Source organism: Sminthopsis crassicaudata, chromosome 1 (assembly GCF_048593235.1).
Source record: "Sminthopsis crassicaudata isolate SCR6 chromosome 1, ASM4859323v1, whole genome shotgun sequence".
Taxonomy (NCBI): Eukaryota; Metazoa; Chordata; class Mammalia; order Dasyuromorphia; family Dasyuridae; genus Sminthopsis; species Sminthopsis crassicaudata.
The window spans coordinates 12,982,489-13,054,213 of NC_133617.1; the positions used below are offsets into that span (position 1 = coordinate 12,982,489).

Below are 71,725 nucleotides of genomic sequence, written 5' to 3' on the forward strand. Positions count from 1 at the left end.
GGAACATACAAGCAAGTATGATTAGATTCCATCTATGATCCGTGATGATGATAGAGCTCTGAGGGGATATATGCATTAAAATGCAAGCAATTTATCCTTATTTAATTTCTTTAGAATTGTTTGTTTCCTTTATATTTCTCTTAGCTCCTATATTTGAATTTCAAAGTTTCTACCCAGCTCTGAGCTTTTCTTTCCTTTTTAATTTTTTTCCAAGCCAAGGGGCAAAGTTTATTTTAATTGCAATGCCAATTGAAGCAGGCTAAGTTTCTTTTCTTTTTTTTTTTTTTTTTTGGATTTTTTTTCACAGTATATATGCATGAGTAATTTTTTAAATAATATTATCCCTTGTATTCATTTTTCCAAATTATGCCCCCCTCCCTCCATTCCCTCCTCCAGATGACAGGCAATCCCATGCATTTTACATGTGTTACAGTAAAACCTAGATACAATATATGTGTGTAAATACCATTTTCTTGTTGCACATTAAGTATTAGATTCCGAAGGTATAAGTAACCTGGGTAGATAGACAGTAGTGCTAACAATTTACATTCACTTCCCAGTGTTCCTTCTCTGGATGTAGTTATTTCTGTCCATCGTTGATCAACTGGAAGTGAGTTGGATCTTCTTTATGTTGAAGATATCCACTTCCATCAGAATACATCTTCATACAGCATTGAAGTGTACAGCGACCTTCTGGTTCTATTCATTTCACTCAGCATCAGTTGATGTAAGTCTCTCCAAGCCTCTCTGTATTCCTCCTGCTGGTCATTTCTTACAGAACAATAGTATTCCATAACCTTCATATACCATAATTTACCCAACCATTCTCCAATTGATGGGCATCCATTCAACTTAAAATTTCTAGCTACAACAAAAAGAGCTACCACAAACATTTTGGCACATACAGGTCCCTTTCCCTTCTTTAGTATTTCTTTGGGATATAAGCCCAGTAGTAGTACGGCTGGGTTAAAAGGTATGCACAGTTTGATAACTTTTTGGGCATAGTTCCAAATTGCTCTCCAGAATGGTTGGATTCTTTCACAACTCCACCAACAATGTATCAGTGTCCCAGTTTTCCCACATCCCCTCCAACATTCATCGTTATTTGTTCCTGTCATCTTAGCCAATCTGAACAGGTGTGTAGTGGTATCTCAGAGTTGTCTTAATTTTCATTTCTCTGATCAATAGTGATTTGGAACACTCTTTCATATGAATGGAAATAGTGTTAATTTCATCATCTGAGAATTGTCTGTTCATATCCTTTGACCATTTATCAATTGGAGAATGGTTTGATTTCTTATAAATTAGGGTCAGTTCTCTATATATTTTGGAAATGAGACCTTTTTCAGAACCTTTAACTTTAAAAATATTTTCCCAATTTGTTACTTCCCTTCTAATCTTGTTTGCATTAGTATTGTTTGTACAGAAACTTTTTAGTTTGATGTAATCAAAATCTTCTATTTTGTGATCAATAATGATCTCTAGTTCTCCTCTGGTCATAAATTCCTTCCTCTTCCACAGGTCTGAGAGGTAGACTATCCTCTGTTCCTCTAATCTATTTATTATCTCATTCTTTATGCCTAAGTCATGGACCCATTTTGATCTTATCTTGGTATATGGTGTTAAGTGTGGATCCACATCTAATTTCTGCCATACTAATTTCCAGTTTTCCCAACAGTTTTTTCCAAATAATGAATTTTTATCCCTAATGTTGGTATCTTTGGGTTTGTCAAAGATTAGATTGCTGTAGATGTACCCTTTTTTTTCCTTTGTATCTAATCTGTTCCACTGATCTACCGGTCTATTTCTTAGCCAATACCAAATGGTTTTGGTGACTGCTGCTATATAATATAGCTTTAGATCAGGTACACTTAGACCACCTTCCTCTGACTTTTTTTTCATTAGTTCCCTAGCAATTCTCGACCTTTTATTCTTCCATATGAATTTTGTTGTTATTTTTTCTAGGTCATTAAAACAGTTTCTTGGGAGTCTGATTGGTATAGCACTAAATAGATAGATTAGTTTGGGGAGTATTGTCATCTTTATTATATTCGCTCGGCCTATCCAAGAGCACTGAATGTCTTTCCAATTATTTAAATCTGACTTTATTTTTGTAGCAAATGTTTTGTAATTTTTCTCATATAATTCCTGACTATTCTTTGGTAGATGGATTCCCAAATACTTTATACTCTCAACATTTGTTTGGAATGGAATTTCTCTTTGTATCTCTTGCTGTTGCATTTTGTTGGTGATATATAAAAATGCTGAGGATTTATGTAGATTTATTTTGTATCCTGCCACTTTGCTAAAATTCTGAATTATTTCTAATAGCTTTTTAGCAGAGTCTTTGGGGTTCTCTAAGTATACCATCATGTCATCTGCAAAGAGTGATAGTTTGATTTCCTCATTTCCTACTCTAATTCCTTGAATCTCTTTCTCTGCTCTTATTGCTGAGGCTAGCGTTTCTAGTACTATATTGAATAGTAATGGTGATAGAGGGCAACCTTGTTTCACTCCTGATCTTACTGGGAAAGGTTGCAGTTTATTTCTATTGCATATTATGCTTACTGACGGTCTTAAATATATGCTCCTGATTATTCTAAGTAATAGTCCATTTATTCCTATACTCTCAAGAGTTTTTAGTAGGAATGGATGTTGGATTTTGTCAAATGCTTTTTCTGCATCTATTGAGATGATCATATGGTTTTTATTAATTTGATTATTAATATGATCAATTATACTAATAGTTTTCCTAATATTAAACCAGCCCTGCATTCCTGGTATGAATCCTACTTGATCATAGTGTATTATCCCGGGGATGATTTTCTGAAGTCTTTTTGCTAATATCTTATTTAAGATTTTAGCATCAATATTCATTAAGGAAATTGGTCTATAATTTTCTTTCTCAGTTTTCAATCGACCTGGTTTAGGTATCAGTACCATGTCTGTGTCATAAATGGAGTTTGGTAGGACTCCTTCATCCCCTATTTTTTCAAATAGTTTATATAGCATTGGGGCTAATTGTTCTTTAAATGTTTGGTAGAATTCACATGTAAATCCATCTGGTCCTGGGGATTTTTTCCTGCGGAGTTGATTAATAGCTTGTTCTATTTCTTTTTCTGAAATGGGACTATTTAAGCAATTTATCTCCTCCTCTGTTAATCTAGGAAGCCTATATTTTTGGAGGAAGTCATCCATTTCACTTAAGTTATCAAATTTATTGGCATAACTAATATCTGTCTGCCCAGGTTGCATGTACCTTCGGATTCTAATGTTTATTGTGCAACAAGAAAATTATATTCACACACATGTATTGTACCTAGACTATATTGTAACACATGTAAAATGTATGGGATTGCCTGTCATCGGGGGGAGGGAGTAGAGGGAGGGAGGGGTAATTTGGAAAAATGAATACAAGGGATAATATTATAAATATATATATATATAATAAAAAAATTAAAAAAAAATTATTGGCATAAAGTTGCACAAAGTAACTCCTTATTATTTCTCTAATTTCCTCTTCATTGGTGGAAAGATCCCCCTTTTCATTTGTAAGACTAACAATTTGATTTTCCTCTTTCTTTTTTCTGATCAGATTTACCAAACATTTATCTATTTTATTAGCTTTTTCATAAAACCAACTCTTGGTTTTATTTATTAATTCAATAGTTTTTTTACTTTCAATATTATTGAATTCTCCTTTTAATTTTTGTATTTCCAGTTTAATTTTTGGTTGGGGGTTTTTAATTTGGTCTTTTTCTAGCTTTTTAAGTTTGCAGGCCCAATTCGTTAATCTTCTCTTTCTCTATTTTCTTCAAATAAGCCTCTAAAGATATAAAATTTCCCCTTATTACCGCGTTAGCTGTATCCCACAGATTTTGGTATGATGTCTCATCATTGTCATTATCTTGGGTGAAATTATTAATTGTTTCTATAATTTGCTCTTTCACCCAGTCATTCTTTAAGATGAGATTATTCAGTTTCCAATTACTTTTTGGTCTATTTACCCCTAACTTCTTACTGAATGTAGCGTTTATTGCATTGTGATCTGAGAAGAAGGCATTTATTATTTCTGCCTTCCTACATTTAATTTTGAGACCTTTATGTCCTAATATATGGTTAATTTTTGTATAGGATCCATGAACTGCTGAGAAGAAAGTATATTCCTTTCTATCGCCATTCAGTTTTCTCCACAGGTCTATCATACCTAGTTTTTCTAATGTTCTATTTACTTTTTAAATTTCTTTCTTATTTGTTTTGTGGTTTGATTTGTCTAAATCTGAGAGTACAAGGTTGAGATCTCCCACTATTATAGTTTTACTGTCTATTTCTTCTTGCAATTCTCTTAATTTTTCCTTTAAAAAGTTAGATGCTATACCACTTGGTGCATATATGTTTAGTATTGATATGGCTTCATTATTTATGCTACCTTTCAGCAGGATATAGTTTCCTTCCTTATCTCTTTTAACTAGATCAACTTCTGCTTTTGCTTGATCTGAGATAAGGATAGCTACCCCAAGCAGGCTAAGTTTCAAAAGAATTTAGCAGGAGCAATAAATTTATAGGGAAAAAATAGATTAGGTACTTCAGGTCACTGATATGCTAATTTTATGGCTTAAAGGTAGAATTGAGGAGTGGTCTTAAAGGTGAAGTTGAGGAGTATTGTATTCTATGCTTATAGAAGGAGTTGCATCCCATTATTGAATTCTGTGGCTCAGATTATCTCAGAAACTTTGTCTTTACTGACCAACAAATAACAATCTGATAGCAGAATTGTTTATGGACCTACAGCACTCCCAAAGTCAAGCACCCTTAGAAGTAAGGCCTGGTAGCCTTAGTATTTTTGCTATATCCTCCCTAGGAGCTACACTACATCATTCCTCCCTCAAACTATTGGGACCAAATTCATTTGGGGCAAAGGAAAGAAAGTCTCATCTTCTGCAACTGCTTCAGGATGATAAGGATTTTGTAATAGTTCTGGGCTTTTCATTAGGATAGGTTGCAAGATTTCTATTTCATGAAAGATTCATTTTTCTCCCCATATGATTACGCTCAGTTTTGCTGAATAAGTTATTCTTGGTTGCAAGCCAGTATCCTTTGTCTTCAGGAATATCATCTTCCAAGCTTTCTGTTGCTTCATAGCAGTTGAATCATGTGCTTTCTTGATTGTGAGCTCCTCAGCATTTAATTTTTTGTTTCTGACTGCTTGCAGTATTTTTGACCTGGAAGCTCTGGATTTTGGTTTTTATATGAAATTTTGGAATTTCTTCCAGGAAGTGAGCAAGAGATTATTTCTATTTTCATTTTGCCTTCTGGTTATAAGAGATCTGAATGGTTTTAAGATGTTTTTGAGATAAGATATGAAGGTATTTTTTGGCAATGGCATTCAAGTAGTCCAATAATTCTTGAATGAGCTCTCTTCCATCTGTTTTCCAGGTCAGTTGTTTCTTATATGAAATGTCTAAAATTCTGGGGTTTTTTCTTCTAGTTTTGTGATGTTAATATATTTTACTATATCATATAGTCATTAGCTTCCATTTGATCCTTTCTGATTTTTAAGGTATTTATTGCTTGGGTAAAATTTTGTGCTTCTTATGCTAAGCTGTAAATTTTTTTTCCAGTTCTTTTCCCCACATTTCTCCATCCCTCCCTCCAATTTTTGTCATTTCATTTATATTGTTTTTTAAAAATCAGATTTTAAACCTTGAAAAAAAACAGCTCTTGCTTTAGGTTATCAACAAAAAATTCTAGTTGAATTTGTGTCCAAACTGTTTTTGTCCTTTGAAGTTTGGCTTGTAGAAAAGACTTGTAGCCTTTCCATTTGTATCATTGAAGTAATTTTGTATATTGTTTTCCTGGTATTTTCAACTTCATTTTGCATCAGTTCACATGAATTTTCTTCTGCTTTTCTGTATTCATTTTGGTCAACATTTTTTTGATATCAGAAATACCCTGTTTGTAATAAAGTAATAAAGTAGACTCAGGATGCATATTGATTTAGAAAACCACAAATTAACTTTATCTGTGCTATGCTGCATTTGTATTTATTTTATTAAATTTTCCCAATTATATTTTCAATTTGATTCTGGCCACACTGGTTACAAAGGGTCCATGGGTTTGAGTGTATTGTTGTCCCATCATTTCTTTAGCCATTCACAGATCAATGGACATTGATTTTGCTACCATTAAAAAGGCTGGAATACATATGGGGACTTTTTTATCATTGACATCTTTGAGGCACTATTAATAGGTTAGAAAATTTTCCTAGGGTTATCAGCTAGCACTTGAACGGTGATCATTCTGATAGAATAGGTGATTACATAATCTCTCTTGACCTCTGCCTTGAAAAGATGATTTTGATAGCTGTGTGAAAATCAGATTACAGAAGGGAAAGATTACAAGCAGGAAGAACAAAGAGAGGCTAATGTAGCCATATTCAAGGACATGAACCTGGACCATAATTGTGTGAGAAGAGAAAAAGAATATAGGCAAGAAATATGGAAGAGGTAGAAACACATAAGACTTGGATGTGATGGATAGAATAAGGATGCTAGCATAGCTGTGATACTTACCACCTTGGGTTTCTTTCAGGTCTAAGTGCTATATTCCAAGAATCCTCCCAGCTCTAACATCTTATGTTACCTGGCTACACTAAAACTAGCAATTGATTAGGACAAACATTCTTTATCTTTTTTGAATCAAGAGTGTGAAGTGAGAGAATGAATAATGTATAGGCAAGGAGATTGACAAGCTGGAAATTTCTCAAGAGAGGCAACCAGTATTCTGATATTCCCTCTTCTAAGGCCCTATTTTAAGATCCCTCCCAGATGTAACATTCCCTGTTCTAACACCCTTCCCAGTCTGATATTCCCTGTTCTAAGACCTCTTTCAGCCCTGACATCCTTTATTCTAAGACTTCTCCCCTTTCTAACATTTCCCATTCCAAGGCCCCTTCCATCTGTGACATTACTAAGGCTTCTGTCAAATCTGACATTTCCTGTTCTAAGGTTCTAAGGTCCCTTTAGATATTCCACATTGTGTGCAAAAATGTTTGTGGCAGTCCTTTTTGTAGTGACTAGAAATTGGACACTGAATGGATGCCCATCAATTGGAGAATGGCTAAATAAGTTATGGTATATGAAGGAATATTGGAATATTATTGTTCTGTAAGAGAAAACCAGCAGGATGAATACAGAGAGGCTTGGAGACTTACAGGAACTGATGCTGAGTAAAATGAGCAGAACCACGAGATCATTATACATTTCAACAATAATACTATATGATGATCAATTCTGATGGACGTGGCTCTTTTCAACAATGAGAGGATTCAAACCAGTTTCACTTGTTCAGTGATAAAGAGAGCCATCTACATTGAGAGAGAGAGAGAGAGAGAGAGAGAGAGAAAGAGAGAGAGACAGAGAGAGACAGAGAGACAGAGAGACAGAGACAGAGAGACAGAGAGAGAGAGACAGAGAAGAGAGAGAGAGAGAGAGAGAGAGAGAGAGAGAGAGAGAGAGAGAGAGAGAGAGAGAGAGAGAGAGAGAGAGAGAGAGAGAGAGAGAGAGAGAGGATTGTGGGAACTGAGTGTGGAATACAACATAGCATTCCCACACTTTCTGTTGATGTTTGCTTGTATTTTGTTTTCCTTCTCAGGCTTTTTTTCCCCCCAGATTCATTTTTTTTCTTGTGCAGCAAGAGAACTGTATAAATATGTATGTATATATTGGATTTAACATATTTAACGTGTATGGGACTACCTGACATTTAGGGGAGAGGGCCCTGGGGGAAGTAGGAGAAAATTTGGAACAGAAGGTTTTACAAGGTTGAGTGTTGAAAAATTACCCATGTAAATGTTCTGTAAATAAAAAGCTTTAATTAAAAAAAAGATATTCCACATTCTAATGTCCCTTCTAACATTCTGTCTTCGTGGTTGTCAAATGTTTCCAGAGAAGAGCTACTCCTCAGTGTCCTCAGTTATCTCTCCTGGCCATGGAAGGCCAATCAGGACTTCTGCCCCAGAAGCTTTGGCTTGCAGACTTGGGACATCTCCACAGCAAGGGATGAGCTATTTCTTCAGGATGTTTCTTTCCCTGCCAAATGCAGGAGAAAAGAAAGCTGAGGAGGAGGGCCTCCACCCACAGAGGAAGCCTCACTTCTGAGTCAGGGATCACAGGTTGGAGGCCAGGCCTGGGGCTTGCCAGCACTCAGTGATGATCTTTCTGAGAATCAAATGGGTTTTTCAGGGAACCAAAAGTTCATTTGAAATCAGGATTATGTGTCTGCTAATGACACAGAGAATGTCTGAGGCTACGTGGAGGGGGGCCGTGGCCAAGTCTGGGAAGGAGGCTGTCATCTCACTCTTTGCTGTCCTGGCTCTACCCCCTGGAGGTTCGGGTTCCCTTGTGGGCACTCCAGTTGAGGAAGGATGCTGACAGTCTGGAGCAAGTCCAGAGGAGGGCAGCCAGGATGAGAAAGGGCCTTGACTCAGTCCCTGTTAGAGAAGGAACAAGGGGAAGGAGACAGAGAGGAGACGACCCAGACTGGTGTGAAAGTTCGAGAATCGCTGTGTTTGTCCCCAGAAAACAGAAGAATGAGCAGAGGGGGATGGTTTTGTTGTTGTTATTCGGTCCTTTTTCAGGCATGTCCCACTTTGTGACCCCATTGGGGATTTTCTTGGCAAAGATACTAGAAGGGTTTGCTGTTTCCTTCTCAGTCTATTTTAGAGGAGGAAACTGAGGTAAACAGGTTAACTGACCTGTCCAGGGTCACACAGCTAGAAAGTGTCTGAGGTCAGATTTGAACTCATTTCCTGATTCCAACCTCATCTAATCATCTACCCAGAGGAGCTGCCCACCAGTGGAATGGGATGCCTTGGGCGGACTTCCCTCACTGGAAACCATAAAGCTGGCTGTTGTGAAGGCTCCATCTGAATAAGCTTTCCTAGGTCTCTAGGATTGGTCTTTCCAGCTCTGGCATTGATTCTCTGAGCTGGAATGGGCATTCGTGGCCATCTAGTCCATGCATAACCTTTATATTACAAGGGGATCATCAGAGGCGCTAACTTTCCTCCCCTTGGTCCAGAATGCTTCCAATGGTTCGCCATCTTTGTGTTCCTTGCGCATCAACATTTTTCACGACTCAAATCTTGTTCTTCTTTCAAATAATTTCCCTCCTTCCCTCCCCCCCCAGACTGCCCTGGTCAGCTGAGTGAGGACAAAACTCAACTGGGCCATGAGGATGTGATGGTGCCATTTGGATCAGCTCCTCCTGGATGGATCTCCATGATCTCTCCCCTATGAGTTTTGGGAATCTTCTACCTATCTTCTCCATCTCAGTGGTCCTGTGCTAGATAATTTTTGACAAGATTCCTAACCACATCTGTCCGGCCCTGTCCTATTCTCTCCACACTCTCCCTCTGGGTGACCCCAGAACCCCCCATTTAATTATCATTGCTCTGTTCATGAATCACACACACACACACACACACACACACACACACACATATATATATATATATATATTCAGTCCAAGTCTCTCCCCTGAGTTTCAGATCCATTATCTCCAGTTGCCTTTTGGACATTTTGAATCGAATGTCCTTTGGTCACTGTGAACTCAATAGCTTCAAAACAGAATTCATCCTCTTTCCTTTAAAACCTCCTTCTTATAATTCACAACACTCCATCACTAGCTGGACATTCTGACTGAATGTTTTGAACTCACCCTATGCAAAACAAAACTTGTTATATTTTCCTCCCAAACCCAACTCTTTCCCTAAACTCCCTATTGTTGTGGAGAACGCCCATGTCTTCCCAGTCACTCGCCCTCAGTGTCATCCTCAGCTCCTATTCTCAATCATCACTCATGGAGACAATTGTTGGACTTTGTCACCTTGATCTCCATAACTTTTGTCTCCATTTTTTGCAAACACTGCCTTCTCCTTCCCTAATTGGTCTCCCTGCTTCAAATCCCTCCATCCTTCACTAAAGTGATTTCCCCAAGGGCAGCTAGGTGGCGCAGTGGATAGAGCACCAGCCCTGAATTCAGGAGGACCAGAGTTCAAATCCGGTCTCAGACACTTAACACTTCCTGGTGTGTGACCCTGGGCAAGTCACTTAACCCCAGCCTCAGAAAAAAATAAAGTGATTTCCCCAAAATCCAAGTTTGGTCATTCCCCCTACTCAATAAACTGTAGTGGCCCCTTATGTTCCCCATGGTGGTCAGAAGAAATGATACAGGGATACTCTCAAGGTCTCTCTTAAGAACTTCAGAATCGATTAAAAAGGAAGGAAAGGGACCCACATGTGCAAAAATGTCTATGGCAGCTCTTTCTGTAGTGGCAAGAAACTGGAAACTGAGTGGATGCCCATCAGTTGGGGAATGGTTGGGTAAATTGTGGTATATGAATGTTATGGACTATTATTATTCTGTAAGAAATGACCAGCTGGATGAATACAGAGCAGCCTGGAGAGATTTATGGGACTGATGCTGAGAGAAGTGAGCAGGACAGGAGATGATTGTACATGGCAACAAGAAGATTATATGAAGATCAATTCTGATGGAGGTGACTTTTTTCAACAGTGAGGTGATTCAGGCCCATTCCAATGGACTTGTGATATAGAGAGCCATCTGCAGCCAGAGAGAGGATTGTGGGAACTGAGTGTGGATCACAAACAACATGATATTTTCATTCTTCTTGTTGTTGTTCGCTTGCATTTTCTTTTCTTTCTCATTTTTCCTTTTTGATCTGATTTTTCTTATGCAGCAAGAGAATTGTGAAAATATGTATAGAATTGCACATGTTTAACATAGATTGGATTATTTATCTTCTAGGGGATGGGGTGGGGGGAGAAGGGGAAATTTTGCAAGGATGAATGATGAAATTTATCCACCTATATGTTTCACAAATAAAAAGCTTTAATAAAAAAAACTTTAAAATCAATTATATGACATGGGAGACCCATCACAGGAGCTCCCAGGAGGCTGTGCCCTCATCAGAGAAGGTGCCGTACTCTATGAACAAAGCAGAATTGAATTAGCCCAAAAGAAACATGAGATGTCAAAGTTACAGAAGCTACTCAAAGTGTTCATATGAGCTATTTGTGTCTGACCTGTGGTAAACATTTTGAGCCCATATTGGTCTGATCAACCACACTCAGACTCCCTGTAACTGGATTCTAACACAGTGATGTCATATTCGTCCTTTTTGAGAACAAAGGACAACAACCATCCAACATCAGATACAATACTCCTCTATTCAGTGGCTAAAGCGTGCAAGATAACCTGAGTTCAAATCCAGGCTCACATATTTACCGGCCGTGTGATCCTGTGCATGTCACTTAACTTCTGTCTGCCTCAGTTCCCTCAACTGTAAAATATAGATAACAGTAGCAATCCTTCCCAGAGTCTTTGTAAAGGATCAAATGGGATAATACTTATAAAGTGCTGGCCATTATTTTCCTTCCTTCACAACCATCCATGAGGAGGGTGTTCATTCAGGAACTCCCCGTATCAATGAAATCCTAGGTAAGGGCCCTATCTTGATGACAATAATAATAATAATAGCGATTTATATCTCAAGAGTGCTCTGCTTTACAAAGGATTTTCTTCCTGGCAAGTATGGGAAAGTTATATCCCCCACAGCTGGAATGATGGATGCACTAGATGACTTCTATTGGGGATTCTTGTTCATGTCCTAGTTGGACTGATTAATGGCTGTCCAGATCCTTTCCAAACCTTGGGTTCTATGAAGGGACTGAAGCTCATAGGTCATTAGATTTAAAGTTGGGCTAGAGAGATCACTTAGATTATTTAACTCTCTCATTTTAATTATTTTTAATTTTCATTTGATGAACTACTAGCTAACTTTCTATAGCACCTGAAAGTTGGCAAAAAAACTTCACATATGTTGTCTCACAATGCTGGGAGCTAAGTGCTAATAATATTCCCATTTTAAAGATGACAGAACTGAGGCTGGAAGTGAATCAGTGATTGGACCAGGACTACATAGTTTACAAAAGTCAAGATTCCAGCCCAGGTTCTATGTTCAGGACTTCTGTCTATTATATTTTTTAAAAATTTGTTATTATCAATCTCTGTTTTACAAATGAAGAAACTGAGGCTGCTGGAGACACCTCTGTGCCTTTTGTTCCGAAGGGAATAAGCCGAAGAGCCTGTAAATAGTTAAAGACACTTGAGTATGTACCTGCCTGACTCAAGAGTTGGGTGGAGGCACCAAGGAGCTGGCTGGGAACAAAGGCGGCTCAGCTGGCACCAGCAGGTGCCAATCCAGGATGGCCCAAGGACTTCCTTGTATCTCCCTGCCCCTTAGGCCACACCCCCAACCCAATTGTATTTGGGCTCCGGGATGGGGAGGAGGGAGATAACTCCCCCGCTTCTGGCCCAGAGAAAAGGCCGCCCTGGCCCAGAGGAACGGCAGCTGCAGCCAGCACCATGAGTGGCCGGGTTGGGGACCTGAGCCCTCAGCAGGAGGAGGCTCTGGCCCAGGTAAGCCCCTACCCCGACATCCCCCTCTGAAGCAGGATGGGTTCCCATCCCTTCTTCACTCCCTACCTTCCTTCCCTGCCTCCAGCCTGTACTGAAGGAAGGGTCTGGGGAGCTGGGTTTGAAACCTATGAGGCTGTGTGACTAAAGGAAGCCCATTCCCTACTCTGGGCCTCAGTTTCCCTCTCTGTTAAAAAAGGGGATTGGCCCTTTCCAGCTGGAATTTAAGGCTCCTGCTCCTTTGCTTTGTCCATAGCCTCCCAGACCTCAAAGGGACCCCAGAGTCCACTTTATGTTCTACTGAGAAAACTGCTGCCCAAGAGACTAAGTAACAATGCCCAAAGGTCCTCAGGCAGTGTCCAGCAGTCCGCTGACTTCAGGACCACTGCTTTCTTTTGAATTGACCCCTTACCTCATACTCCCAGGAAGAGTTTCTGACAGGGAGACTGGGTCTGCAATGAGCCCCTTTTCCCCACCCGGCACATGGGGCAGTATGTCTTCCCATGACCTAGGACAGAGCAGTCTGTGCCCCTGTCCAAAACCTGGGTGAGGGGATTCAGGAGGAAGAGGCAGAGTTTGGACTCATTGGCTTCTAGCAATAAATCTGTTCTCCAGAAAACTTCCAGTGGGAATCCGTCCACAAGTAGCCCAACCTTGCTTGGATAGCACTGGAGTACAGAGGTTGGTCCAGAACAAATTAATTTGTTTTTAGTTAGAGTTCTCCTTAGATCCCTAACCATGGCTTAGAGGATTCCTTGGCCCTCAGTGTCCCTGCTGGTGGAACCCCAATTTTGAAGCTTGGAACCCAGGCCAGAGGTTCAGAAGTGTCTCAAGGTGACAGGAGCCTCCCCAGAGGGCCAGACGAACCTTCCCCCACTGTAGCTCTCATATCACCTCATTCATTTTTCATCCACATTCTTGGCCCTTGTCCATCATCTCTCACCTGAGTTTTTCCAATTACTTAGTCGGGAGATCTAATAAAGAGAACTCTGGGACTTGGGGGGAAAGGGATCATATAGATTGGCTTATGACTTCAAAGAAGCCAATTAACCTTGCTCCTTCTTGTTCTTTACTCCTTCACTGGCCATGCGTGGAGTTCGAAGATCAGGATTCCAGCCCCAGCTTTGCCACTTACTAGCTGAGTAGTCTGGGGCAAGTCACAGAATTTTATTGTCAGAGGGGACCAGAGACCTCCAGAGAATCCCCTTGATAACGTCCGTCAACCTTTATTCAGCAACCTTTATTAAGAATCTGTGGCAGCCAGCTTGAGCTCAGGAATATGGGGCTTCCGATTCTGCTTAGATACTTCCTAACTGTGTGGTCCTGGGAGGGTGCCTCAGTTTCCTCATTTGTAAAAATGAAAGTCTGCACTTGATGGTGTCTATAAGATCTCTAAATCTAGGGCATGACAATGCTCACGTCCTTTTAAGGGACAACGTATACATTAAAAAGTGCCTAGAAAATACATACACAGGGTGCCATTCAAGTGATGACTCAGTCTTAGCCTGAAGGGACTGAGTCAAAATCAGCCTCTGTGAACCTTCCCCTATTACTCCTTGTCCTTCCTATCTTCTGGTGCTGAGCAGAACCAGGCTAATTCTTCTTCTATATGACAAAACCATTCAAGTGAGGGAAGACAGCCATCATTCTTCCCTCCCAATCTCCCTTGCCCTGGTTTAAACCAGTTCCTTCACTGTTCTTGTGGCAAGACTTCAAGACCCTTCACCATCAAATTGATGGTCCCAAGGCAGGAATCCAGGCCTAGGGATCTGGTTCAGTGATCTTGACCCAGTTGCCTCTCCACAGTTCCGAAAAAATGTCCAGGATGTGCTGCCTGACCTGCCCAACCCTGATGACTATTTCCTCCTTCGCTGGCTCCGAGGTGAGATGGTGACAGGGGGCTGAGGATATATCTTGGTTGGGGGTAAAGTAACATCTATAAGATCTGAATTATCCTTTACTCAACTACCTCCTAATGAGCTTGTGGAGAAAGTATCTTCTAAATATTAAAATAAAACAGGAATGGGGGATCTTGTGATTATTTTCATAAAGGAAATCATCTTCTTTGGTGTTAACAATCACCTTGAGAGGTCAATAGGAGGGGAAAGTCAATAGAATTATCCCCCTTTTGGAAATGGGGATAAAAATGTGGGAGTGTCCAGAGTCTCTTCTACTCCTTAAGATTTTGAATTCACGACATGCCCTAGGTCACTCAAGTGTCTCAGTTGAGTCTGGATATCTGGTCATCTTATTTTTATTCTAGCATTTTTCCCATGAAGACATAAAGTTATGTCTTTAAAGAATAGGAATAAATCTTTATTACAAAAACAAAACATAAGCAAACTAAAATGGAAGAAAATATAAACCTAGTTCTCATAACCTTAAATGTAAAGGGACTAAACAATCCAATAAAATAAAAGAAAGTGAAAGAAAGGTTATGCACACAAAACTCCCTAATCAAATATTTACAAGAAACCTAATTAAAAAGAAAAAAGCAAAGACAATAGCAACAGCAGTAAGAGTAATAGTAGTCATCAGTAGGAGTAGTAGTAATAGTAGTCAGTAGTAATATTCACTCATAGCAGTAACAATAACCACAGCAGTAACAGCAATAGTAATCTTCAATATGAGTAGGACTATTGTAGGAGAGGGAATAACAGTCAATTGTAGTAGTGATAGTAGTAGAAGCAATGTACAATAATCAGTAGCAATAATAGTAATATTCAGTAGTAGTAGTAATAATAAGTGTTAGAACTCAGTAGGAGCAATAGCAGCAGCAGCAGCAGCAATAATAGTAATAGGAGTAGAAGTAAGCTTTAAAAAAATCTTTCTTGTCCTTAGCATTTCTCATCAGTTATTCTGATTTTGTTAAGCACTACTGACATTATTTTTAGAGTATGGTGCAACAATTTTTGTATTTGTCTTCTGCCCTTGCTTCCAGGCTTTTCTGAAATCTCAGTGGGCTAACAAGTTCTCTCTCCAACCATATCAGTCATTGGTTCAAATGACACCTTACCCTCCTATCAGAATTATTTATCTTTGTTTTTCCTATTGTATTACTCCTCAGTTTCCCAGACTCCTCACTGAGTTTTCCCCACAGGTTCTCATCTTTTCCTTATGGAGTTTTGGGAAAATGCTTTCACTAACTAGGAGGTACAGTTCAGAATATACCTGCCTATCCTTTCTGCCCTCCCACAATCTCTGAGTGTGCCCCATGTACTCATGATTGCACTCTAATACTCAGTTTTTTGCAGATGAAAAAAATCACAATTGTTGGTTCCTCTGTGTTTTGAGGAATGCCATTTTCATCTGGATAAGCCATTATTAACCTATCACACAGTAGGAATTTAATAAATATTTATTGGATTCTATTGGAGAGAGAGCTCCTACAGATGTCTAAATAACAGAACCATCATCTCACAATGCAGAAGAATTGTCACTAACCAGCTCAGCAATGAGCATGCTCAGGCTAAGAATACACCTATGTAGTCATAGCTGTTTAGAGACAGTGGTTTGAAAGAGAAAAGCCAGAGAATAAAGAATTGTAGGAAAAGGAACTTAATAGGTAATAAATAACAAGTATCTATTATTTATTTATTACTTATTTCTTGATAACTATAATAGGTATCTATTACCTTTCTAATAGCTAGATATTTATAATAGGTATCTATTAAGTATTAAATTCAAGGGATTTTTTAAAAAGCAAAGGTATTCCCTCCTCTCAAGGAGGGTACATTGTAATGGAAGAAATCAGATACTAGATATAAGGAAGTGATGACTTGGGAGGGATATTTTGATCTGGAAAACAACAAGAATGGTGAATAGGATTATAGGGCACTAGATTGACATGCCCCATCCAGGAACAGTGACAGAGTTAATTTTGTCATGGTTCCAGAACTAGGTGAGGTGGAAAAGGGCAAAGAAAGAGAAGATTATGTTATATACATCATAGCAAGTGGGTGATTAGTGAGAGAAAACCAGGCAGTTGGGAGGACAGTGAAGAATGCCTGGGACCTCTCTGAAATAATGAAGCAGGTAAGACACTGACCAATGAGAAAAGTAAAGCCCTAGAATAAACTTTCAGAGATAAAAGGACTCAAACCTCCAGAAAAATTGTAGGGTCCAGGAAACTCCTTCAGAGTGTCCAAAATCAAAACTATGTTCACAATAATTCTAAGATGTTTAATTCTTAAACAATAATTCTAAGATTTCTAGTATGGCAAGTATTGATCAATATAAATAACTTAAACAAAAGTTCTTTGGATGGCCTCAATAACTTAAGAGTTTAAAAGGCAGCTAGATAGAGCACCAGCCCTGAAGTCAGGAGGACCTGAGTTCAAATCTGACCTCAGATAATACTTAGTAGTTGTGTGACCTTGAGCAAGTCACTTAACCCCAATTGCCTCAGGAAAATAAAAAAAAAAAGTTTAAATGGGTCCTGAGACCAAGAAGTTTGGGAACTATTGCTACAGGATATGGACTCAGTCTCAGTGGCAAAATGATGGGGAATAAACACCGGAGAAGAAAGAACAGTCATACATTCCCCATCATCATTGACTCTGGAGGAACTTTGACAACCATGTAAGGCATTTCCCTTTGGGAAATCCCAGCAGACGTTGCTTTAGCCTCACTATAACCCACAGAAATTTAGGCACATAATACTGTGCCCCCACTTTCCCATGCTTCAGTGTTCTCAGTGTTCACTAAAAGCTTTCATTCACAGGCTTCATAGAGTGAGGTCTGGGATATGCTGAGGGACTGGTGGAGAAGTTGGGTCTGGGTCCCCCGGGTCTCCCTGCCCCATCCCCCAGCCTGATCCTGCCTCTTTTGCAGCTCGAAGTTTTGACCTGCAGAAATCTGAGGACATGCTCCGGAAGGTGAGCCCCCAGCCCTTTGCCCTCTTGGACCCCAGGCCAGGATAGCCGATTGAGTGTACCTTGCACACCCCCTGCTGAATTTTTCCTTTCCCTCCATCTCTTCTTCCCTTCCAGCCTCAGCCAAAATTCCCTATTCATTAGTGGCCTTCCAAAGGCTCTTGAAACTTGCCTCCTTTCCCAGCACTCCTATTAGGGTGGGAAGAGAACCCAAGTGGAGGATGCCAGGATGTTCTAAGTTGCCAGAGCCCAGCCATGGAGTAAGACCTATCCCACCAAAGGGAGGGAGGCAAGGGAAAGCCTACACTGAGAGTCTGGAGTCCCAGGTTCAAATTCATGGTTTACCCAATTTTTTTTTTTCACTTTGGCTACACATATCAGAGTCTTGATTGCCTCTTCTGTAATATGAGGGAGTTGGACTAAATGATCCACATGTATTGGAAAGAGGACTTAGGTTGGAATGATTGCTCTGCTGTTTCCCAGTCATGTGACTTTGGGACAGTCAATTTCCTTTTAAGGGCCTCAGTTTTCCCAACTGTATGAGGAAGGTGTTGAATCAGCTGCCTCCCGCTGGATATTCTAGGTTAAAGGTTCTCCACTCTGATACAGAATACTCTCTTTAAACAATCATTATTTAATTTTAGCATTTTTTAAATTGTGAGTTTTAATTCTCTCCCTTCGATTCTTCTCTCATTCATTAAGAAGAGTTTCCATATTAGCCATGCTACAAGAAGAAAAAAAAAAGGCAAGAAAAATAAAGAATTTTCACTCAGATTCACCAGCTCTCTCTCAGAGGTAGAGAGCATTTTCACGTTGAGTCCTTCAGAACTGACATCTTACGTTCTACAGTCCTTTTTGAGAGCCTTGGCTAGCTCCAACATCCCAGGTCCTAAAGCCCTTTGTGAGGATTCCTCCCAGGTCTGCCATCTCCTGTGTCAGGGTCCTCCCAGCTCTGACTCTGTGTCCTTCTGAGCTCTGCCCATTAGATCCTGCCCTGGGGCTGCCCAGGAAGTCCTGGTTGGGACCATCCTATTTCTCTTGGTAGCACATGGTATTCCGGAAGCAAGAGGACCTGGACAACATCTTGGACTGGAAGCCCCCTGAGGTGAGCTTGGGTTAACCCCATGCCCAGATCCCCAGCTCCACCTGGCTCTCTTCCACCTGCCTGATCTATATCATGAACAATCTCCACAACCTTGAGGGTGATGGCGGCCGCTTCCTCTGTGCGCAGGTCCTCCAGTTATACGACACAGGCGGCTTGAGCGGGTATGACCGGGAGGGCTGCCCCGTGTGGCTTGACAACGCTGGCTCCTTGGATCCCAAAGGCCTGATTCTTTCTAGTGGCAAAACAAACACGATCAGGAAAGGCATCCAGACCTTGATGATCCTCCTTCGGGAATGTGAGCTACAGAGTGAGAGGGTGAGAGAAAGCCCCCTGGGAGAGGCCGGAGAGGAAGGGAGAAAGGTCCTAAAAGAGGACCAAGGAGGAAGAAAATCTTGCTACCTCAGCTCATTAATCCTGGGGCTATAGACCCTCACTGTACCTTCTCAAGTCCTGAATCACACAGGGGCTCTTAAAGGATTAAAAGGTGACAACTCAAAGGGACTGTCTTTAAACCCTTTTTTCCATCTATGACCCTTGTATGGCAGGGAAAGCATCAGCTGGAAAGAATCCTGGGGATGGAGACAGGAGAGGTGGGCTCATAAAAATGAAGGTAGACTGAGGCAGAAACTTCCAGCACAATCAATTTATTAGTGAAATGGGAATTTACCAATAAATAGAATCTGAATTTCTCCGCAAAGTTAGGACCTGATTATGGAGGTAACAGCATCTTTTATAGGTTGGGAAGTACAGAAAATAGGAAGGCTAGCATCCGAGATGGAAGAAAATGGGACTCCATGGAAACTGGGAATTGGGAACAAACCCTTTCTTCTCCTCCCCTCCCCCTGACTAAGAAACATTCCCTGTCTGGGTCCAGCTGCCCCTGCAAGGTCAGAGAGCAAGCCATTCACCTCTGAAGGCTGACTCGGTGCTGTAAGGTGCCTGTTCAAGACTCCCTGGTGCCCACTTGCCTCCTACAAGGCTGAAAGGCATCCTTGGCCCAAGAATAGAACCGGGATTACAAAACAGGAGCAATTCCTCCCAAGCAGAATCAGGTGGAAAACAATGGCACAGAACATCTGGGATCCATCCAGGCTGTGCAGCTTTCTCGCTGTGGGACTCCGGCAGCAAGTCTGTGAGACCAGAAGCCATCAAGCACCTCTAAAAAGCAGAGGGATACATAGAGACACAAACTTGTCCCCCTTCCTGTCCTGGGGGGCTCCCATCTAACAGAGAGAAAGGACAGCCCAGTCCCTGAGAGCTGGGGACATTATTGGAGACATTACTAGGGAAAGATCAGAGAAAAGGACCCAAAATCTAGCCGTGGGGGTAGGACAGGAGACTGGGAAGGTACAGCAGGAGGAAGAGGAGGGGGATCCAGCAGGAGGAGGGGAGATCCAGCAGGAGGAGGGGGATCCAGCAGGAGGAGGGGGATCCAGCAGGAGGAGGGGGTGTAAGCAATCTGAGCACTATGGGAGAGCCCAGTGACCCTGGTGCTTGAGAGACCATTGGTGGCTAGAGAGAGCAGCCAAGGCTTGTGCTATCCAAGTATAGCACAAGGATCGGGGTGGAGAAATGTGCCAGGCAGTTCTGTGGTACTTGAGGAAGCAAATTCAGACCATGGCTTTGGAAGCTGATTCAGCCTTGAAGGGAGGGAGGGATTTCAGCAGCTACAAACGGGGTGTGTGTGTGTGTGGAGGGGTGAGCTAAGTGGAGAAGACATTGAGGACAGAGGAGAAGAGGAGGGTCCTGCTTGTTCAGAGCAGAACAGCAGAGCTGAGGATGCAAAGGTTAGAGCCAGATTCTGGGAGACCTTGAATACCAGAGTTTTGTTTTTTAAGCCAGGAGATAGCAGGGAGCCCTGGAGGGTTATTGAGCAGGGCAGTGTCAGTCTGATCTCTGGGAGAGCGGGATCTGGGCTTTATAATCCCTACAGCTCCTGGCACTGATCCATGAGCAGTAACTGCTTCCTAAATACCTTTTCTAATTGTTAGAACTGGCTCAGTGCTAAAAGATTCTCTCCTTGACGATTGTGACCATCTCGGTCCCTTCTCTCCAGAGAGAGCATCTCTTACCTAGACAGCTGGGAGTGGGCCACTGGGTGGTGCTCCATCTACCCGTGAGCCTATTGCCTCACTGGCTCCAATTTCTTTCTTCCCCTAGAGATAGAACTGGTCCTCAGGTTCAATAAACTTTAGAAGTCACCATTAGTTATGTACTCAAAATGATTAAAAATGGAAAATCCCTCATCAGCTGGCTCCAGTCTCCATTCTCCATGGGCTACCTGCACCAGAGGGCAGCTAGATGGCAACACAGTTCATGGAGCACTGAGCTTGGAACCAAGAAGATCCATCTTCATGAGTTCAAATCCAGTCTCACATAGTAGCTGTGTGACCCTGGGCAAATCACTTTACCTCAGTTTCCTCATATGTAAAATGGACTGGAGAAAAAAATGGCAAATCACATGTGATCATGAAGAGTTGAACGTGAATAGAGAGACTCAACAAAAGCTTCATCACCTCTGTCAGGACCCAAACTCGCAGGACTCGGTAACTTGTTGCTCATGGCCATGTGCATTATGGGCTTTATGAACTCCACCAGGCAAGTCAGCTTAGATGTGAAAGGGACCTCTGAGTCCAACTGCCTTTTTTTAGTCACGAAGTCCAAAGAACAAAGTGAGTTGAAATCACTTAGTGACAATGAGGTTCATCTCTCTATCTACTGGGACACGTGGCTACCCTTAAGCTCACCAGGCCCCAGATTCCCTGTCCCCAAATAAGGAAACGGAATAAGAAGCTCTTTACTGTCCCTTCCAAAGCTAACTTGATGGAGGGTTGACCCTCTTTCTGGAGGTCCTCCACAGGCCCTCCCAGCTCTGACTCTGTGAATGTGGGTAACCTGGATGGACGCTAACAGTTCCCTAGTAATGTCTCCAATAATGTCCCCAGTTGGCTGCCCCTGGCAGATTAATGGCCCTGTCTTCTTCCTTCTGTCTGCACAGCTGGGAAAGAAGATCGAAACGTTCATTATAATATTTGACCTGGAGAATCTAGGCCTGAAACACTTTTGGAAGCCAGCTACAGAAGTCTACCAGGAGGTGAGGAGGGAAAGGGCACTCGGGGGGAGGAGAGAGTCGATGTCAGCTCAGCTGGGGAGAGCCAGGATCCTAAAGCACACTGGGGTGAAGCTGGGGACCAGGGTTCTGAACTCACAGCATAGTGAGGACTTTGACTCAAAAACAATTCTATATCAGGGAAAATCATGTTGAAGTTTGGGGGGACTAAATGAGTGGGCAGAAGTGCTCTGGTTTAGCAGAAAGAACACCAATCTAGGGCTTAAAGTACCTGAATTCATAACCCAGAATTCAAGTAAATCACCTACTTAATATCTCTGGGCCTCAGTTTACAGATCTGTAAAATAAAGGAAACAGTGTTTTCCAGTTCTAAACCCTGTAATCTCGAAGTCTCTAAGGGTGCTTCTTTTGGGATCTAATGATCTGTCACAAGATGAGGAAGAGAGAATGCTGGATTGGTAGCTTACAGCAAACATTCCAGATCTATCTTTGCTCTCTTCATTATTGGAAATTGTAACAAAGACAAGACAAAACAAAAAACTTAGCCTTGATATCAGAGAAAACTTACTGACAACGAGAGCTGTCCAAAGGTGGAGAGGGATGCTTGGCAGGTAGTGAGTTCTCCATCCAGCAGAAGCCAGATGATCACTTGTCAAGAATGTTATAAAGGGAATTCTTGATTGGACACAGAAAAAGCCTTTGATGTGACGTCATCTGGGAAACTCACTCTTCAAAATGACTTTGGCCAAGTCTTTTTTATTATTATTAAATTTGTTTTTTATATTTACTTTTATAAGATTTTTATTTCCATTTTTTCTCCCTCCAATTACCTGTACTTAAGACAATCTGATATAGGTTAAATACATGCAAAACATATCTCCACATTACTCATGTTATGAAAGAAAAATCAGAATAGGGGGAAACTATGAAAAAAAAAGAAATAAGTGAAAACAGTCATCTTCAATCAGCATTCAGACTTTATAGTTCTTTTTTCTGGATGTGGATACCATTTTCTATCATGAGTCTTTTAGAAGGGTCTCAGATCATTTGTTGAGAAGAGCACAATCTATCAATCATCCAATGTTGTTGTTACTGTGTACAATGTTCCCTTGGTTCTGTTCACTTCACTCAGTATCAGTTCATGCAAGTCTTTCCAGGTTTTTCTGAAATCCACCTGCTCATAATTTCTTATATTAATAATAGCATTCCATTCCATTCATATATCACAGCTTATTCAATTATTCCCCAATTGATGAGCATCCCCCTTGATTTCCAATCCTTTTTGGCCAAGCTTTCTATTCTATCATCCATAAAAGTAGAGTTTTGGTCTCTAAGGGCTTTCCTAGTTCTAATTCCTGGGAAATTACAGAACTCTTCTCAGCATTGGAAGCTGAGGCAGTGGTAGACCAGGGAGTGATGTCCCGACTGACAATCCAGGCCCAGCACAGTAGGGTACTGTAGGGTACTGTAGGGTAACTTGGGTTCTCAATGGGAGCTCTGAAGACTCCTGGGGAGGGAAATCTTGATTCTCTCCCAGAGGTCTCTAGGAAGTGGACATTAGTTGATATAAGGAATGCCATAAGAAGGCTTATCTTGACTTTGCAGTTTTTCTCCATACTTGACAACAATTTTCCTGAGACCATCAAGAGTCTTATTGTTGTGAAAGGTAAGTCAGCAGTAACAGGGGTTGGAATGGTATGGGCAAGAGGGCAAGCGGGGCATGGGACAAATTCAAGGTGGCACCTGCTGGACTTTGCCAGGCCTCAGCAAATAATGGGAACATACTCCCATTAAATTTGACATCAAAACCCCTAAAGGTCTTATTTTAGATTCACGCCTTTCAAGGAAACTCAAGACAACAGGACCAGGATGATTGAATTTACAGAGTAACTGCAGGTGATATGAGATACTTATACCCCATAGCTGGTGCCAGTAGCTTTCATGCTCAGCCAGGGCTTCCCTGAACTTATTCAGAATTATCTTCTCTTTCTGACCATAATCTCAAGTTATCTCCATCTTTTTCAGCTCCTAAACTGTTCCCTGTAGTCTACAACTTGATCAAACCCTTCATTTCAGAGAAAACAGGCAAAAAGTTTGCTATTCTGGGAGGTGAGTGAATCCTGACCCTACCAGCTTTTTTTCAAGGCTTGTTATTGAATGGATGAAGATTGTAAATTAAAATTCACCATTTGGGTTATTTTTGAGTAGATAAAGAACAATGGATCAAGTCAGACTTGGAAAAGTTTAGTTAATAATTAGAGAAGAAAGCTTAGGTGTCACTTAGCCTGGGTGGATTTGTTTTATGTTTCTTTGTCATTCCATCCCCTGAAGTCCAACTTCAGCAATTTTCTGTTCTGGGCAGAGATTCTAAAGGTTTTTTCCTATCCTCTCTCCTCTCCTCTCCTCTCCTCTCCTCTCCTCTCCTCTCCTGTCCTCTCCTGTTTTTCCCTCTCTTCCCCTCCCCACTTGACAAGGTCATTTTTTGCTTCATTTTTTATCTAATTTTAATTCACTGAATGGGTGTTGCCCTAGATAAATTGAGACCTGAGAAAGACTTTACAAGGACTACAAATGTCTAGAAATAGAACTCTGGAAAGTCCATGACCACCTTTAATTTCAGATGCCTATGGGACATGAAGTTTGAGATGTTCAGTAGTCTGCTGAAGATGTGAGACAGTGGTCAGCAGAAAGCCTGACACAGTTGGACACAAATAGCCCCTATGAACATTTAAGGTGGATTCTCTAATTTTGTGCATCTCTCATGTCTTCTGAGCTAATTCTGCTTTGCTCATAGAGCACATCACCTTCTCTGATTAGGGCCTGCCATGCTGGCTGGGTAGTCCTGTGCCAATGTCTTTCATATCACATAGTCGATTCCAAAGTTCTTTTTTTTAATATTTTTTATTTTTTATTAATTTTTATAATTATTTTCTTTGACAGCACATATGCATAGGTAAATTTTTTTTACAACATTATCCCTTGTACTCCCTTCTGTTCTGAGTTTTTCCCCTCCTTCCCTCCACCCCCTCCCCTAGATGGCAGGCATTCCCATACATATTAAATATCTTATAGTATATCCTAGGTACAATATAGATGTGCAGAACTGAATTTTGTTGTTGTTGTTGTTGCAAAGGAAGAATTGTATTTGGAAGCTAAAAATAATCTGGGAAGAAAAACAAAACAAAACAGAACAGTGCTCACAGTTTATACTCATTTCCCAGTGTTCCTTTTCTGGTGTAGCTGATTCTGTCCATCATTGATCAGTTGGAATTGGATTAGCTCTTCTCTATGTTGAAGATATCCACTTCCATCAGAATACATCCTCGTACAGTATCATTGTTGAAGTGTATAATGATGTCCTAGTTCTGCTCGTTTCACTCAGCATCAGTTGATGTAAGTCTCTCCAAGCCTCTCTGTATTCCTCCTGTTGGTCATTTCTTACAGAACAATAATATTCCATAACCTTCATATACCATAATTTACCCAACCATTCTCCAATTGATGGACATCCATTCATTTTCCAGTTTCTAGCCACTACGAAAAGGGATGCCACAAACATTTTGGCACATACAGGTCCCTTTCCCTTTTTTAGTATTTCCTTGGGATATAAGCCCAGTGGTAGCACTGCTGGGTCAAAGGGTATGCACATTTTGATAACTTTTGGGGCATAATTCCAGATTGCTTTCCAGAATGGTTGGATTCTTTCACAACTCCATCAACAATGCATCAGTGTCCCAGTTTTCCCACATCCCCTCCAACATTCATCGTTATTTGTTCCTGTCATCTTAGCCAATCTGACAGGTGTACAGTGGTATCTCAGAGTTGTCTTAATTTGCATTTCTCTGATCAATAGTGATTTGGAACACTTTCATATGAGTGGAAATAGTTTCAATTTCATCATCTGAAAATTGTCTGTCCATATCCTTTGACCATTTATCAATTGGAGAATGGCTTGATTTCTTATAAATTAAAGTCAATTCTCTGTATATCTTGGAGATGAGGCCTTTATCAGAAACTTTAACTGTAAAAATGTTTTCCCACTTTGTTACTTCCCTTCTAATCTTGTTTGCATTAGTTTTGTTTGTGCAGAAACTTTTTAATTTGGTGTAATCAAAATGTTCTATTTTGTTATCAATAATGGTCTCTAGTTCTCCCTTGGACACAAACTCCTTCCTCCTCCACAAGTCTGAGAGGTAAATCATTCCATGTTCCTCCAATTTATTTATGATTTCGTTCTTTATGCCTAAATCTTGGACCTATTTTGATCTTATCTTAGTATGTGATGTTAAATGTGGGTCCATACCTAATTTCTGCCATACTAATTTCCAGTTTTCCCAGCAGTTTTTGTCAAATAATGAATTCTTATCCCAAAAGTTGGGATCTTTGGGTTTGTCAAACACTAGATTGATATTTTTATTCACTATCTTGCCCTGTGAACCTAACCTATGCTACTGATCAACTAGTCTATTTCTTAGCCAATGCCAAATGGTTTTGGTGACTGTTGCTTTATAATATAGTTCTAGATCAGGTACAGCTAGACCACCTTCATTTAATTTTTTTTTCATTACTTCCCTTGAAATTCTCGACCTTTTGTTGTTCCATATGAATTCTGTTGTTATTTTTTATAGGTCATTAAAATAGTTTCTTGGGAGTCTGATTGGTATAGCACTAAATAAATAGATTAGTTTAGGGAGTATTGTCATCTTAATTATATTCACTCGGCCTATCCAAGAGCACTGAATGTCTTTCCAATTGTTAAATCTGACTTTATTTTTGTGGCAAGTGTTTGTAATTTTGCTCATATAATTCCTGACTTTCCTTTGGTAGATATATTCCCAAATATTTTATAGTATCGTCCATTATTTTGAATGGAATTTCTCTTTGTATCTCTTGCTGTTGGATTGTGTTGGTAATGTATAAAAATGCTGAGGATTTATGTGGATTTATTTTGTATCCTGCAACTTTGCTAAAATTCTGAATTATTTCTAATAGCTTTTTAGCAGAGTCTTTGGGGTTCTCTAAGTATACCATCATGTCATCTGCAAAAAGTGATAATTTGATTTCCTCATTTCCTACTCTAATTCCTTGAATCTCTTTCTCTGCTCTTATTGCTTAGGCTAGCGTTTCTAGAACTATGTTGAATAGTAATGGTGATAGTGGGCAACCTTGTTTCACTCCTGATCTTACAGGGAAAGGTTCTAGTTTATCGCCATTACATATGATGTTTACTGACGGTTTTAAATATATGCTCATTATTATTTTAAGGAATAGTCCATTTATTCCTATACTCTCAAGCGTTTTTAGTAGGAATGGGTGTTGGATTTTATCAAATGCTTTTTCTGCATCTATTGAGATGATGGCTTTTATTAATTTGATTATTAATATGGTCAATTATACTAATAGTTTTCCTAATATTAAACCAGCCCTGCATTCCTGGTATAAATCCCACTTGGTCATAGTGTATTATCCTGGGGATAATTTTCTGGAGTCTTTTTGCTAATATCTTATTTAAGATTTTAGCATCAGTATTCATTAAGGAGATTGGTCTGTAGTTTTCTTTCTCAGTTTTCAATCAACCTGGTTTAGGTATCAGTACCATGTCAATGTCATAAAAGGAATTTGGTAGGACTCCTTCAATCCCTATTTTTTCAAATAGTTTATATAGCATTGGAGTTAGTTGTTCTTTAAATGTTTGGTAGAATTCACATGTAATTTAAATGTTTGGTAGAATTCACATGTAAGTTCTTAAGAGAGACTTTGAGAGTGTCCTTGTATGGCTTCTTCTGACCATCATGTGAGCACTTGCTTTGTGTGAGTTTTCCACAAAATTGGCTTTTAGGCAAGCATGCATTTGGCATTTGAACTAAGTGGCCAGCTCATCAGGGTTGCATTCTGCAGAAAGTTTGAACTGTCTCCCTCATTGTCCCTGTTACTCATCTCTTTTGGGAATTTATTCCCCCTCTCACCCAACAATCTTCTTTCTTTCCCATAAGCAAACTGGAAGGAGGACTTGCAGAAGTTTGTAGACCCTGACCAGTTGCCTGCAGAGTATGGGGGAACCCTAACAGACCCTGATGGGAACCCCAAATATCTGACCAAGGTAAGGAACCCCCAGGGGCTGAGTGGAATAGATCTTGAGGGCAGATCCATCAGGCCTAAGGTCATCACATTCTCTTCTGGCAGATTCGATATGGGGGTGTGGTCCCCAAGAAATATTACCTGCAGAACCAGATGAAAATGCAATATGAGCATACAGTGTCTATCAATCGGGGCTCCTCCCACCAAGTGGAGATTGAGATCCTCTTTCCTGGCTGCATCTTGAGGTAGGGTTCTGCCAGGATTCTCCTTCCCCTTCCAAGAGAGCTGTAGGTATATGTGGGCAGGAGTCTGGGGGCCGAATCCTCCAAGGGCAGATCATTTGGGAAGAGGAAGCAACATTTCTCCCACTGCAGATGGCAGTTCCTCTTGGATGGGCCAGACATTGGTGTCGGGATTTACCTGAAGACTAAGATGGGGGAGCGACAGAGAGCAAAGGAGATGGTCGAGGTGGTGCCCAGCCAGAAGTTCAGCTCTCCCCTGGTCCCTGAGGATGGGACCCTCACCTGTGCTGAACAAGGAGTCTGTGAGTGACTTATTTGAAAGGTCATGGAAATGGGAAAGATATCTTAAGGAAGGAGGAGGGAAAATGTCCTGATCTGTTAAAAGGGAAGTGGACAGTTTGCAACCCCTGAGTAGTGAGCTTGCCTTCAGCTCTTGGAGAAATCCCTGAGAGGATCATTAAAGATGTGGTTGGTGAATATCCCATATTGCACCTTGTAAAAGGTTTTCTCCTTGCAAACTTGAATGAGTCCAATGCAGGGAAGCATTTCTCCTGCTTACCCATTTTAGGATAGTGAAGAAAGTCAAGCTGATTGAGCTATAGGGTGGCCAGTCACTGAAAGATGGAAAAGAAAGATTGAAAGAAAGAGACGTGGGGTTTACAAAGAGCCAGCATGGCATCCTGGACTGCTAGAGCTTCCTTTTTGGACAAGATTACTAAACTAGTCAGTCAATCAAACAACATCTATTAAGCACAGTGTTCCTGGCCCTGGGATAAGCACTGAAGACAAAGAAAGGTCCAAGATAGCCCTTGTCCTTGGGGAGCTCACAATTTAATATATGCAAACAAGCTCCAGACAGAATCAATAGAGATAATCAATAGAAAGAGGGAAATCAGATCAAGAGGATGGGCAAAGGCTTCTTGGAGAAGATGGAAATTTAGCTGAGACTTGGAAGTCAGGGCAGCCAAGACAGAGATGTGAGGCGAAAGAGCTTTCCAGATGTGAAAGACAACCAGGGAATGCCAAGGGCTGAGAGAGGGAAGGTCTTGCTTATGAGGAAGGATGATAGATTCAGTTTGGGATGTGCTGAGTTTCAGATGTCTATGAGACATCCAGCTAAAGACCCCAGGCAGGAAGTTGATGATGTGATACTGGAGGTCAGGAACTAAGATGGGGCTGGATATTTAGATTAGGGATAGAGAAGGCCATGGAACCTATGGAACCCATCTTCCTCCACTGCCATCTTTCTTTTCACCTGAGAGAAGTAATTTTCTTAGAGCTAGTTTGGACCTTCTAAGACCCCATCAGTATGGCGGATCTTTCAGTAACTGGCCACCCTATAGCGCAATCAGTTTGACTTTCTTCACCATCTTAAAATGGCTGAGCAGGAGAAATGCTTCTCTGCATTGGACTCATTCAAGGCTGCAAGGAGAAAACCCTTTGCAAGGTGCAAATGGGCCACTCCCAGCTTTTCAACCTCCAAAGTCTGAGAATGGATCACTATCCTGCTGGGCAGGAGCCACTCCAGGGTTGATGCAATTTGGAAGCTATGAATGCAACACCTGAAAGAAACAAAATCTTAGCCCTTCATTGTCTCCATCACCTGTATCTTTCATCCTGTAATTTCCTCAAATGCGTCTGGGGAAACTCATTTGGTACAAGGGTTCTCTGATCAACTCCTTCTATATGAAACCCCTTAAGGGAAGGATTTGAAAGGTACATTGAAGGCAGATTGAGGGGTCCTTGAATGTCAGAGTGAGATGCTTAGGCAATGAGGAGGCACAGAAAGTATAACTTTGCATGTCTGTCTTCCTTGCAGATGTCCTGAGATTTGACAATACCTACAGCTTGATCCACTCCAAGAAAGTCAGCTACACAGTGGAAGTCTTACTCCCTGACAAAACCATTAAAGAGAAAATTGAGAAAATGTAGGACAAGTTTGACCTTTGCCATCATTTTACCCCTTCCAACCTTACCTCCATTATTTCTCGATGACTCTACTTGAGGCCCCTTTTGTTCTCTGGGTAGTTTTCTCCACCAATGAGATATGCCATGGGGTCTACTTTTGACCAAAACACCATGTGAAGGTTGGGCCATTACTAAAGAGCAGCTTGATAACCGTTTTCTTCTGATTCTCTGTTCACAATATGACTGATGTAGAAATATGTTTAATATGATTCTATATGTGTAACATATTGCTTGCTGTCTTGGGGAGGAGAGAGAGACATGAGGGAGGGAGAAAAATATGGAGCTTTAAAAACTATGTAATTGGAAAAAATAAAATAATGTTAAGTTGAAAAAATAATTTTTAAAGAGTATCTAATAAAAATTTCAGCATGATCATTGGCTGGCTTCTAAAACTGTTTGCCACCTCAAATAGAGTCTTTAATCGATTGTGGAGGTTGCAGAATTATGATTTATTATCAGTACATGTTTAGTTTATACACCTATTTTATATACTTAAATACCTAGAGTCACATAAAAAATTTTCAAGTGAAAAGGGTTCTTGAGTGGAAAAAATTTATGAAGCCCTGAAATTTTACACTGTAAAAATCAGCAATTGCTACCAATCAGGGCCTGATTTATTGTTTTGTTGATTGTCTAGGCTTAAGGACATCATAATAATACAGATTAAATTTAAGTATCTGTACATTTTTTACTGAGAGCTATAAATATGCGTATCAGTACACCCAGTATACCCCCATATTGTTCTATAAACAGTGTTTAAGGACAGCAGAAGGAAAGTGAAAGGCTCAAGGAATGAGAACAATCATTTTTGCAAAGAACTTTATATCTTTTAGCTTATTTGAGCTCATTTGGCTACTTTGCTATTTAAGGACCTCCCATTTCTGCAAAGGAGACAGTATGTTTCGTCCTATCTCTTCATTGAGGCAATGCTTGTTCCTTGTAATTTTGCAACATCTACTTTAGTTTGTTTTATGGTGATGGCTTTTTCTATTTACATTGTTGCAGTCATTGTGAATATTGTTTCTATTGAGCCTCCAGGAAACTCACTATTCTATCAAAATGGCAGCAGCTGTGGTCTTCATAACCCAGCAATATCCTCAACATCCTCAGGACCTTTTACCTCCTTCTTTCGAAGATTGGAGGGTCACTTAAAGATGACCCCAGTCCAGCTCTATCAGATTCCTTATACGTGTTGTTCCCCCTGTGAGACAGTAAATGTCTTGGACAGAGAGTATGTTTCTTTTTCAGATTTGGATCCCAATGTTTAACAGTTCCGGGCACATAGTAGGCTCTTAAAAACATTTTTGGACTCTTTCAAAGAGCTCATACTATATCAGTTTATATAGCTCTTTTTATGTTTCTCTGAAATCATCACAGTTGTAATTTCTGACAACACAGTAATATTTGGTTATATTCATGTACTACAAAGTCTCTCAATCAATGAGCATCTGCATTGTTTCCTGTTCTTGGATACCACTCAAAAAGTGTCACTATAAATATTTTGGTCTATCTGGGGACTTTCTTTTCACTGATAACCTTGAAGTATGTGCCAAGCAGTGAAAAATCTTGGTCAAAGAGTATAGAGGATTTAGACACTTTACATTATTCTAAATGCTTTTCAAAATGGTCATACTAATTCACAACTCCACCAATAATGCAGTAGTGTGCCTTTCTTCCCATGATCTTTAAATATTGTTATCATCCTTTTTCATTTTTTAAAAATTTGCTGTTTGTGAGGTAATAGCTTAGGATGATTTTAATTTGCATTTTTTTTCTATCAATGAATTGAAGCATTCCTTTATATGATTGTTAATAGTAAATAAATATTTTTAGAACTGTTTGGTCATATTGATAAAGGGACCCTGAAACTCTCTAAAACTCCTTCAAGGAGATTTTCTCCTTTAATCCTGCCACTGTAAAGACCCTGCCCAAGCATAAACAGCTTCATTCTATTATCTAGGTAGGGCTGGTTGAGTCCTGAGTTGGAGATTCTAACTCCATTGAGTTGGAGAAACACCCATTCAATTCTAAGATTTTCTGTTCAATTCCAGCTCTGGCTGAAACCCAGCCCCATCAAGAACTGCCCTCAGCTTGTAGCCAAAGGCTTCTATTATAAGAGAGCCAGTTTTAAACTTACTCCTCACAGAGGAGCTAATATGCCATCTATGGCATATTAGAAAACTCTGTCTGCTGGAATATTCTCTTTCAGCGTTACCCTCTTTTTATCCTCACCTATTTCCCTAATGAGACTTTATGTCTCTCTGTTGGTATCTCTCTACTAGAAATTTTACTTCTTTCCAAGGATTCCTTTACTACTTTACTTCCCTGTCGGGACTTTGCAACTAAGGAATTCAGCCTTTCTATTCATGTGTAGCGAAGGCTGACTTCTCAATGTCAATAATAAACTTTTTATCAATCTAGCTTTTTGGGTTCGTAAATTCCTTTTGGAAGGACCTCTGTGATGCCAGAAAGGGAGGTTCCCAAAACTCCCTAATTCCCTGACCACCAGGAACCCTAATCTCAATATCTTTGGATCACTTATTTATTGGGCAATGACCTTTGATTTTTTTATATCTATCTTTATCTATTTCTACATCATCTATATTTATATCTATCTTAGTTGTCTATATATCTAGTAATCAAGTTCTTATCTGAGAAATTAATAAAAAAATTTTTCCACTTGATCATTTTCTTTCTTATGCTTGATTCATTAATATTGTTTGAGTATGGTTTTTAGTTTGCTATAATAAATAAATATATATTTATTTTTGTAATTTCCTTTATCCCTTGTTTAAGTCTTTATCCCTCACCCCTAGCTGTAACTAATGTATGTCTTCTAATTTTTAAGTGTTGTTGAGGTATGAGAGATGAGGGATGAGAGATACCCTAACAGGAATGGAGTCCCCAGGTCTGTGTTACAGGTTTTTGTGAAAGAATTCACAGTCCCGATCTGCAAGCAAGGTTTTGGCAAAAATGGGTTTATTACACTGAAAAACAACTTCACAGAGGGCTAATTCCAATTAAATTAGTCTTCTGTGGTTTGGGGCTAGGGAGCAATTAAAGGCTCCCTATTATTGAATTGAATTTTCAATTCAATAAAGGGTGGTGAATGTTTCCCAGACTAAAATGATCAGATCAATTGGAGGTAGGTGATTCTTGTGGGAAACCTGGTAGCTTCCCCAAGGGAGATTCAAATGGGTGGGGATCATTTCCAGTAATTTCCCCAGGCCAGGTGGCCCACCCTCCACAAAGATCAGGGGGACACAGTTCCCATTGCATAAGCATGATCTTTAATATTAAGTTCATGTTTCTGTTTTGAATTTCTCATAGAATATAAGATATTAGTCTAAATCTAGTTTCTATCACTCAACTTTCCAGTTTTCTAAGCATTTTTAGAATCAAATTCCTAATTTCTAATTTTAAGTTTTCCGAACTCTGAGTTGTTGAATTTCATTGTTTCTAGTTCTCCTCCTTTGTCTAGTCTTCCATGAATTTACTTCTGTACTTTTTAAAAACTTTTTTAACTATTCATGTACGTTTTCCCAGGTTTTTCTTTTCAAACTTTTTTTATTTTCCCCAGTTACATGTAGAAATAATATTTTTGGAGGTTTTACATATTTTTTATGAATCATGTTGGAAGAGAAAAAAATCAGAACAAAGGGGAAAACCACAAGAGAAAAAAAAAACCCAGAAGAAAAATAAAAAGAAAAAAAATGAACATAGCACATCTTCATTTACATTCAATCTCCATAGTCTGACTCTCTGTCTGTCTGTCTATCTCTGAATGACATTTTCCATCCAAAGTTTATGGAGACTATCTTGGATCACTGAACCACTGAAAAGAAACAAGTTGGTCACAATTGCACAATCTTCTTGTTGCTTGGTTCTGCTTGTTTTGCTTAGCATTATTTCATGTCTTTCTAGTTTTATTTTAAAATCAGCCTCCTCATCATTTCTTATAGAACAATAATATTCCATTACATTTATATACCATAACTTATTCAGCCATTCCCCAATTCGTTTTCCAATTCTTTGATACCCATAAACTAAGTCCCTTAGCTCTGCATCCTCCCAAATGTTGTGCCACCACCTTCAAACATTTTCAGATAAAAAACAGGGACTTAAGTTTCTTCCAGGCATGATTTCTAATGGTCTGGTTGGAGGAAGGGGCAGGAGCAACTAATGAAGCATAGAGAATTAAAAGAAGGCAGTCTTAGGCTCTTTCTCCATTCTCTATACTGCCCCCCCCAACTCCAACCTCAATCCCCTGACACACCTACATTACACATGTTGCAGGCCCTAACTAGGAATTTAAAGATGTCTTTTCCTTGTCAGGAGTAGTATTTCTGTGAAATTATCATGTAGCTTTCCAAAATGATCCCCTTACACTGGTAAGTTGATACTCTCCCCTTTCCCTTCTCTAAATCCACCACTCTAAGACTTGTGAATGCCATTGCTATAGTGAATGCTACAGAGGAAAGGATGAGTAGTGGGTTGTTCCTACCACTGGGTCCCTAGGTTACTGACTGTTGATGGGGTCAGGATCTTCCTCAGCAAGATTTTTATAACACCTTCTCTTACCATGAAAGTTTTAAACTCGTTCTCCAGCTCCTGGCTGGCAATACAAGGTTTTAATTACTAGTTTCTAAGAAGCAAACTGGATACTTATGTCCTCGGAGATCCTGGAGTTTTAGATGGCACAGCTAGGCCACTTTCATTTGCATTTTTTATTAATTCCCTTGAAATTCTTGACCTTTTGTTCTTCCAGATGGACTTTGTTATTTTTTCTAGATCTGTAAAATAATTTCTTGGGGAGTTTGATTGGTGTGGCACTGAATAAGTAGATTTACATAGTATTGTCATTTTTATTATATTTACTAGGTCTACCCATGAGCACTTGATATTTTTCCAATTGATTAGATCTGACTTTATTTGTGTGAATAAGTGTTTTGCAGTTGTGTTTATATAGTTCCAGTTTTTCTTTGCCAGGTAGACTCCCAAATATTTTATATTATTGGCAGTTATTTTAAAAGGAATTTCTCTTTGTATCTCTTGCTGTTGGGTTTTATTGGTAATATATAAAATTGCTGATGATTTATGTGAATTTAGTTTGTATCCTGCAACTTTGCTAAAGTTGTGAATTGTTTCTAGTAGTTTTTTAGTTGATTCTTTAGAGTTTTCTAAGTATACCATCATATCATCTACCAAGAGTGATAATTTGGTTTCTTCATTATCTACTCTAATTCCTTTACTCTCTTTTTCTTTTCTTATTGCCAAAGCTAACATTTCTAATACAATATTGAGTAGTAAATGGTTAGTGAGCAATCAATCTTGTTTCATCCCTGATCTTATTGAGAAATGTTCTAGTTTGTCCCCATTACATAAGGCCACAAATCTTAATAGCAGATCATTTCAAAGAAGCAGAGAATTCTGGCCCTCCGCTGCCATCTACTCCAACCAAATGAAAAGGATCCCTTACAACAACATGATTGACAATTGACCGTCCACAGTTTTTGGTTATAAACCTTTGAGAAGGACAGAAACCATTACTTCCCAAGGTCAAACTTCCCACTTATAGATAACTCTAATGGTCAGAAAAATTTTGCAACTCCTATGTTTGGCTTCTAGATCTACTCTCTGGTCAAAAGGAACACAGCTCTCCCATATGACAATCCTCCAAACACTTGATAGCAACAACTAACATCCCTTTTAAGTCTTCTCCAAATTCCATATGACAAAGACTTAAGGTTCTTTACTGTCCTAGTCATGCTCCATCTTATCAATGAGCCCAGAAGTGAATGTAGCACTCTAATTGTTAGAATTGGAGGAGGGACAATTACCTTCCTGTTACTTGGGGCTCTACCCTTCCTAATTCTGGCCAAGATGGCAGAGACTTCTTTTAGCTGTCTTATCATATGACTGATTCATTTTAGATTTGTGCAATTCACTCAAACTCCCAGGTCTTTCCCCAAACTACTTACTGTCTTAATCATGTCCCCTCATTCTTGTCTTTATGTTGATAATCTTTTGAACCTAATGTAAGACTTCACATTTATCACCGTTGAAATTCATCTTCTTCCATTCAGCATAAAGCTCTAATCTGGTCTTTTGGCTCCCGACTTTATCCTAATCTAGTATGTTAGCTATGCTTCCCAGTGTCATTCCAATTTCAATCTCATGATGAAATTTCACCAAATTAATTTAAACACAAAAACAATGAAAATAACAGGATTGAAATGACCTAACATTATAATAGCCATTCTTGGGCCCATATGCAGATGGGTGAAGCCCCTTACAAAGTCCAAGATGATTATAAAATAACTTTTAACCACCCCACAATTGGGAGAATCACTTCCAAACTCATGACTCAGGAGTAAAAACCTTAAGAGTTCAGAGGTCCCCTCCCTGAAAGCAACTGACCTGGCAGTTCCCAATATGCCCTCATGATATTATGACAGAGCTATGGGTGGGACTTTGTCCATCTCTGAGTGTCTCCAGGACAAGCTTCTAAAAGTAGGCTTGAGATCTATAAAGTTTCTTAAAGAAAACTGAGGATCTAAGGGAACCTCTTCCTTTTTTCCTGCTGGTACTGTTATCTTCCCCAGTCCTAAGCTCACCTTTTCATATCACTTAGGACCACTTCTTGTAGCCCCACTTTTAAAATATCCTGACCCCCAGAAAACTGCCTTTCAAATCTTTACCTAGAAATGTCTATCCTCAATATCCCGACACATTCTGTAATGGGAAATGGAATCCAGAGAATTTATCCCAATAACTTGGACTCATTATCTCAAGGGGAATATTTCCTGGGAGTTTTTCTTCTCAATCTCACTATATATAAAAAACTGAAAGTGCATTTTTTTTTACTTCAGAGACTGCTCCATATAAGAATGTCCCTATGAATTTTTTAAGCCATATGTAATTATATAAATGCTTCTCTTGACTGAAGACAGCTCATATCCAGTCTAATTTGGCTCGATCATTTATAAGATCACCCAGTGGGCTCTGTGAAGTAACTCCCAGATCTTGGCCCATTTTATTATACATCTTGCCCAAAGTTAGGTTAAGGATGAAAGAATATTGGGCTGGTTTGGAAGGTAGAGGTCAGACTTGGTCACCTAGTTGACTACCCTGAGTGATTAACCTAAAGGTTCATCCTGAGTAAGGGAAATCCCTCATGCATGCTTTTTGAGCCAGGAATAATAGAGAGAACTGGCCCAGGTTGGGCAGCTATCAAATCTGCAGCAACATCCTGATGTACCACCATAATTTGGTGACCCATAGGTTGACCCCAAGTTCAGTCATGTACTGGATATCAGGAGTTACCATTTTCCGGCACAACTGTTCATACTGATGACTGATATGCTTTTTTAGGTTGTAGCCAAGGATTGTCTTTGCCCCCATTGCCTGCCAGGGTTGCAATGAGGGTTTCACAATGTCCTTGGCATCCACTGCATGCTCACCATCAATGCAGATTCTTTCCATTCGCTTATTCTCCCGCCGCAGGGAGGCCACTTCCTGGGCCATGCGCTCACGCCCGAAGGCCTCCACCTTCCGCCAGAAGCTGGCATTGAAGTGACGGTAGAGCAGCGCATCCAGCTTGTTCCAGTCAGTGGCCTTACGGTAAAGCTCTCTGGTCAATGGGGAGACAGCTGAGGCCTGGCGTGCGTTGAGCTTAAAGTACAGAATGTCCTCAAGCTCCCAGCACAGAAGCTCCTTGAGCAGCACCAGAGACTCATCAAAGTACTCCTGCAGCATGACCAAGTGGAACCTCTGCTCCACCTCCAGGATGTGCTTGGCCACCTGAGGGCTGCGGGGGTCCAGTTCATTGTCGTAGCCCAGGTCGAAGAAGAGCAGGTTGTGAAGATAGTAGGCGTTGAAGCCCTTGGGGTTGTAGTAGCGATGGGGGTCCTGCAGGAACTTGGCCAGCTTGTCTCGGCCAGTGAGCTTCCACGTGAAGGGCACCACCAACCCGAAGTAGTAGAAGGATGACTCAAAGAGGTGGGCTGGGTCGCGTAGAACCGTGATGAACGTGGCGTTGGGGGCCACCAGGCTATGTACTTCGGAGTAGTAGAAACGCATGTGGTTGCAGATGATGTTGAAGCAGTCCCCAGGCTGGTAGTTGTGCACCAGGCTGCGCTTGAAGAAGGACGGGTAGTTGAAGTCGTTGTAGCCGCTGGGGAAGGCGAACTTGAGCCGGTGCTTCTGGCCGAAGCGGAACAGGATGTTGAGCAGGGTGCTGCTGGCTGTCTTATGCGTCTTCATGAACACGATGTCTAACTTTGGCCAGCAGGAGCCTTTGGTGATGTTGGCAGGTAAGGTGGGTGGAGAAGAACAGCGGCTTGGTGCTGAGGCCCTTTTGGGAAATAAAGAGTGGTGACAACGTTTGGTAAGAAAACTATAATCATTTTTTTTTCATCACATGTGACTTTGAGTAAGTCCTGTCCTCTCTTTAGCCTTCAGCTTCCTCATCTGTAAAGAGTGAGCTGACCAAGAGAGATTTATTTGGAACAGAGAAACACTAGAAACTTTTCCAGTAAGATTAGGGGTAAAACAAAAACATTCATGATTACCCCAGATGATCTGGTGGCTTTAGTCTGAGAACAATAGATGTAAAGGACCCTGCTTAAGTGTGAAAGCTCCCACAGCTGTGAATTGAAGGAATTGTAAACCAGCCTTTTCTGATGCATAAGTTGCTTGTGAATTGGGAAAGAGGGAAGAAGGAAGAGGAGGGAGATCAGAGAATGTACCTGCCTCTCAGTCTCCTTGTATTGTTATCATCCTCTCACATGAAGGGATCTATTCTGCTTGTCAGAATTAGATCCCCAGCCACCACTGTCAGGTGGCTCCCATAACAAATGGCGCCCAATGTGGGGCTCAAGAAACAAAGAGGCAGCAGTGCTCAAGAACTGTTTGTGAGTAGTATCCTCCTGGGAGACTTCCTTCCATAATCCACCGGGAAGGAAAAGAAGAGGAGATCCTATAAGATTTTTTTCAGTCGGGGTAATTAAAATGGACCAACACATCAAAGGGATGGAGCCAGGAGACTGATGAGGGGCATATGAAAAATGCTTACTCTGACTACAATCCTACTTCTTCATTTGTCTTTGACTCCATGATGGACTATTATGATGTTAGAGCAAATTACATCTCACAAGATTTAACAGCTGCTATAGCGTCTCACCCTGCAACCATCCAGAGGAATAGGATGGAAAGACAAGCAGACTCAGATAACAGCCACTTCACAATATTGGACAAATTCCCCTAGCATTGTTGGGGGAAAAATAATCGTGTTCCCATAAAACAAAAAAATGGAAAATTGTTAAGGACTACACCTAAGTGCAAAAGCCCCCACAGCTGTGAATCATAATATATTTGAAAGAATTGCAAATCAGTCTTTATTGACATAGCTTGTGAATTGGGAATGAGGCCAGAGAGAAGAGGAAAGAAGTCAAAGAATACAACTGCCTCTCAGTCTCCTTGTATCGTTATCATCCTCTCACATGAAGGGATCTATTCTGCTGTACAGAATTAGATCCCCAGCAGCCACTAGCATGTTGCTCCCATAACAAATAGAAATTCGACAGTCAAATTCTACAATAAGATCTACATCGAGAGATATGCCATAGAGAGAGATGGATACATCCTAAAAAAAGATTAGAATAGAGTTGCTTACACACCTACAGATAAGAGGGAAATTATTAACTAAAAAAAGAGTTAGAAATGATCATATAAGAGGAAAGTCAATTTGGATTGCATAATGAAAAGTTTTTGTAAAACTATCAGTACAAGGTATATACAATCTATAGCAGATTACTTGCCATCTTGGGGAGAGAGGAGGGAGGGAAGAAGAAAAATATGGAAATCAATCTTATAAAAATAATGTTGAAAATTCTCTTTCCTTGTAATTGGAAAAAATAAAATGACATCACTGGATATTTAGGAGAATTATCAGTATAACTGTTAAAAGTCTTTCATACAAGATCTATTTATCTATATATTTACATCTATATCTACATCTATCTAACCATCTATACAAATAGATGCATACATATATAAATATATAAGAACAAGAAGCATAATAGATAAGAGATCAAATGATACAGAGAACTTAGAAAATGAAATAATGCTCCAAATCAATAACAATACGAGTAAAGCAAAGTAAAACAATTCTGTCATTTCACCTCATCCTAAAGAGATTGGCTAAGATTATAGAAGTCAAAAATGGTGCAACATTGCAATGGTACAGTGTTGAAAACTGACCAACAGATTGGGATTTGTTTGTTCAGAGAGACAAGTGTTATCTCTAAGCAGAGAAAAATTTGGGTCTCTCTCTGAATAGGAAGGTAGAATTTTATCATGAAAAGAAATTCTTAAAGGGATACACATATAGCCTGTGAGATATGGACTGAAAGGAAAAAGTAAAGACTGGAAATGCTGAACAATAGCAACAAGGAGTTGTAGGAGGAGGAAGACAGTGTCTCCAGTTCTACCCGGGATTAAACAAGCTGAATCAGCAATATAGAGGCAATAAGTAAAAAGATGACAGAGTTGTGATAGAGAGAGGAGGACCTGAGAATATTTATCAGTCCCCTACAGGTATCTGGGAGGAGAAGATAGGCTGAAGCTAATTGTTGTACTTATTTTTCTTCAAGGATTGAAAGAAGTTCCCCAAAGAAGTCTGTGTTTCTCTAACTTCCCCTCCTTCTGTCAGGTATAGACACTGTAATAATACCTTCCTTTTTTAAAACCTAAAGATTTCCTGTATCCTGATTTTTGCTTCAGGAGATTCAGGGGTGACCTGGAGTTTTAAAATACTGAATTTACATCAGAGAGCCAAATCTCTGCCTGAATTATAAGACTTTTCCTATCTGGGGCCCTGAGCTGTTGCAATTATATTAATAACTTTTCATCTGATATCAACTCCATATAACCAAAAAAGGATCATGTAAACTTGAAAGTAACGTTATTTTTCCTAAGACAAAAATCAATCTAATTGTTGTAACAAGTTGTGGCTGATTAAATAGAGGGAAAAGGGGTAGAAAGAGTCATGAGCAGAGAAGAGATCAGATACATTATCCCCTAAGGACGAGATAGGAAAAGCCTTGGAAGAATTCTTTTTTGAAAAGACATGTATCCAGAAGCCATATTAAGTGAGATAATATTTGGAAAATGTTTATCATAGTGCCTGGCACAGAGTAGACACTATGTTAAACACTTATTCTCTTCCTTTGCTCCCTTTCCTTTAGTAGGAAGAAGGGAGAAAGAAGTATGAAGTGTCATCCAGTCAACTCTCCCCTCCATAGCAATGCCCACACATGTTACAATAGTAAATTTTGAAGGGTATTAGGGAAGTATTACTGATGGCGTTAGAAATTAGTCTAAATTCTAGAATTACATTAAAAAAATGTATCCAAATGTAAATACACTTTTATCCAGGGATACTGCTGCATGGCCCCAAGGAGGACAATGAGTTCTTGGTATACAAAACAATCCTAGTGGCAGTGATAAAAATATTTATTACAGTATTTTTGTACTAGTAAAAAACTGGAAAGAAAGTAAATGTCCATCTACTAAGGAGTGACTGAACAAAAATGAATTTAATGGTTTATTGTGCCATAGGAAATTATGAATATGAATTCAGAGAAATTTGGGGAAACTTGTATAAAATGATGCAGAAAAAAGTTAAAAAAAAAAAACAAAAAACAAACCCAGGAACCCAATTTCCACAATGAACACAGTAATGTAAAGGAGAATAACATTGAAACACTAGAATTTGTATCAAAGCAGTGTCCAATAATGACTTTATAAGATTATCGGGGGGAACATGACTCTCATTCTTTTGGTGGCAGTCTACGGCATGCCCAATTTGTAGATTTTGCTGATTTGTTTTGCTCGTCTATATTTATTTATTATAAGATTTCTCTTGGTGAGTCAATGGGAAGGGGAGAATTTCAAAAAAATTATGCAAATAAATGAGGAAGTTTGGAATAGATGGTCTCTTAAGATTCCTTCTAGTTCTTGTCCCATTCTAACATGCTTTGTTCTAGTTTATATCTAACTTCAAATATGATTAGATTTTATATTCTATATGGTACTGTAGTGGGCGTAGCCCCTTTAAGATTCCTTGTCTGATCTACCTTTGGGACAAGATATTCCTAAGGGAAAAGATCCATATCTGAGCCAGTTTGGGCTGTACCCACCCCCCCCACACCAGATCTGAGCTGGCTTGGATAAAGCCCGCCAAAAATCTGGCCTTCAAAGAATTAACCTGAGCTCCACCCATTACTTCTTCAAGCAGATAAAAGGAGCAAAGCTAGAGTCATCTTTGGGTCAGAGATTTGAAAGATGCCAGCCAAGATGCTTTGCATCAGAGATTCTCTGTCCCTGCCGCTTTCTGCGTATATCTTCCTCTATCTAATGCCTTTTACTAACCAGACCTTAACTTTGCTTCCAAACCTGGCAATAAACATCTTTTTACCCATCTAGGTTTTCGGCCTGTAAATTCATTTACAGGGGACTCTCGCCGCCACTAGACCTGATTTAACTTTGTATCCTTTCGCCAAATCCTAAGGGGGTTGTTGGGGAGCTCCATGTGACTCCCTGTACCCCGAATCCTGCCACTAGACCTCACTTAATCCTATTGAGGTATATACCTCATTATTAGGTATTTACCTCATGATTTGGTTCAAGTTACCTCATCAGTAGTACTAACAGTCCATGCTACCAAAGACACTTAGATTGCATATTTTGGCTTCTAAGGCAAGCTTTTACTCCCTGTGTTCTACCTTCATCTTTATCTCTAGCCCTCTGTGATCTTCAATCCCCTTCAGGTCTGCCATTCTATATTCTAAGACTTGTTCCAATTCTCTATGTTCTGTTTTCAGCTTTCATGTTTTATGATCTGACACAGCTCCCAGCCTTGACATTTTGTCTTCTAAGTATCTTCCAGTTCTTCCACTCTAAGGTCTATGTTCCATTTCTAACCATAAAGAAAGGCTCAGCCCTCTTCCTCTTCCCCAGCCTCTCTCGGGCACTTAGGGATGTGAGTCTTTCTCCCATCTCCTCCTCTGGGTCCCCCTTCTAACAAAGGAGCTCTTGATCTGTGTGGGGATCAGTCCGGAAGCCAGGAGATTACCACCAAATCCCACCATCCCACCGCCCTTCACTCCTCACTCACTTGGCCATGGCGACTTGCGAAGGAGCAATAGCGTAAGAATAGAGCAGCAACAGAAAGCCAGTTAAGAGGCATCCCAGAATGAGCCCCTTTGCCATGCAGTGCCAGGGTTTTCTCCGGGATAGCATCTCAATCACCTGGGGAACAGAGAGAAAGAGAAAGAGATAAAGGCACCATCAATCACAATGAGCACTCACCTTCATAGCTACCAGAGGCTGTGCTCTCCCTCCTGTCTCATCTGAGCATCACAATGGGACACCTGGGAGGCTTTAGGGCTGGCAGGTATCCATGATGAAGACAAGGCTTTGCGTGGCTAATGGGAGCTTGGGAAAGCCACATGACCATGGTGACCGAGGAACCATTGAGATTGTCTTTTTCTTCTCCCCTTCCCCAGGTGTCCTCCCGTACTACTTTTCTCTCTCCCTAATATTTCTCTCTCTACTCTTTCTTCATGACTAAACACTCTGAGAAGGGGATCTAAGCCAAGTGCCTCTCCTTTTCTCTAATTCTCTTCTAAATTCTCCGCATTATGGCTTCTCTCTCCAAAACTAACAATAGTCTATATTTAATCCCCAAGTCTAATGGTCTTTCCCCAGTCCTCACATTTCTTAATCTCTTCCCTTCAGGATACCACTTTCTCTCCAGATTCTGCTCCTACTTGTCTGACCTTCTCCTTTAGTGGTTCTTCATCCAAGTCATACCCACTAAATGTGAGTGTCCCATGGGGCTCCATTCTGGGCCCTTCTCTATTTTCCACCTTAGTGATCCTATCAGCTCCCACAAGTTCAGTTATCATCAGCAGGTCATATTATGTAACCAGTCCTACCATCTTACCTGGCCTCCAGTGTCCCATCATCAATAGCCTTTCTGACATCTTGAATTGGATGTGCCATAGCATCTCAAACTTGGTCTGTACAAAACTGAACTCATTCAATTTCTCCCAAAGTCTCTCCTCCTATAAATGTCCTCATGACTGTCAAGGCTACCACTAGTCATCCTAACCATTACCCCTGAATTCTCACTCTCTTACTCCCCACATCCAATCAAAGGCCAAATGTTCTTAGCTCTAAAACATCCCTGTCTCCTCCTGTTTCTGACCCTGTCCTGATGTGGGCCCTTATCACATCTGGCCTGGAAAGGAAAGGAAATCAAAACATTTAGTAATCCAAAATCTCATTATTAGAATTAAACTCCACAGTACTGACTGACATTTGTTTCACCAATTTCAGTTCTCGATACAAACATCAGCTGTTCACCTCATGGACCATTTTTGCTAGGCTGAGACTGTAAAAAGTTGACATGATTCTGTTTGTTACACAAAGGTATGTTTTCAGTGATATGCTGGAGCTAGCTCTAACTGCTTGCAAGAGCTGATTGTTAAATTTTCAGAATCATCTTCCTGAGTCATCTTCCTGAGTTCAAATCTGAATTCCGATATTTATTAGCAATGTGACCTGGATAAGCCATTTAATTCTGCTTGCCTCAATTTCCTCATCTGTAAAACTGATCTGAGAAGGAAATAGCAGACCTCTCCAGTATCCCTGCCAAGAAAATGGGGTCACAAAGGGTCAGACACACCTGAATAGCTAGATCACAGAAATGTCTTTCTAATGGTGAAATCTCGATAGTGCTGAGAGAAGAAGGGGAGCAGTATGGAGTTGTGGAAAAGACAATGACTTTGGCTAGGAGATCTGGATTCAAATTTTTAATTTGCCACACATTGATTGTGTGATTCCAGGAGAAGTCAATTCTGGTCTCAATGCCTTATGCCACTCTAAACAGACAAATTGCAGGACAGAGGAGCTGATTTGAATAGAAAGGGACAGGGAAAGGTGAAGGGAATAAGCATTTATTAAGCACTTACTCTGTACCAAGCAATACTTTCTAAGGTCCACTTGACTTCATTCTCCTTCTCGCTCTTGATCAGTAACCCCATCATTATGGTTATTGGTAATTCTAAGATTTTCTTGCATACTTCTTTTTTGTTTGCTTGCCATCTCTCCTTAATCTCTTCAGTTTCTGTTAAGCCCCTCTATTTTTGTCTTTTTTTAATGCCCATTTTTTCAAGAGACATTCTGTTGATATCTCTAATTTTCTGAGAGATCACACATCTTTCCCATTCTACTGTTTTCTTCTATTGTATTGCTCTTTTTGGGGGGGAAGGGGGAGGCAATTGGGGTTAAGTGACTTGCCCACAGTCACACAACTAGGACATGTTAAGTGTTAAGTGTCTGAGTTTGGATTTGAACTCCTGAGCACAGGGTTACTTCTTTAACCAAGTCCTATCCCCAGTTGCCCCTATTACTTTGCTCTTTAAGAAAACCTAATCTCTCCTTCCTGTTTTCTGGAATTCTGCATTGAGTTGGATATATTTTTTCTTTCTCCCTTTTCTTTCATTTTTCTTCTTTTCTTAGCTATTTGTAAAGCCTCACCAGAGAGCCATTTTACTTTCTTGCTCTGCTTTTTCTTTGGGATGTTTTTTGTTGCTTCCTTCTGCACAATTTTGTGAACCTTGGCTCTTCAGGCACTTTACTTACTAGATCTAATCCCCTAAATTTATTCATCACTTCCACTTTATATTCATAAGGGATATTATTTAGGTCACACCTTGTGTTCTGATAGTTTTTCCTACTTTCTTCAATTTAAGTTTCAATTTTGCAATAAGAAGCTTAGGATTTGAGCCACCCAGTTAGCTTCAGGTCTTGTTTTAAGAGCCTGAATAGGGGCAGCTAGGTGGCGCAGTGGATAGAGCACCAGCCTTAAATTCAGGAGGACCAGAGTTCGAATCTAGTCTCAGACACTTAACACTTCCTAGCTGTGTGACCCTGGGCAAGTCACTTAACCCCAGCCTCAAAAAAAAAAAAAAAAAAAAAAAAAGAGAGCCTGAATAGAACTTCTCAACCTTTGAGTTACAAAATACATCTAATCAATCTGACTTTGATATCGGCCTTCTGCTAATGTACATGAGCAGAGTCAGTCACCTTTTTTGTGTTGTTGAAAAAAAGAGTTTGGAGGAGTCTGGGAAGATAGCCCTGTAGGTCAGAAAATTTTCGGCTCACCAAATTTCCTGCACAAAAAAGGACAAAACATTGCCTCAGTGCAGCAGAAGTAAACACAAGGTAAAGTAGTTGAGAAAACCCAGGGATGGAGGTTCAACCTCAGTGTAGTGCAAAAACCTCCAGATGGACTCTGCAGAATCAACAAACAACAAGACCTGGAGTTGAGAAACCCTAGAAACTTTCCTCTCACTGACACTATGGGGTTCTGCAGGTGGAGTAGGACAAGATTGAAGGACCTTCCCTTTCAGTGGGATACCAAGCAAACCTGATGCATCCTGATCTGTAACTGGGAGATAGAAGAAGGTATAACACACCTTCTGAGTGCAGCAGCAGTAACTGCTGGCTGTGGGCACTAGCAGGAAAGCAGAATCCCTAGTTTCAGGTTCAGGACAAAGTGGATAGTTATAGTTTGCAGCCATCAGACTAGAACATGATTATACTAATAGCTGCTAAAACCAAAATAAAACAAAAAAAATCAAAATGAGTTAGCAAAGGATAAAGAACTCAATCATAGATAGCTACTATGGGGATAGAGAAGATCTGGGTTCATATTTAGAAGAAGATAATGGCGCTCAAAAAAGTCACTCCCTTTTCGATGAGAAGCATCAGATGTCCCAAGCACAAAAAGTCTTCTTGAAGAACATTAAAAAGACTTTTAAAAATCAAATAAAAGAGATTGAGAAAATTTTAGGAAAAAAAAATAAAAGCAATCCAAGAAAATAAAAAACATTATGACAAAGAAACAAAAACTTAAGAAAATAATTCCTTGAAAACTAGAATCAGGCAAAGAGAAGTAATGACATTCTAAAAACCAAGAAATATTAAAACAAAATCAAAATAAAATTTTTTTTTAAAATTAAAAGAGAATGTGAAATATCCCATCAGAAAAACAACTGGTCTGGAAGACAGATTTAGGAGAAATAATGTAAGAACATTCAGAATATCTGAAAAGTAGAAGTTAAAAGAATCTTTGTGTGTATGTGTGCGTGTGTGTGTGTGTGGGGGGGCAATTGGGGTTAAGTGATTTGCCCAGGATTGCATAACTAAGTATTAAGTGTCTGAGGTCTACTCTGAAATACCACTACACACCTGTCAGATTGGCTAAGATGACAGGAACAAATAATGAAGAATGTTGGAGGGGATGTGGGAAAACTGGGACACTGATGCATTGTTGGTGGAGTTGTGAAAGAATACAACCATTCTGGAGAGCAATCTGGAATTATGCCCCAAAAGTTATCAAAATGTGCATACCCTTTGATCCAGCAGTGCTACTACTGGGCTTATATCCCAAGGAAATACCAAAGAAGGGAAAGGGACCTTGTGCCAAAATGTTTGTGGCAGCCCTTTTTGTAGTGGCTAGAAACTAGAAACTGAATGGATGCCCATCAATTGGAGAATGGTTGGGTAAATTATGGTATATGAATGTTATGGAATATTATTGTTCTGTAAGAAATGACCAACAGGAGGAATACAGAGAGGCTTGGAGATACTTAAATCAACTGATGCTGAGTGAAATGAGCAGAACTAGGAGATTATTATACACTTCTTTTTTTTTCCTGAGGCTGGAGTTAAGTGACTTGCCCAGGGTTACACAGCTAGGAAGTGTTAAGTGTCTGAGACCAGATTTGAACTCCAGTCCTCCTGAATTCAAGGCTGGTGCTCTATCCACTGTGCCACCTAGCTGCCCCCAATCATTATACACTTCAACAATGATACTGTATGAGGATGTGTTCTGATGGAAGTGGATATCTTCAACATAGAGAAGAGCTAATACAATTCCAATTGATCAATGATGGACAGAATCAGCTACATCCAGAAAAGGAACACTGGGAAATGAGTATAAACTGTGAGCACTGTTTTGTTTTGTTTTTCTTCCCAGATTATTTTTAACTTCCGAATACAATTCTTCCTTTGCAACAACAACAACAACAACAACAAAATTCGGTTCTGCACATATATATTGTACCTAGGATATACTATAAGATATTTAACATGTATGGGAATGCCTGCCACCTAGGGGAGGGGGTGGAGGGAAGGAGGGGAAAATTCGGAACAGAAGGGAGTACAAGGGATAATGTTGTAAAAAATTGCCTATGCATATGTACTGTCAAAAAAATGTTATAATTATAAAATTAATTTTTTAAAAAGTGTCTGATGTCTGATTTGAACTCAATTTCTCCTGAATTCAGGTTTGGGGCTCTATTCACTGCACCATATAGTTGTCCCTCAAAAAGAGTCTTTCTTAATACAAGAAATTATTTGAAGAATTTTGTGACAAAACCAACAGAACTTAAGAGAAAATTAAACATATAAATAGGATTCAAGAGAAATATAAGGTAAACATAAAGGCCAATTATTAGGGGCTCAATAAGATCAAATTGTTTACTTCTTATATATGAAAATATTACCAATATTCTTATAACTGCCATCTTTATTTGGGTATTTTGAAAGAAAGACTTGGATTGAGCTGGGTGTGACAGGATGATTCTAACAAAATAAAATTGTTCAAGAAAAGATAAAAAGAACTAAATATTTCACATAAAATTTATATAGGAGAAGCCAGATAGGGAGAGGGTAGTCCTGGATTGGAAATGAGTTTAAAGAGGGAATAATACATTTATCTGGAAGGTTTAGGGTTAGGATTAGAATTTAGGAAAAAATTCAGAAAGACATCAAAAGGCAAGGAGATAGGTCAGGTGTGGAGAGGAGGATAAGGCAGGAACTCTTGGAGGGGTGGGTAGATTAAGAAATTGGAGGGCAAGGTAGCAGATAGAAGTAAAGCAGAGGAGCATGAACGGATAGGAATAAGGTGAGAAAAAGTAGGAAGGAGAACAATACACAAGTAATTATAACTTAGAATGAGAATGAGGTGAATTTACTCATAAAATGGATGCTGGTAACAGATTAAAATTTTGAATTAAACAATATATTGCTTCCAGGAAATGCTATAAAAATGAGAAATATATGCAAAGATAAAATAAAGGTCAGGTGTAGAATTATTATGTTAAAAAATCAGGGATGGTAATCATGATCTCTCAGACAAAGTTAAAACTAAAATATACTTAATCAAAAGAGAAAACTAGAAAAACTACACTAAAAATCAGCAATATTGTTCAATATCATCTTAGACCATTTAAAATAACTAGACACAGTATAAAATACCTAACTGTGAACCTACTAAAACAGACACAAGAACTAACTGAACATAAACATAAAATGCTTTTTAAAGCAAATAAAGTCAAGATCTAAATAATTGAAGTAATATTTATTGTACATGGATAGTTAAATCCAATATATTTTTAAATGACAGTTTTACTGAACTAATCCATCTACTCAATGCCATCCCAATTAATTTACTAAACATTTACCAAGTTTGAAAAAATAATAACAAAGTTCATATGGAAGAACAAAGGCCAGAAACTTCAAAGAAACTAGAGGGAAAGATGCAAAGGAAGTAGATGTAATAGTACAGTAGATATAGTGGTATCAGATCTTAAAACTATATTATAAGGTGAGGATATTGTCATAATGTAAAATGGATAACTTCAATTATTTCATATTAAAATTTTCTTGTATAAATAACTTATGCACCCAAGAATAGAAAGAAGGCAGAAAATTGGGGGAAAACTTTCGTAGACAATCTCTCAGATAAGCTATGACTGGATTATATTGCTATGGTGTAGGAAATGATGAATTAGTTGATTTAGAAAAACATGACAAAACTTGGATGTTAGGATTACTAAGTGAGAACTGAGGTTTTCTGGACAATTACAAGGTGAGAACTCAGGTTGACTTGATAGAGGGGGCAAGCTCATTGGCTGGGGTGGTTCTTCCCAGAAGCCCTTGCATTATCCCACGCCCATTCTCTGGGAGGATAAAAAGAGACAGCACTGGGCGCAGAGAGCAGATCGGCCTGGAGAAGGATAAGAGCTGGAGGAGATTCAGAGCCAGGATTCAAGAAGAGGACTCTGCATTGCATCAAGCTTGACGGGGCTCTCTGCAGGAAGGGAAGTCACTTCTAAGGACAAGAGTTAACAGCAACTGCCTGGAGACAACGGTTCACTAGAGGAAGAAGAATCTGTCTGAGAGATTTGAGTAGACACAGCAGATCTCTTCCCAGAGAGTGATCCAGCAGCCTCTGGAGACGACAGCTCGTTACAATTGGCGCCCAACGTGGGGCAAGGACTTTTGCTTATCCTGACAAGAGGAGCTAGACCAGACCTTCGCATTTTGGCGCCTGAACAGGGACAGACACGGTCCTGATTCCAGTGGAAAAGCTTCCGATCTAGATCTCAGTCTCTCTGACCCAGAACCGTGAGTAACGAGGAAACTTTGTTAAAGATTAAGTGAGCGTGCTAATAGATAAATAAGGAACTTAACTTGTTAAGGGCTAAACCAGGAATCTCTTATAGTGAAATGGGGCAAACACCTTCTGTTCAAGGAAAATGTTTAGAGAGCATCATCAAGGTTATGAAAAGCCAAGGATTGATTATAATTTTAGAGGAGATTACTGAACTTTTAAGAACTGTGAAGGTTATATGTCCTTCTTTTTCTCTGGAAGAAGAATTGGATCCAGATGAGTGGAAATTAGTAGGAGAGCAATTAGGTGAACAGTACAATTACCTTTGTGACATTTTACCCTTTGGTTCCAGACCAAACTCAGTTTCCAAAGATACAATTCATACCTACAATTTAATCCAAATGGCTTTAAAAAATGTTATTCTAAAGGAAGAGATGAAGGAACAAAATGTGGAAGTGTCAACTAAACTAGGTGAAAAGGATGAATCAGATAACAATGAAGTTAAGTACAATTCTGAGCAACAGGAGCACCTCCCATCTCCTCCCTCAATTAACCCTTCATGGGTGGAGCAAGAAGGAGGAGAGGAAGAGGCAGAAACACAAACAGAATTGCCTGTGAAGCAGCCTAAGCCTATGACAAGATTAGAAAAAGCATTGGTTAAAGCTAAGAGAGAAGGACAGGATATAAGTGATTTTATACATGCATATCCTGTGATTGAAAATACTGACTCTGTAGGTAAAAAAAGGAGAAGATATGCACCTTTAGATTTGAATAAAATTAAGGATTTGAAAAAAGGTTGTACCCTTTATGGGGCTACATCAGCTTATGTCAAAATGTTACTAGATGGTTTGTCTTATGAAGTCCTAACCCCGAATGATTGGAAATCCATAGCAAGGACATGTCTGGAACCTGGAGAAAATTTATTATGGCTTGCGGAATTTCATGAATTATGTAAAATTCAAGTCAGATGCAATTTGGAAATAGGAGTTAACACACAATTCACTTTTGAGCACTTAGCTGGTGAAGGTCAATATGGAGAGAATTCGGAACAGATTAATTATACCATGACAATATATGAACAAATTGCTAAGGCTGCAATAAAAGCTTGGGGTGTCCTTCCTGGACAGAAAGATCGTGGAGAGGCTTTCACTAAAATACAGCAAGGTCCCAATGAACCTTTTGCAGATTTTGTGGGACGTTTGCAAACTGCTGTCAAAAGAACTATTGGAGAAAATTCAGCTACAGAAATAATGACCAGACATCTGGCTAAGGAAAATGCCAATGAGATTTGCAAAAGAATTATATGGGGATTAGACAAAGATGCTCCTTTAGAGGAGATCATAAGACGCTGTGCTACAGTGGGAACAAATGCTTTTTACACCCGGACTATGATGAATGTGGAAAGGCAGGGTCCCTCCTGGCAAGGGACTTCTAGAGAAACTCAGAGATGTTTTCAATGTGGAAAAATTGGACATCTAAGAGCTCAGTGTAGGTATGGAGATACAGTGAGAAGACAGGGTGAAAGAAGACCTAAACCCCATGTCCAAAATGCAACAGAGGACTCCATTGGGCATCAGAGTGTAGAATAATTCAGAGAAATGGGATGAGGGGCCCAGGTCCAGGGCCCCAGGCAAAAAAGACTTGGGGCATGATGGCAGCTGATGTTACACCCAAAGAACCTTTAGAAGGCCAGGACTCTGATTTGATCAACCAGCAGAAAAGCAATCACATGGCAGAAAGGGATTACCTGATAAGTGAGCCAAAAGGCAATCAGATTGCAAAAATGGATTACACTTGGGGAGAATACAGGCCTTTTAAACCAACAGGGCTGTGTCCAGTGCAAACAACTCCAATGTAATTGCCAGATGATGAGAAGAGATTTAGAAAGTGGTGAATGGAAGGGACCAGATAGGTTAACTGCCTGGGGGAGAGGGTTTGCTTGTATTTCTTCAGCAGGAGAAGGAATCAGATGGGTGCCAACAAGTCATATTCGCCTTGTCCATCAGAGAAAGACAGAAAAAGAGAAAGGCCTCAAAATAAAAGAGAAGATCTAAGAAACATCTGACACTGAAAGAGCATGGATAATAAGAAGACTGTTAAAGAACTTTAAAAACCAGCAGGAATCATTGGACTTCCTCACACAAGATGAGACTAATGGACAATGGACTTATGGACATTTATAAATTTTCAATTTATGATTATGTTATATACTTCTAGCATGTGTTACGTTACTATGTTACTATGTGCTTATGTAATTTATGTAATTATCTGTAATACTTCCCATATTGATGGATTTATGTTTCAAGGTCATTTATGTAATTATCTGTAATACTTCCCATATTGATGGATTTATGTTTCAAGGTCATGACTGTCCTATGTTCTAAATCAAAAGAAAGGGGGAGATGTTAGGATTACTAAGTGAGAACTGAGGTTTTCTGGACAATTACAAGGTGAGAACTCAGGTTGACTTGATAGAGGGGGCAAGCTCATTGGCTGGGGTGGTTCTTCCCAGAAGCCCTTGCATTATCCCACGCCCATTCTCTGGGAGGATAAAAAGAGACAGCACTGGGCGCAGAGAGCAGATCGGCCTGGAGAAGGATAAGAGCTGGAGGAGATTCAGAGCCAGGATTCAAGAAGAGGACTCTGCATTGCATCAAGCTTGACGGGGCTCTCTGCAGGAAGGGAAGTCACTTCTAAGGACAAGAGTTAACAGCAACTGCCTGGAGACAACGGTTCACTAGAGGAAGAAGAATCTGTCTGAGAGATTTGAGTAGACACAGCAGATCTCTTCCCAGAGAGCGATCCAGCAGCCTCTGGAGACGACAGCTCGTTACACTTGGACTTAAGAAAAAATATGCTATCCACCTTAAGAGAAGCAGATGATAAATATAAAGGGGTCTTACATATATGCATAAACATGTATATATTTACATATGTGTATACACAGATACACATATATACCTATGTTTATTTGTAGCCTTCTATAGGATGGGATTGCAGGGTGGGGTGGCAGGGAGGAAGGAAAATAAAGTAAAAAGTGCACAACAGAAAACAAAAGAAAACCTACAAGGAAGCAAAGAAAAACTGGACAACTTTAAACACAATGTGTAATATTATGATATAGGTTCTTGAAATGGAAATTTATTGTTTTATATTGAGTCCTCTCCTGTGTTTTGCTGTGTACATGGCAAATTTTTTTCTTTTCTCATTTTGACTTTGTCTAAAATAAATTTTTAAGTTTACCAATAAAAAAAATAACAATGAAAAAGTGTGGGCTATGACCAGCAAGTTATTTTGACAAGACTCAGTCTCTGTCCTGCTTCATTTTGTATTCTAAGGCCTAATTTTCCTGTTATTATGATTATCTTTCGATTTCCAACTTTAACATTGCAGTCCTCTATGATGAATGTGATATCTTTTTGGGAGGCATTATTTCTAGAAGATGTTGTAGGTCTTTGTAGATCTGATCAATTTTGTACTCAATATGTCAACAAATTTGGAAAATTCCACAGTATCCACTGGATTGAAAAAGATCAGTTTCTGTCCTGATCCTAAGGATAGGCAATATCAAGGAGTGTTCAATATTCAATCTAATTTCACATACCAGAAAGTCATACTTAACATTCAGCAAGCTAGGCTTCAGAAATATCTGAACTGAGAATTACCAGAATAACAGACTGGTATTCAAAGAGACAGAGGAACTAGAGACCAAATTGCCAACATGGATTATGGAGGGGAAAAAGGGAGTTCCAGAAAAACAAGTATCTCCCCTTCTTTGACCACATTTAAAGCCTTTGACTTTGTTGTTGGATCACAACAAAATGTGGCAATTTCTCAAAGAGATGAAAGAACCAGATCATCTTTTCTATCTCCTGAGGAGCCTGTATTTTGGCCAAGAAGTAACAGAGCTAAACATGGAACAACTGATTGGTTTAGGATTAGATAAAGAATATGACATATCTGTAAACTGTTATCTTATTTATTTAACCTACATGTAGAACACATCATGCACATTGCCAGGCTAAATGAATCAGAAGCCAGAATGTATGTTGCTGGGAGAAATATTAATATTTCTGGTTAATAGTTAATATTTCTGATATGTAAGTGATACCACTCCTATAGCAAAATATAAAGAATTAAGAAGCCTCTTGATGAGGGTAAAAGAAAAAGGTATAAAAGTTCTCTTAAAGCTTAATGTAAAAAAAAAAGTAAGATCTTGACAATTGCCCCCATGACTTCCTGGCAAATTGAAAGAAGAAATGGAAGAAGGGTCATATTTTAGGTACTTGGTCTCAAAGATCACTGCAGACAGTGACCATAGCTGTGAAATGAAAAGATGCTTGCCCTTTGGAAGGAAAGCTATGGCAAAGCTGGACAGCATAATGAAAATCAAAGATGTTGCCTTGTAACAAAGGCATAAAGAACGAGATCATAAATAAATTAGAGGAACATAGGATAGTCTGCCTCTCAGACTTGTGGAGGAGGAAGGAATTTATGTCCAAAGGAGAACTAGAGATCATTATTGATCACAAAATAGAAAATTTTGATTACATCAAATTAAAAAGTTTTTGCACAAACAAAACTAATGCAAACAAGATTAGAAGGGAAGTAACAAATTGGGAAAACATTTTTACAGTTAAAGGTTCTGATAAAGGCCTCATCTCCAAACTATACAGAGAATTGACTTTAATTTATAAGAAATCAAGCCATTCTCCAATTGATAAATGGTCAAAGGATATGAACAGACAATTTTCAGATGATGAAATTAAAACTATTTCCACTCATATGAAAGAGTGTTCCAAATCACTATTGATCAGAGAAATGCAAATTAAGACAACTCTGAGATACCACTACACACCTGTCAGATTGGCTAAGATGACAGGAACAAATAACGATGAATGTTGGAGGGGCTGTGGGAAAACTGGGACACTGATGCATTGTTGGTGGAGTTGTGAAAGAATCCAACCATTCTGGAGAGCAATCTGGAATTATGCCCCAAAAGTTATCAAACTGTGCATACCCTTTGACCCAGCAGTGCTACTACTGGGCTTATATCCCAAGGAAATACTAAAGAAGGGAAAGGGACCTGTATGTGCCAAAATGTTTGTGGCAGCCCTTTTTGTAGTGGCTAGAAACTGGAAAATGAATGGATGTCCATCAATTGGAGAATGGTTGGATAAATTATATGAATGTTATGGAATGTTATGGTATATATGAATGTTATGGAATATTATTATTCTGTAAGAAATGACCAACAGGAGGAATACAGAGAGGCTTGGAGAGACTTACATCAACTGATGCTGAGTGAAATGAGCAGAACCAGGAGATCATTATATACTTCAACAATGATACTGTATGAGGATGTGTTCTGATGGAAGTGGATATCTTCAACATAGAGAAGAGCTAATCCAATTCCAATTGATCAATGATGGACAGAATCAGCTACATCCAGAAAAGGAATACTGGGAAATGAGTGTAAACTGTGAGCATTTTTTTTTGTTTTTTGTTTTTTTTTTCTTCCCAGATTATTTTTACCTTCCGAATACAATTCTTCCTTTGCAACAACAAGAACAAAATTCGGTTCTGCACATATATATTGTACCTAGGATATACTATAAGATATTTAATATGTATGGGAATGCCTGCCATCTAGGGGAGGGGGTGGAGGGAAGAAGGGGAAAAACTCAGAACAGAAGGGAGTACAAGGGATAATGTTGTAAAAAAAAATTTCCTATGCATATGTACTGTCAAAAAAAGTTATAATTATAAAATTAATTTTAAAAAAAGAAAGAAAAAATAAAGAAAAAGGAATTGTGACACTAGAGAAAACTTTTGAGAGTCCCTTAAAAATCAAGAAGGTCACATCAAATAACATTTTAAGAAATTAATTCACTGGAAGCTCAAATACTGAAGCTGAAGCTTAAGTACTTTGGCCATATAATGAGAAGACAGGACTCACTGGAAAAGACCTTGATGTTGGGAAGGATTGAAGACAAAAAGATAAATGGGATGGCAGAGGATGAGTTGGGGAGAGAGTCATGGAAGAATCAAGCATGAGCATGGAGAGACTTTGGGAGATAGGGATGGAAGGGTCTGGCAGATCCAAGAGGTCGCAAAGAGTTGGTCAAGATTAGGAGACTGACTAACAAGAAGGCACTGTGCTGAGCACTTTATAGATATCATCTCATTTTATCCTTGCACAACACTGGGAAATTAGTGCTATTATTATTCTCACATTACAAATAGAGAAACTGAAGCAAACTTGTAAAACCCAGCTCACCCATTTAGTAAGTGTCTATGGCAAGATTTGAATACAGGTCTTTGTGACTCCAGGAAAGCTAGGTGGTACAATGGAAAGAGCACCAAGCCTGAAATCAGAAAGACCTCAGTTTAAATTCCACCTCAATCACTTATTAGCTGTGTGATTCTGAGCAAGTCACTTAACCCTATTTGCCTCATTCCCCTCATCTACAAAATGAGCTGAAGAAAAAAATGCCAAACTACTCCAATATCTTTGCCAAGAAAACTCCAAATGAGATAACAGAGTTCGACACAATTGAAAACAACTAAGTAATAAAATTAATTTGTTATATCATTTGATCCTCACAACAACCTTGTTAAGTGAATGCTATTATTAGCCCTGTTTTATGTACGAGGAAACTGAGATTCTGAGAGATTTAGTTTGTAAATGTCCAAGAAAAGCTGCATGAGAGCTGAGGTTGGCTAAAGGATCTTTCAGCTTGGATTTCAGAAAAGCCTGGAGAGACTCACATGAACTGATGCTGAGTGAATTGAGCAGAACCAGAACATTGTACACAGCAACAAGATTATGTGATGATCAGTTGTGATGGACTTGGGTCTTCTCAAGAATGAGGTAATTCCAATAAGACTTGTGATGGAGAAAACCATCAGCATCCAGAAAGAGAACTGTGGAGACTAAAAGTGAATCAAAACATAGCACTTTCATCTTTTTTTGTTTTTGTTTGTTTGTTTGCTTGGTTTTTTCCCCTGTTTTGTGTTTTTTTCCCTTTTGAACATAGTATTCAAAACAGATATGAAAATATGTTTAGAAGAATTGTACATTAAAATTTTTTTTATTTTATTTGAAAACAGTAAGGAAAAAACAGAAAAGGAAAATAGAACAAAATAAAGCAAAATAAAAGAGAATATTGTACCTAGCAGAACATCAGGGAAGATTCAAAATATATAGCAACAAATTACCAGATCAAGAAACTATATATATATATATATATGTAGAAGAAGTTATATTCACGATTGTCTATTTTTTCTTTACTTCCTTGTAAATTATTCTTTGGTTCCCTGCTGTTCACCTTATTTAATTTATTCTTTCCTCCCCCCTTCATCCTTCCCACCCCCAAGTAAACTACAGTGAAAAGATATATTTATGTATATACATATATACATATACATATATACATATATATACATACACACACTCATACACAAACATACTGCACATACACACATGTCTTTCTTATCCCTGCTGACTCTTGAATTAAATTCTGCTCCATAACTTGCCTTGCTAATACTTTACCTTCCCCCACCTAAAGATCCCTCCTTTGTGTTCTTCCCTCATGCTTTGTTTCCCCATCTACCCATTCCTCCCCTTTTATTTCTTTATAGATTTTGGAAGGTGCTATACCCTTCATGATATATATGTAGTATTGTCTATTGAACTCATTCCCCATATGAGTAGATTTTCAGTACTAGGAGCTTTTCCCTCCCCACCCCAATGCCTCTGTGACTATTCTTCCCTTGCATCTCATGTGTATAACATGATTACTATTTTTATCTTAACTCTGTCCCCATCTTTCTTTTGAGTTATCCTATTGCTGATGAGAATCTTAAACATATAATATACATTTACCATGTTAAAAAAAATAAACAATTTGTTCATGTGGAATTCCTTAAAATCGATCTTTTATATGTAAAATTTTCTGTTAAGTTTGGGTTTGATTGATAGTCCTGAAAATCCACAAGTTCATTGAGGGCTCATTTTTTTCTCATTCAAAATTATAGAGAGTTTTGTTGGATGTGATATTTTTGGCCACAGGCTTAGTTCTTTTGATTGTCAGTAGATATGATTCCAGGACCTGTGGTCTTTTATTGATAAGTCATGTACAATTCTTTTGTGCCCAGAGTCACACAGCTAGGATGTGTTAAGTATCTGAAGGCAGATTTGAACTCAGGTCTTTCTGACTTCAGGGATCTATCCACTGGGCCACCTAGCTGTCCTGAGTCCTGTACAATTCTAATTGTAACTCCAGCATATTTGAATTGTTTTTGTTTGTTTGTTTGTTTCTTGTAAAATTTCCCTTTTATTCTGACGAAATTTGTCAATAATATTCCTATGTGTTTTCCACAAAGGATCTCTTTGAGATGGTCATCAGTGGATTTTTTTTTTTTTTTGTATTTCTATTTTCCCCTCATCATTCCAGCACAATTTTCTTAAATTATTTCCTGAATCATTGTGTCAAAGTTCTCTTTTTGGTCACAACTTTCTGGCAGTCTGATTATTCATATATTTTCTCTTCTTGATCTGTTCTCCAGATCTATCATTTTTCTTATAAGATGTTTCACATTCTGTTCTATTTTCTCTTTCTTTATAATCTGTTTTATTATTTCTTGTTCTCATAGTTTCACTAACTTCCCCTTGCCCAATTTTAATTTTCAAAGAATTATTTTCATCTTGGAGACTCTGTTTCTACTTGGGTAACTTTCCCCCCATAATCACCTTGTTTTTCTTAGATGGTTTTAATTAATTAATTTATTTTAATTTTGCCTCAATGTCTCTCATTTGATTTTTAAGTTCTTTTTTGAGTTCTTCTATAAATTCTCTCTGGGCAGGGAGCCATTTCATGATACTCTTTGGGATAGAGCTTTATTTATTTTTTATTAAAGTGTCCTCCTCTGAAGATGAACCAGTCTTCCCTGTTCCCATATGTTCAATGGTGAACCCCTTCTTTGCCAATTAATTTTTTTTACATAAGAGATATTAGTGTAAGCACCTCGAATCGTGAGGTGGGGGAATGGTACCTCAAGCTTCCCTTCAGCTCTCCATTCTGATCAGAAAGCTCAAACCAAAAGTTCCATCCTCCTGCAAGTGCCCCCAACCAGCAGCCTCCTTGCCCCACTGCCTCTGCACTCACCAGTGCTGGTTCCTTCTTGCTCAGGGCAAGGTCTCAGCAGCACAGCAGGCTGGCGTTCCCAATCAGCAGAGATTCACTTGTCTTACAGTCTCAGAAGTGAAAGTCTTTGTGATTCCTACTGAAGTTCCAGCTACAGCTCTCCCAGGGGTCTCCCCACTCGGTGATTCTTCGGAGACCAGAGATGTATGCACTTCACACAGGTTAATCCACACCCCAGTCTTTCTTCAGATCTTCTCAGCGCACTGTTCTGCCCCAGTTCTTCCTGATCTTTCTCTAGTCTATATTGGCCCTGAAGTGAAAAATTGTTTTATTTGTGGGAGAAATCGGGAGAGCTTGAAATTTACTAACCTACCTTACCATCTTCCCAGAATCTTCAGAAGTGTACATGTTTAATTTAGATTATTTGAGAAAGGGGGAGGTAGGAGAGGGAGAGAAATTTGGAAACCAAAGTTTTGCAAAGGTGAGTGTTGAAAACTATCTTTGCGTGTATTTGGAAAAATAAAATACTACTACAATTTTTGAAAAAGAATTTCCTAGGGGGCAGCTAGTTGGTGTAATGGATAGAGCACTAGCCCTGAAGTCAGGAGGACCTGAGTTCAAATCTGACCTCACACACTTAAAAACTTCCTGACTATGTGACCCTGGGCAAGTCACTTAACCCCCTCAGGAAAAAAAAGAAAAGAAAAGAAAAGAAAAGAAAAGAAAAGAAAAGAAAAGAAAAGAAAAGAAAAGAAAAGAAAAGAAAAGAAAAGAAAAGAAAAAAAGAAAAGAAAAGAAAAGAAAAGAAAAGAAAAGAATCTCCCAGCCTGAAAGAGGTCCAGTGGCAAGGGAGTTCATTACTCTCAGAGTTCCAGACAAGTCTACGGGCTAATTGGTTGAGGGAATGCCCTCAGTGGTAGCTCCTTAGAACCAGTGAAATCATGAGTGAAAATCTGGTGAAGAAAAGCTGTGTGGAGTAGTGGTTAGAGGATTGGGCTCTCTTCCCCACCTCCCACCCCCTTCACGGAATTGTGTCGAGTGGGTAATAAACACTCATGTCCTCTAGAAGTTTGAGAGTCGCCTCTTCAGCATTTCTTGCAGTCACACCTCCGGGAGAAGCTGGCCTAGGGAACTGATGGGGAGCAGGCAGGAAAACTTTCCATCATTCCTCCCCTGTTCCGCCCCATGCCTAGCAGGGATCTCAGTGTCTCGAGAAGGTCAGAGACACTGACCCAAGCACAGCAGTCCGGGGCCCAAAGCACGGACTGCCAGTGCCCTAAGGGGCTCTTCTGGGTCCCCCAGCAAAGCCAGGAATGCCAGGAGGAAGTCCTGGGCATCCTGCCCAGAGTCAGCTGCTGTGGCAAAAGTGTTGGGACCAGAAGGCAGGCAGAGCTGGCTCTCAGGGGCGCCTCCATACTGGCACCAGGGAGGGCCAAGGCACCCCGGCACCTCCTTTCTCCCCTGTCCCAGGCACGCTACAGGCACAAATCTTTGAGCCTGGGAGGAGCCCACTTGGGTCATCTAGCCCAACCCATCTGGGTTAGGGATAAGGAGAAAGTGACTTATTGAGAATCACCCAGCTAGGAAAAGGGAGAGTTCTGACTAGAGCTGGGGGGAGGGTGTAATTCTAACTCCTGGGTTTTCCCATGACTCCTCCCTGAATGGGACTCAACTAATTATTTTATTTTTATTTTTATAATAATTTTTATACTATAACCTTATTATATTATAATATAATATAATAATTTTATAAATAAGTTTTATGTAAAAGGGGACCCAACTTAAGGATGTCTAAAATAGTAGGTCCCCAAGGACAGTGATGGGGGGGGCAGCCAGCTCCTGGGGAGACAGCATCCTAGGCAAGATGTCTCCCTTCACCAGACTGATTCCCAGCCAGGAAGAAATCCATAAACATTTACTGAGTATCCATGCTGAGCCCAAGGCTTGGATCAGGATCAGCCTCTGTATTTGGGTGTGGAAAACTACCCCCTATAAAACACTCCCCTACTTCCCCCAGGGACTTACCCAAGATCACAGGAATCACTGATTTACATCTTAGACGGCATTGATTCTAAACTTCTCGGTTTACAGATAAGGAAACTGAGGCTCCAAAAATGCAAGGATTTGTCTGAGATCACTATATGGTGAGTTTCAGAGCCGGGACTCCAAGTCATTTCAATAGCACCCCAAGATTCACCAACTGCTTTGTCTGCAGACCCCTCTAAGGGTTTCTCTGCAGATGTTATCAACAGTTTACAGAGGAGGAAACTGAGGCCCAAAGAGGGAAAATGATTTGCTGTTGGTCCTATGGCCCCAAAAGCTGGATTCAACCCCAAATCTTGTGACTATGACTCCGGACTATTTCCCATGCTCCCGGGGGTACTGAGGGAAGAACAGGCGAGATTCTGTACTTCTCCTGGCAGAAGGACGGGCTTCCCCCCAACGAGGGGGAGGAGCCAGAGCACAGTTGGTTGGGCACAGCTAGGTCCTCAGAGAGAGGCTGAAAGTGCCCTCCCACTGCCCTCCAGATCATAAGGTGGAACGACTAATGCCTCTGGGCCTCTCCTGCTCCAGAAACTTACTCCCTAGGATAGGCCCCAGTTCCCAGTTGAGGGAGTAGGAAGCTAGGGCACCAGGGAAAGGGCAAAATGGAGAGAGGCAAGAGGCACCGGGGAGCATGCCCAGTCCCTGAGGGGCAGCCCCAGCCCTGCCTTCTCTCCCCGGGGAGAAGTTTCATTGAGGGAAGGGACGGGGCTCAACTAGTTGGCAGGAGGCATTAAAGGGCTGGCACAGGAGTTCTGCCTTTACCAGATGGCCCTGGGTAAGTTACTTGCTTCCTGGATTTCTGTTTCCTTATGGATAATAAGAGCACCCTCCTCCCCAGGTTATAGATTAAATGGAACAAAAGCCTTGGGCTGGTGGATGACGGGCAAGCCCCCACCGCTCTCCCCTGCCTGGAGCCCCCCCCAGAGGCTCCAGCCTCCAACTACAGATCACTAGGCAATGTCATAGGACAAACGGATGATTAGGACAGAGGATCTGGATTCAAATCTTGCCTCTGATGCTCACTATCCACAGCTCTGGAGAAATCATTTAAGTCTCCTGGAGCCTCAGTTTCCTCATCTATGAAATGGACTCTCGGGTCCCTCCTCGGTCTGCGAGCCTTTGAATAAAGGGAACGAACGGGCCCATAAAATCTGGCGGGAAAGGGCCTTGGGGATCGTCGAGAACCATCTCCTCTGGCTTTAGCGTTGGGGGAGGGGAGGGGAGAGAGACTGGTCAGCTCCCGTGACAGGAGGAGGGGCGAAACCCGGGGCCATGTGACCCCGGCTCCGGCTCTTTCCTCCTCCGGAGGCAGAATGCGACGGCAGGCAGTTCCTTCGGGCCTGGGAGGAAGGGACGGAGAATGACACTTTCTTGGACCCGGAACCGAAGCTTTTTTTTTCTTTTCTTTTCTTTTTTAGCCAGGTTCTGCTTCTCCGGCCACTTCAGCTTGTTCGGAGCGGGGGAAATCGAGGGGAAATCTGGAGGGGGGAAGTGGGAGTGCCGCCCCCCGCCCAGGGCTCGCCTGCAACAGGTGCCCGAGGACACCCTTCCCCTCCTCTTCCCCCCCCCCCCCCCCCCCGCGCACAGAATCCGGGACGTGGGATCAAAGACAGGCTCTGGAAGGAACCGCCCCCCCCAACGCCCCCTCCTCGTTTTACGGACAAGAAAAGGGCACCGGATTCTTCCTAAACTCAGTTTCCTCGTCTGCAACATGGGTAGAATAGCAATACAGTCATGTTATTAAATATTCTAAAGGAATGGCTACAGAAATGATAAATATTAATAAATCACATAAATTAATGGATAACTACACCGTAAGCTGAGAGAGAATGCGAAGAAAAATAAATAAATAATGTCCATAAAATAAAATAACAATCGAGCCTTTCTGCCTGGGCTGTTTCAAGAAAAGTTCTTCGGGGAAAAAAGTTCTTTGTTCACTTGAAAGCCTCCTAAACGGCCTGAAGGACGCGCCCCCTCAGCTGGATGGGGGCTGGGGCAGCAGCCAGTGAGCAGGACCTACGCCCCCCAGCCCCTGACAGCTACACCCCCCCACACACACACACCGTTTGTTTGTTTGTTTTCTCTAGTAATGAGGGAGCAGGAATGAGTCGCAGTGTGCATTTCGAGTATCTTTTCAATGTATCCCACCCCCCCAAAAAAATAATCCCTCTTCTAAACGTCTCTATTCCTGTCCTGGTCAACGTTTGGGGAGGGAAGAAGAGAGGGAAAGAAGATTCCCCCTCCCCTACGTTCCTCCTCAGACGTAAGGCTGGAGCCGGGGAGGGATTAGTGCAGGTGGAAGGGGACGCGACGGGGCTCCCCGGGATTAGAGCAGGACCGTGGAGGGGGACAGCGACGAGGCTCCCCCGGGTTAGGGCAGGACCATGTGGGGGAGGGCATGATGGGACTCCCCCGGTGTTAGCGCAGGACCGTAGAGGGGGACGCGACGGGGCTCCCCGGGATTAGAGCAGGACCGTGGAGGGGGGACGCGACGGGGCTCCCCAGGGTTAGCTCAGGACTGTGGAGGGGGACAGCGACCGGGTTCCCCGGAGTTAGTGTAGGACCATGTTGGGGGGCACGACGGGGCTCACCTGGATTAGTCGCCTGCTGCTGCCGCCGTGTGGGCTCAGGGCGCCGCTCCTGCCAACCTCGATGCTCCCGGGTCTCCGCTAACCATCAGCCCTGGCGGGATAGCCTTCTATATCAGCTGGGACTGGGGGACGGGGAGCATCTCCTTTGCTCCTCCCTGAGCTGTCCCCTCCCTGCTGGGCTGGACTGGGCTGGGCTGGGCTCCCTTAGTTTTGGAGAGCCCAGACAAGGCTGGGGGGTGAGAGGCTCAGGAGAAGACCGGGTCTGTCTTCTAGTTTTGACCCGTACTCCAGCAGCCGTTCTGCCCTTTCCCCCTTCAGACAAAGCTGGAAATGTGTCAGTGACATTTTAGGACCCAGAGTTTTTGTCCTCACAAAAGACGCAGAATTCTCCTCAGCCTTTTTTTTTTTTTTTTTTTTTTTTTTTTTGTAAAATGCACCTTCCCAAACACAACACACACTCACACACTCATGCTCACACACACACTCACAATCACACACTTACATTCACACACTTATATACACTCACATTCACATAGGTGGTCATGACCTCCCTGACTTCTCAAGGAGATGAGAACCCCAAAAAGGCAGTAATCAAGCCTTCCCAGACGTCTCAGGAAGGGAGATGAAAACCAAGGAAAATGGGGAATCAAATAAGATTAGCAGGTTTCTGAAGGCTCTCACTTGAAATGGGTATACATAAATCCATCAATATGGGAGATATTACACATAATTATATAAGCACATAGTAACATAACACAGGCTAGCAGTGATGTAACAAATAACATAAATCAGCATGAGGAATTATACATGTCCATACATCCTAGAAATAGTCCAAAAGGAATTTATTGTCCATCACTTCATGTGCCAGAAATCGAATAATTCCTGTAAATTTTGAAGTCCTACAATAGTCTCATCTTGAATAAGGGAATCCAATGATTCCTGCTGGTTTTGAAGTTCTGCAACAGTCTCATTATCAGCCATATTCTTTCAGTGTCAGATGTTTCTTAGGTCTTCTTTGTTTCAAGGTTTTTCTCTTTTTTCTGTCTCTCTCCAGGTGCTCCTTGCCACCCATCTGTTTCCTTCTCCATCTGTAGAAATACAAGCAAACCCTTTCTCCCAAGCAGTTAAGCTATCTAGTCCCTTCCATTTACCATTTTCTAGATCTCTCTTCATCACCTGGCAGTTACAGTGGAGCTGCTCGCACTGGACACTACCCTTCTGTCAGGTTAAAAAGCCTGTATTCTCCCCAGTTGTAATCCTTTTTTTCCATTTGATTGCTTTTTGGCTGATTAATCACATCAGAGTCCTGAACTTATAAAGACTCTCTGGGTATAACCTCAGCTGCCATCATGCCCCACCTGTTTTTTGTTTGCAGTCTTGGAGCTGGGTCCCACCTCTCATTTCCCTGAGTCAATCTATATTCTGAGGCCCAATGGAAGCCCTTATTGCATGGGGTTTGAGGTCTTGTTCTCTCATCCTGTCTTCTCAGTCTATCTCTGTGCCAACGTTGCACTTTCAGATGTCTTACTTTACCACACTGAAAGCATTGACAAATCTTTCTGGAAGTCCCTTGCCAAGAGGGACCCCATCTTCCCATGTTCTGCATCATAGTCTGGGCATAAAAGGCATTTGTGCCCACTGTGGCACAGCTTCTTATGATCTCATCTAAAGGAGCATCTTTGTGTAGTCCCCATATAATTCTTTCTACAAACCTCATTAGCATTTTCCTTAGCCAGTTGTCTGATCATAATTCCTGTAGCTGCATTTTCTCCAATTGTTTGTATGACAGCTGTCTGCAGACATCCCACAAAATCAGCAAAGGGTTCACTGGGATCTTACTCTATTTTTGTGAAATTTTCCTTGCATTGGAAAAATCTCCTTTCTAAACATTTGTCCCATTTTAACTGGAATACTACTTTACCCCTTTACAAAGTTTCCTTTTTGTATTCACCCTAATTTCACAGATATAGGTTCCTGGTCCCATGTTCAGGCGCCAAAATGTAATGTTCTTATTGGTTCAGGGTTTTTTGGGGTCTCTGGGAGCAGCCTTCATTTTAGTAGAGTAATCACACAAGTGTAGCCAGGTGTTAAAGTCCAATCCTTTACTGTCTCCCTGCCTGGGGCTTGGGCCGCTTTTTTGAGGTCCTCCTGAATGTGTCTTGGTCTAGATGGATTTGAATGTTCTCTCTACCTCTAAAATGATGGTTCTCTTTGACTCTGACCATTCTTTGTTCTGTGTTCAAAACTCCCTCTGCTCTGACTTTCTATGTTCTATATTTTGAATCCCACCAGCTCTGATTCTGTGTTCTAAGCTCTCTGGTTCTGACATTCCATTTCCTAAATCACCCCCGCCTCACCCTCCAGATATACAATCTCTCTCAACTGTAACATTTTCTATTCTAAGAGAACACTCTCAGTTCTGACATTTTCTGTTCTGTGTTCTGAGAAAATTATCCCAATTCTGCCATTGTCTGCCCCTCCAGTTTTAATATCCTATATTCTATGTTCTGAGCTCTACCAGGTCAAACGTATTCTGTTCTGTATTCAAAATATCTCTAATTTGGACATTTTATGTTCTAAGTCATCACCTCTGCCCCAAGCCTCCAGCTCTGAAATTTTCTCTTCTGTGTTCTCAGATTCCATCCAGTTTTAGCAATCTCTATTCTAAGGGATTTCTCAGCTCTGACACTTTCTGTTCTAGGTTCTAAGCTCTAATATTCTTTATTTTAAGTGCTTCCCAAGAGTGACACTCTGTCCCATGTTCTAAGCCCTTTCCCCCACTGACATTCTCTAACTAAATCTTTTTAGCTCTGACTTTTCGCTGTTCTGTGTTCAAAATCCCTCTTGGTCCCCACATTTTCTGTTATCTCTAAGTTCTAAATCTCTCCAAGTTCTGATGCTGTATATAATTTACTCTGCTTATTAAAAAAAATAATTGTAAGTTTATAGCTATAAGGCTCTGAAGTCACTTTTTAGGCTTTTAATCCTATTCACTGAACTGAAAAACAAGTTATTCCTTGTGTGTGTGTGAATGGAGGCAGAAGTCAGGCAGACACTTGGTCCAGTAAAAACTCTAAAAATTATTACAGACTAAAAACTGTTTAAGAAATCCAATAAGAAACTATAGTAAGTGATCCAAAAAAGCTATCCAGAAGCTGATGAGCAATAGGAAATATACAGGATCATATTGGCTGTGTGCAGAAATGTAAATTGTTTTGTATCATGAGTCCATCATCTCTCTATCAGGAGGCAGGAGGAAGCAGACTTGAGCCCAGGTCCTCTTTAATTGTAGTTGGTCATTGCATTGACCTGTATATTTTAATCACCCTGTTTGGGAGCTCTAGAAAGCCATTTCACTCCCTGAGAGTGCTTACAAAATGGTGTCCAGCCATACACTGATGTGGGAAACTGGGGAATATGTAACTAATATCCCAGTCCCTGGGCAAAAATTACAGCAGACACTCCAGCTTGGGAGGATCAATAGTAGCTGAATTTAGTGCTGCTCCTTTGAGATGGAAATTTAAAGACATCAAAATGCTCCTCCAAAAATAAAAGAGAGGGGGAGCCACAGGTAACTCTAGAAAACTTCTAAATTTAGCTCTTTATACAATTAACTTCTTGATTTTTGACAAAGATGCACTGGCTCTGGCAGACAGGTTTTATAATCCACCAGAAAGGCAGTATACAGTAAGAAAGCTCCACTATCTTTAGATAATTGCCAGGTGATGTGGAGAGATCCAGAAAGTGCTGAATGGAAGGGACCAGATAGGTTAACTTCTTGGGTGAGAGGGTTTACTTGGATCTCTACAGATGGAGAAGGAACCCGATGGGTGCCAATGAGCCATATCTGCCTTCTCCATCCAAGAGAGAAGGAAAAAGAGAAGATCCAAGAACATCTGGTGGTTCCATGGCTGACTGAGCCCACCACTGAAAGAGCCTGGCAGTTAACCCTTTGTGTATGGCAATTGACTCATGAACATCAAAAATAATTCTCAAGGAGACTGATTGTAATACTGGAGAAAATGAGGCAAAAGAGATTAAAGAGTTTTTAATATTTTATTTGAGAAGGAAAGATTGTGCTGGGGGCATGTTGCCCCCAGGGCTGATGTCTCAAAGCATCCAGCAGCAAATGTGAGTTCTCAATGTCACATATATATATATATATATATATATATATATATATATATATATATATATATATATATATATATATATATATATATATATATATGTGGCTCTAAGCTCAGATAGCTTAACAAAGGCAGGGGGGTGGAGTCCAAACTCTGGTGAGCTGGAATCTCAGCCAAGGACCATCAATCCAGTTCTGACAGGCTGTAGATAGGACCACAAATTCTTACAAATTGGGAGGATTTAGAAGGTGTTCAACTGGAACCAGGAAGTCTGGGATTTAGAGATATAGACAATGCCAATTAGGTATCTGAGATAGGACATCTGAAGTTTTATTTTCTGGAATGTCAGATCTCCACAGCCCTAATTATATCAGGTCTAATGAGCAGAAAAGGGGAGTTGTAACCAGAAGGATTGAGGCAGAACAATGCAAGGAAACTAAGGCAGAACAATTGGGAAAACTGAGGCAGGACAATTCAGGGAAACTGAGGCAGGGCATTAAAAGGGAAATAATTCCCTTTTAATAATTCCTTTTAATAATGTTGTGCCATAAGGCACAACATGACGCAAGACTTGAAAATCTGCAGGAATCATTGGACTCCCTGAGATATGATAAGACTGATGCAGGACTTCAAAATCTGCAGGAATTATTGGATTCCCTGACACATGAAGTGATGGACAATAGATTGGTTTTGGACTATCTCTTAGCTGTTGAAGGAGGTGTATGTGTAGTTGTAAATTGATAGTTATTTTCCACACCTTCCTTCTGGGACTCATGGAAATCTTTTATAGTATTTTGTTTATTCATACTGTTTGTTGTATTACTACCTGCTTGATTCCTCCCATGTTGATGGATTTAATCACTGGTATATACCTACTTCACTTAAAACAAAAAAAGGGGGAGATGTAGAGGATCACATATTGTGGGGAAACTCTGGCTGAGGTATAAGACCCTTCAGCCCAGAGGGAACCTGCTGACAATGTCTAGTTCAGCTCCCCATCTCCCCTAAGGGCTCTTTGGCCTTCCTGAGAAGTCAGGGGTCAGTGACAACCTATGTTGTGATTGAAGCAGAGTGATAACAGGTGGCAATCTACATACATACTATAGTAAGTTGTTCATGTGGTGCTATGTGAGCAGTTTTTATTGGGCGCATGCCCAGTGTCATTTTGTTACATAAGGGTATGAAGGCACAAAAGGGGAAAAGTCCTTAGAATAAATAATTTTTCCACCAGGAGTCCTGCCTCAGGAGTCTCCACTAGGAAGGTATATTTTAATCATCCTTGTGTGGGGGCTCCAGAAAGCAGGACACAACATCTAACAACTTCAGTGTTTCTGCTGAGACATATCTTGACGTTGGCTGGTTGACCTCTTCCTAGCCTATATTTATTTCCTGGAGTCTACTCCAAAGTTGTCTCTAAAGGGCAAGTCACTGCTTCTTGGGCAATCCTAACTTTTCTCACAGAAGCTTTCCCCTAATCTTAACCCTAACCCTACATGCACCCATCCTCTGCCAATTGGACCAAGCAGCTAACCCACCTCCTTCTTGATTTTGAACTTAGTGACGGGGTTCATCTTGTTTTAACTGGGAAAGTGCTTGGGATTAAAACAAAGGATCACCCAAAAGCCAAGATGAAAAGCACCCCAGTGTTTCAGTACCACCTTGAGGGAGGGAGGCAGGGCCCAAACCCCCAGCTTCAAACGGTGCACTGTCTTCAAGCAGGACTTTGAAATACAAATAATTTTAAAAGAACAGATATAAGAGCCCAATATTAGTCATTTATACCTTAGTGTGAAATTGTCATTAGCTGTTCTTCCAGAACAATTCTGGCAGGAGGCAGGAGGGATAATTCCAGAGTATGGGACATTGCCGATGAAGCCAAGAATTGAGTGTTATAGAGGCCCTAACCAAGTCATAAAGACACTGCATTTATTTTAGTATCATACTTAAAGTGATATAGCAAGCAGAGAATGAAAGAATACTATATTTGGCAATTGAGGACTTGGGTTCGAATTGTGACTTCTATTTCTTACTAGTTATGTGACCATAGTCAAGTTACTTCCTTTCTTCAAATTCAACTTCCAAATCTGTAAAAGCTAGTAATCATAGCTAAAGTGGAGGATGTATGAAATCTGAAAACAATGGCTTCAAACAATGAGGTGATTCAGGCCAGTTCCAATGGTCTTGTGATGAGGAGAGCCATTTGTATCCAGAGAGAGGATTGTGAGCACCAAGGGTTGGACCACTACATAGTATTTTCACTTTTTTGTTGTTGTTTGCTTTCATTTTGTTTTCTTTCTCATTTTTCTTTCCTCTTTGATCTGATTTTTCATGTGCAGCAAGATAATTGTAACAAAACTAATGCAAACAAGATTAGAAGGGAAGTAACAAATTGGGAAAAAATTTTTACAGTTAAAGGTTCTGATAAAGGCCTCATCTCCAAAATATACAGAGAATTGACTTTAATTTATAAGAAATCAAGCCATTCTCCAATTGATAAATGGTCAAAGGATATGAACAGACAATTTTCAGATGATGAAATTAAAACTATTTCCACTCATATGAAAGAGTGTTCCAAATCACTATTGATCAGAGAAATGCAAATTAAGACAACTCTGAGGTATCATTACACACCTGTCAGATTGGCTAAGATGACAGGAACAAATAACGATGAATGTTGGAGGGGCTGTGGGAAAACTGGGACACTGATGCATTGTTGGTGGAGTTGTGAAAGAATCCAACCATTCTGGAGAGCAATCTGGAATTATGCCCAAAAAGTTATCAAAATGTGCATACCCTTTGACCCAGCCATACTACTACTGGGCTTATACCCCAAGGAACTACTAAAGAAGGGAAAGGGACCTGTATGTGCCAAAATGTTTGTGGCAGCCCTTTTCATAGTGGCTAGAAGCTGGAAGATGAATGGATGTCCATCAATTGGAGAATGGTTGGGTAAACTATGGTATATGAATGTTATGGAATATTATTGTTCTATAAGAAATGACCAACAGGAGAAATACAGAGAGGCTTGGAGAGACTTACATCCACTGATGCTGAGTGAAACGAGCAGAACCAGAAGATCATTATACACTTCAACAATGATACTGTACGAGGATGTATGCTGATGGAAGTGGATTTCTTCAACATAGAGAAGAGCTAATCCAATTCCAATTGATTAATGATGGACAGAACCAGCTACATCCAGAAAAGGAACACTGGGAAATGAATGTAAATTGTTAGTTTCACCTTCTGAATCCAATTCTTCCTGTGCAACAAAAAATTCGGTTCTACACACATATATTGTATCTAGAATATACTGTAATATATTTAACATATATAAGACTGCTTGCCATCTGGGGGAGGGGGTTGGGGGAGGAAGGGAAAAAATCTGAATAGAAGTAAGTGCAAGGGATAATGTTGTAAAAAATTACCCATGCA

General features: G+C 40.3%; 2 protein-coding genes across 6 annotated transcripts; one reads left to right on the forward strand and one right to left on the reverse strand.

Annotated features, from left to right (window-relative positions):
- The first annotated feature begins 12,408 nt into the window (after nucleotides 1-12,408).
- On the forward strand, nucleotides 12,409-31,672 carry LOC141557779 (SEC14-like protein 2). Of its 3 annotated transcripts, XM_074294008.1 has the most exons (10): nucleotides 12,409-12,504; nucleotides 14,308-14,383; nucleotides 17,335-17,378; nucleotides 21,479-21,574; nucleotides 23,156-23,216; nucleotides 23,576-23,659; nucleotides 27,544-27,650; nucleotides 27,734-27,873; nucleotides 28,003-28,172; nucleotides 29,690-31,672. In XM_074294008.1, exons 1-10 carry the CDS (start codon nucleotides 12,451-12,453, stop codon nucleotides 29,800-29,802), a joined length of 945 nt encoding a protein of 314 aa, XP_074150109.1. In that variant the 5' UTR covers nucleotides 12,409-12,450; the 3' UTR covers nucleotides 29,803-31,672. The 3 variants fall into 3 exon arrangements, with proteins under 3 accessions (XP_074150109.1, XP_074150119.1, XP_074150098.1); XM_074294018.1 differs by lacking the exons at nucleotides 12,409-12,504; nucleotides 14,308-14,383; nucleotides 28,003-28,172 and adding exons at nucleotides 18,421-18,480; nucleotides 18,607-18,795 and having other exon boundaries at nucleotides 17,367-17,378; nucleotides 29,690-29,705; XM_074293997.1 differs by lacking the exons at nucleotides 12,409-12,504; nucleotides 14,308-14,383; nucleotides 17,335-17,378 and adding exons at nucleotides 18,424-18,480; nucleotides 18,607-18,795.
- A 5,174-nt stretch (nucleotides 31,673-36,846) lies between these two features.
- On the reverse strand, nucleotides 36,847-64,274 carry LOC141557788 (galactosylceramide sulfotransferase-like). 3 transcript variants are annotated; one of them, XM_074294047.1, is made up of 4 exons: nucleotides 64,161-64,274; nucleotides 59,545-59,833; nucleotides 43,019-43,152; nucleotides 36,847-38,194 (listed from the first exon to the last, which is right to left on the reverse strand). In XM_074294047.1, exons 3-4 carry the CDS (start codon nucleotides 43,141-43,143, stop codon nucleotides 37,072-37,074), a joined length of 1,248 nt encoding a protein of 415 aa, XP_074150148.1. In that variant the 5' UTR covers nucleotides 43,144-43,152; nucleotides 59,545-59,833; nucleotides 64,161-64,274; the 3' UTR covers nucleotides 36,847-37,071. The 3 variants fall into 3 exon arrangements, with proteins under 3 accessions (XP_074150148.1, XP_074150132.1, XP_074150140.1); XM_074294031.1 differs by lacking the exons at nucleotides 59,545-59,833; nucleotides 64,161-64,274 and adding an exon at nucleotides 43,619-43,820; XM_074294039.1 differs by lacking the exons at nucleotides 59,545-59,833; nucleotides 64,161-64,274 and adding an exon at nucleotides 43,717-43,804.
- Between the last annotated feature and the right edge of the window lie 7,451 nt (nucleotides 64,275-71,725).

Coding starts and splice junctions, on each gene's coding strand:
- LOC141557779 (XM_074293997.1), top strand. CDS start 18,424: ATGGTATTCCGGAAGCAAGAGGACCTGGACAACATCTTGGACTGGAAG. Junction 27,874..28,002: donor TTTCCTGGCTGCATCTTGAG/GTAGGGTTCTGC, acceptor CTCCCACTGCAG/ATGGCAGTTCCTCTTGGATG. Junction 28,173..29,689: donor CTGTGCTGAACAAGGAGTCT/GTGAGTGACTTA, acceptor TCTTCCTTGCAG/ATGTCCTGAGATTTGACAAT.
- LOC141557788 (XM_074294047.1), bottom strand. CDS start 43,143: ATGCTATCCCGGAGAAAACCCTGGCACTGCATGGCAAAGGGGCTCATT. Junction 38,195..43,018: donor TCGCAAGTCGCCATGGCCAA/GTGAGTGAGGAG, acceptor ATTTCCCAAAAG/GGCCTCAGCACCAAGCCGCT.